The 57,030-nt window shown below is 31.7% G+C and overlaps 3 protein-coding genes across 3 annotated transcripts; all 3 read left to right on the top strand.

The window, feature by feature from the left end:
- The first annotated feature begins 5,240 nt into the window (after positions 1-5,240).
- On the top strand, positions 5,241-11,026 carry LOC139491402 (uncharacterized). The gene is made up of 4 exons (XM_071279075.1): positions 5,241-5,297; positions 7,712-8,221; positions 9,194-9,366; positions 10,523-11,026. Exons 2-4 carry the CDS (start codon positions 7,741-7,743, stop codon positions 10,526-10,528), a joined length of 660 nt encoding a protein of 219 aa, XP_071135176.1. The 5' UTR covers positions 5,241-5,297; positions 7,712-7,740; the 3' UTR covers positions 10,529-11,026.
- An 8,843-nt stretch (positions 11,027-19,869) lies between these two features.
- On the top strand, positions 19,870-32,145 carry LOC139491401 (baculoviral IAP repeat-containing protein 7-B-like). Its single transcript, XM_071279074.1, has 5 exons — positions 19,870-19,938; positions 24,319-24,922; positions 25,479-25,651; positions 28,635-28,653; positions 31,076-32,145. Exons 2-5 carry the CDS (start codon positions 24,397-24,399, stop codon positions 31,300-31,302), a joined length of 945 nt encoding a protein of 314 aa, XP_071135175.1. The 5' UTR covers positions 19,870-19,938; positions 24,319-24,396; the 3' UTR covers positions 31,303-32,145.
- A 4,026-nt stretch (positions 32,146-36,171) lies between these two features.
- LOC139492474 (tumor susceptibility gene 101 protein-like) lies at positions 36,172-48,854 on the top strand. The gene is made up of 6 exons (XM_071280654.1): positions 36,172-36,325; positions 36,664-36,748; positions 43,520-43,585; positions 45,861-46,024; positions 47,404-47,536; positions 48,213-48,854. The coding sequence occupies exons 1-6, from the start codon at positions 36,284-36,286 to the stop codon at positions 48,419-48,421; spliced, it is 699 nt and encodes a 232-aa protein (XP_071136755.1). The 5' UTR covers positions 36,172-36,283; the 3' UTR covers positions 48,422-48,854.
- The last annotated feature ends 8,176 nt before the right edge of the window (positions 48,855-57,030 follow it).

The raw sequence follows: 57,030 nt of genomic DNA, 5'->3' as shown, positions 1-57,030 counted from the left end.
GAACGAAATTTAAGTGTCTGGAGATCGCCAGAATGCAGGATTTTGCACTATTTATCAAAATTTTCTCGGGGGCCTTAAGCGGCCCCCGAACCCCTTGCCGAATAGCCGCCTCTGCGAGGCGGGATGCGTCGCTTCGCGACCCATCATAATTTTCTGCCGTACCAATATAAGTTAGGGTGCTACGCCTCTGTACTAGTACTAAAAAGTAGAATAACAAAAATACCGAACTGAAAGGAAAACTAAAAACGGTATGTACTTCTTCAAATTGTAGAAGTCAAAAGCTCTAACACATAAGACAAAAGGAAAACAAACTGTAAATTTCCTGACATGGTACAGACATTTCCTTGTGTAGAAACTCGGTTTTATAGTTTGATAAAGCTCTAAATTGTATGGTTTGACAGCCGCATATATTTCCATTATGTTGACAACTATCTGTGAGCAAAACAAACATACCTAATAGGTACAAATGTAAAAAAAAATTTAGGGGTACAGCAGTCATCATTGTGAAATTTAAACACTATTAAAACAAATAAATATTTCAACAAAGAAAAAGAAAATGGCTTTATATAGACATAGAACTTCATCGAAAATGAAAAATAACATTACAAAGAAATGACCATAGCACAACAACAAAATGGCAAGATGTATAAATACCAACTCATACTAAAACGATATTACCAAAAAGAACTAAATACTAGTAGTAAAGGTTGATAATTTACAAAGTTAAAAAAATTACGATGTGATATAATAATTGTACATTTTATTGAAGAAATTGTGAAGTATTTTGAAAACAATAATCAATGTTCAGACCTTCTATTAGCTATACTTATATTTACTTTAGTTTAAGCTTGTTGTATAATGAAAATACTATGGTGTTTACCTCTGTGAAATAGTCCTTTCTTTGGCTACCAAAACTACTTTCTTAGAACTTTTTGGTGTTAATGTATGCGATATGCCGTCAATTGTCCATAAGGTACGAACACATTTAGATAAGGATAAACAACAGACGCGCATTTAGTCTACAATGGAAGCATCAGTGATGCTCCAATAAGAAAACAAATAAGGTAAAAAAAAACATTGAAGAGTATCTTAGATAAAAAATTCAGAAGTTTTTTTTTCAAATACAGGTAAGGCAAAATATACCTTGGGTAGAAAATTCTAAATATTTCTAGAAATAAAAATATAAACATAAGATTTAACTGTTTTCGCTCTGAATAACGAATGTATATATTTAACTCATCATAGACACCCAGTTATTCTTTTTATGTATGACCATATCCATGTTTATGCACATGTCGAGGCAGACGTGCTTTCTACTAGGCGAGTGGTACTAAAGTGATTGAAAGCTTTCTTTCAGCGTTTGAGGCAGTCCCCTGTAAATAAAGTTTCTTTATTTCTGTGTTTAGACGTCGCAAAGGGGTTTTTGTAACAACCAACCATACTTGCAAAATGATTATACTCATACTGTTGTAAATATGTTTTGACAATGTCATCGACTCAGTGTTTTTAAATAAACTCATCTTAGATTCAAGGCTTAAAAATGTGTACTCAAGACGCAAGATTCGTCAAAAGATAAGTTAGTTTTTCTTCTTTAAGAAAAATACTATTTGAAGTTTTTGAATAAAAAATGTGCAGTTAAAATTTTCTAAAAATGGGTCGATGTAACTGCCGATTGAGATTTTCGCCCCGATGGTATCACCTGCCAAGTAGTCAGCATTTCTGGGTTGACACGAATTATCATGGATATGGTCATAATCATAATATAAATGCATAGTGTTTGATTCCAATAATCTTTATGTAGGCGCAGACATTATAAATCGACACGTACATACATATAATGTGTAGTATTTGTATTTTCTTTTAAAGACTACTTTTTTTTTATCGTTGTACAAATAAAATGAAAAATACATTTTTCAAATACTACTATTGTGAAATTTGTCAAGATGTATTGACACTGAACTTTTAATAGTAGTGTTTCGAGTCATGTTCAAACGGAAGTTTTTCGAATATTATCGTATATTTGATGGTATATTTGACAATTTCGAAAGTTTTCTTTCAGCGTTTGGGGCAGTCCCCTGTAAATAAAGTTTCTTTTTTTCTGTGTTTAGACGTCGCAAAGTGGTTTTTGTAACAACCAAATATACTTGCAAAATGATTATATTCATACTGTTGTTAATATGTTTTGGCAAGTCGGATTCAGATTGTTCCAGGGAAATTTATTTAATTTGCAAAAGTCTTAGAATGCAAATAATTTTGAATACTCAAACTCAGGGATCTGCAAACCTGTTGGCTCAAACTTTTCAAATAGAACAGCTACGTATTATCATAACTTATGCTTTATGACACATGACGCTAACGGGAGTTGTAAGTGTAAGTATGCTATATCGAAAACAATGAAACCAAGTGGATTATTACCAATGCTGCATTACATACTATTTGACTCAACAGACGAAACAAGGAGAGTATGTGTTTGAAAATCCTAGGTCGATACACAATTTTGATATATGACAAAAACATGATTAAATATTATTAACTGTAAAAGAATAATGGCAACAGTAGTAATACGGTGTTCAAAAGTCATAAATCGATTGAGTGAAAACGAATCCGAGTTACAAAACAAACCACGAGGGAATCACATCAATTATAAGAGGAAAACAAAGTTTCATTACGATAACCTTGTTGGATTGGTGTGACAGGTGATTAGACTTTTAAATGACCTTTCGTAAAATACAGTTTTTAAATAATAAATCCATCTCTCTTCTACAATTACAAGATTGGAATATGTTTAAACTGAACAATGTAGTTGTTTGTTTGATTTTAAACTGTATAAGCGATAGACATATGTATCAATTTACCAAAACCGTCATAAAAATAAAAATAAATCTTGGTTGTTAAGATTTTACTTCTCGCTTTGGGTTAAAGAAATTTCGAGTCCTGAATTAATACAATCAACACCTAACCATTTTCTCATATTCTTTTATGGACCGCGACAATATATAAGACAATTATCCCAGATTTGAGAATATTCTGACTTTTCCTAAAGGAGAGGCGACAGCCGTAACTGAAGAAACAATCAAAATCTTTTGTCGAAAATTAACTGACGAAGCCTTTGCAATGAAGAAGAGAAAAGGATCAAGACATACACCAGTATTAAAACACAACACAAGATTGATCAACATGAACCCCAACAACAACCAAGGGTGATCCCATGCGTCAATTTAAGATTTTTCAATTGCCATGTGAAAAAGTCAGTTTCGGATGTTTGCTGCAGCTTTCACTGCTAACTCAGCGATATTTTTTGTTATTGGCATGTATGGTTGAAGACGTTTATGCTGGTTTTTTCAACTTTACTTTAATTCGACGAGATTTATTTAACGGCAGTTTTAGGGTCAGGTTAATGAGGAGTCAAAACCGATCATGACGAAGATGTAGACAGCTTACTGTTACAGGTAACAAGACGACATTCGAAAAACTTCATTGTATTTGTACATCACCTCCAACAGGGGTCTTCGAAATCACTCCGTCACAAGTTCATGAGTACAAGCAAACCAAGAGTACACGTAAATATAGTGAATTAACCAATACGACTTTGAACTGCGTTGCATGCTTGCTGTACTTCATTCGTTGTGAAGTCATAGATAACCAGCTATCAAAGGAAAATCTAAAGGCAAGTGAAAACATATAGCATGGAGCTAATCTGGCACATTTGTTCAGCTGAAATGACTGAGAGACGAAATATATAAAATCATTACAACCATACAAAATTTATGATCCTTGTTGTTTTCTAGACTATTAACAGTAAGTTTAATCATAATTACTTTTCAAATTAATCTACACTAAATACGAACATGATTTCAGCTAAAATGATAAAAAACCTAAGAAAAACATGTTCGTATCTTTTGCAAAATTTTAAGCAAACACAAACAGCACATACACGACTATTTTGAGTTATAGAAAATTATCTTTATAATATATATATTTTATGAAATTGGGTTTTTCCCATTTGCTATTGTAGTAATTATTTATAGATGGAAACTAGTATAGCTAGTTCTGATACTGGTTTTGCAACAGTATGTACTTTTTATTAAGTTTGACGTTAGGTGCATAACGCCCGAGGAAAGTTTTGGCGGTTTCTACGGATGTTGTTTAGTGGTACTATATAACGTCTGGCATTTAAATGTATTAGTATCGAAGGCGGTCGCAGTTGCGTTCAATTGAAGTTGGTCTCATTGGTATATTTACAGTTGCTGCTTTTACAGGCGTTGGAGGTATTATCCGAGGAAGAAGAAACGATGCAAAAGAGGAACAATGTTATATGTCATGTATTTACTTGTTGTTGGAATCGAAGAAATCTGTACAATAAAGTAAAAATGAAACAGTGTATCACAAGAGAAAATAATATGTTACTGCGAGCAACTAATCCTATATCTGTGTTTGTCTTGTTTTCAACCTATTGAACCTATAAGATTACACACTTTGAACTCGGACGAGCAAGGCGACGGATAATTTCACATGAATGTATCTAGGTGACGAGTCTATAAAAGCTGTAAACTAGCTAGCCTTTAGTTAAGCTGCAATTCCTCTTTTTTTTAACAACAATCAATGAAATCACAAATAGTACATAAAAGAACCTTAAAATACAAGTTGGGTTGGAATATAAACATTCAGCACAAAGTTATATCAAGTTACATGTAATTAGATATGTTTAGAAACACTTCTGCACAGTAAAAGAATTTTAAAATGGTTCGATGTCTATCGTTTAGGCCCGATATGTTTCAAATTTAGGATAATGATAATAGTATATAGTTCTACAAACTCATACCCAATTGAAAGGGCTCAGAATTAAGTATGCCAGACGCGCGTTTCGTCTACATAGAGACATCATTGTAGCCCAACTGACACCAGTCGGAAGGCCAAATAATATTGCAAGTTGAAGTGAATGCATGATTGAAAACAAAAGCCCCCTCTCCAAAAATAGAGGAAATCATGACAATACTATTACGGATATATAAACCACTTCCGCGGTCAAAGAACTATTTGTGATCAAATCATGTGATTCATGAAATTGTATGGCATGCTTATATGAGTATACCTAAATCAATAATATTATGGCAGACATTCAGAAAGTGATATATTGTCAATAAAACTATCAGTATAGTATATAACACATTTGTGGTATTATGTCATATCATATCTATTTTGGGTAAAGGGGTTTTTTAAAATCTTTTTAACAATATCATTCGCCATTTTTTTGGGGAAATTGCCATTGTACAGTACTATTGTAATTACTGAAGCAGGTATGAAACAGTAAAATGTTAATAATCTGATAGTATAAACTGTAAAGACGTGGCAAATACACATATATATACGATATTGTATTGTTATTTTGTTAACATGTATAAATATAAAGTTTGAACCCAATTCATTCAAATGACCTTATGATAACATATTTAGGATATATGCTATCACAAATTTGATTATTTTTGAATTTATAAATTACTTCAAAAAGGGCGTATCGAATTTTGGTTTATGTTTTTACCGGAAATATAGATTGATCCCTCTAAAAAACTTATTTTACCAAAGTACCAATTTCACATAAAATTAGTTCAAAAATCCCCAGCTCTTAACTCACTTATATACACCCATAGATGGATATACATGGGCTAAGAGCTGGGGATTTTTTTAAATCAACCAACTACATGACAGCTAGAGAAAGGATTTCCCGTTTAACATTTTCTTTTAAAATTCCCATAAGATTACTTTTACGTTTTTTCTTAGGTAGTACAATCAAAACATAAAATAATGGTTGTTAATAGAGAATTCTAAATTACAGTAACACACACGTTTGGTCGTCTTCATCTTGTTATAAGATGTGTGTTTGTACATCACCATATTCTATTCTTTAAAGTTTTTCTCATCACTTTTCGTCCGTCGTCTGTCGTTAACTTTTACAAAAATTTCTTCTCTGAAACTACTATGCCAAATTTAAACAAACCTGGCCACAATCATCATTGGGGTATGTGGTTTTAAAAATGTGTCCGATAAACCGGGCTGCCAACCAAAATGGCCACAACGGCTAAAAATAGAACCTATTGGTAAAATGTAGATTTTGGCTTATATCTCTGAAACCAAAGCATTTATGGCAAATCTGACATTGGGTCAAATTGTTTTTCAGGTTTAAATCTATCTGCCCTGAAATCTGAAAACCAGTAGTTGGGTTTTGGCCCCTGAATGAGTATTTTTAAGGACATCTTGCAGTTTTTGGCTACCATCTTGAATATTATTATAGATATAGATAAACAGTAAACAGCAATAATGTTCAGCAATGTCAGAGCTACAAATAAGTTAAACATGACCAAAATGGTCTATTGACCTCTAAAGGAGTTATTGTCCTTTATAGACAATTTTTACCAAATTTTCATATATATTTTTGAAATCTTACAAAAATCTTCTCCTCTGAAAGTACTGACACAAATTATACAAAACTTGATCACAATCGTAATTAGAGTATCTAGTTTAAAAAAAACATGTCCTATGACCCCGCCTGCCAACCAAGATAGTCGACATGGCTAAACGTAGAACATAGGGGTAAAATAAAGTTTTGGGCTTATATCTCTGAAAGTAAAGCATTTAGAACATTTTTGACAGTATGTAAGAGTTTTCATTAGGTTAAGATCTATCTGTCCTGAAATTTTCAGATCAAACAGACAACCTGTTGTTCGGTTGCTGCCCCATAATTGGTAATTTTAAGAACATTTTGCAATTTTTTGTTATTATCTTGAATATCATTATAGATACAGATCAACTATGAACAACTCTAATGTTCAGCAGAGTAAAATCTACAAATAAGTCAACATGACCAAAATGATCAATTGACCCCATAAGGAGTTATTGTCCTTTAAAGTCAATTTTAAACAATTTTTCGTAAATGTTTGTAATCTTCTACAAAATTCCTTTCCTCTGTAAACAACTGAGACAATTTTAACAAAACTTGGTCACAATCGGTATAAGGGTATCTTGTTTAAAGAATGGTTTCGATTACTCTGCCTGCAAACCAACATGGCAGACTTTGCTAAAAACTAAACATAGGGGAGAAATGAAGTTTATGTCCTATATCTCTGAAACTAAAACAAAAGTATAACTTTTATTTCTTTTTTTCTTTTGTTAATTTTAATTTTTGTATTTAGCACTAAGTTTGTTTAATGAACAATTCACTGAACATAGTTTATTTCAACGTATAATAGTATTGTTAAAATCCTTACTTCGAATGTTCAAATCATTTGCGTCATTACTTTAGATATATCTATATGGAAAATATTTAGAAAAGTTTAACAAAAAAATCCACACTCGAATGTAAATTAAAAAATTGGAAGTCTGTAAACAATGTCAAAAGTCATATTTCTGAGTCGGTATATACATATTTAAGATAAGAGTCTTATTTGTCATGCATTTTATTAAAAGTATAATTATTGATCGTCAAAAATTGGGAAAATCTTCTAACAAAGTCTAAAAATGAAAATGAAAATGATCATTCTTCATGGTTTGCGTGCTCATTTATGAAGTGAAATACACCTTAGTACTTGGTGTCGTTGATATTTTATTGGCAGTTTGTCAAAATAGCAAGTTTCATTTTTTATGACATAAACATAAATTATATATATTGCATATAGTATCGGTTTAGTTGTTAAATTTGAAATACGTTTTAATGCAGGTAATAGAGAGAAACGTGCCTTATATAGAATGTTCTATGAAGAGTTAAAAGTTCTAAGGGAAAAGTATGAAGCTTTATCTTTAGGGTCTGGAGATAATAGTCAATTCAGCAACCCAAACATTGTTCCTGGATACCAACAACTTCAGCAGCAGCGATCAGAAATTTTGCCTAGTGGACAAAGCCAAACATTTACAGGTCAATTTTCAGACAACAGTGGTCAAAAAGAGTTGCTATGTAAATCCAATAACGAAAACAATAATTCAAACGAAGAAGAGGATTTATATGAAATTGCAAAAAGAGTTCACGAACAACAAAAAAGAAGATACCTATTTACGGATTTATCAGATTCAAATAACAACGAATGTATTGAAATAAAGCACAAAAAACAAAAACCTGCAAAATATCAAACTTACAGTAACGAAGAGGTAAGATGCAAATCTTATCAAGGATGGAAATCTGAGTGTTACCGGCCTACCATACATTTTGCAAAATCCGGGTTCTTTTACAGAGGTAAGATTATAACACTGTATTCAGATTCATTTTCTTGTCTAGAAAAAAGATAAAAGGTATTCTTTAATAATCGTAAGACCTAAGTATTGCTAGGTACTGGTCTTCTCTCCATTGCATATGTCTGAACCAATCAATCAGTTTGTGTAACTGATATGAAGTTTGGATATTTAGGTATGCCACGTGTCAGCTACTCATATTGTAGCGTAACATATACAGCAATGAATTTTGATAAATATTCTTTCCTTGACAACACAGATTTTTTTCTCTTAGCAATTGGAATTCTTTATGTCCAAATTACATAAGTGTAATAAAATATTCTGCAGGACCTAGCAAATGTTCAGCGACAATTACACCTACTATCTATGAACCCGGAAACCTTGTTGGCTCTGATAAATGTTTCATATAACCTCTTTCATTTTCAATATGTTTAAGAGCTATTAAGTTGCCATGACAACTCTGATACCTTTTTGAAAGCCAAGTTGACATCGAAATTCACTTCAAATAACGCAGCTTCATTCAAGCCATAAGAAATCGTTTAATGATAATTTTCATTTGAAAAAGTTGACTTTTGTCCATCAACAGAGTATACCAGTGTCACATTCAAATTCAGGATAATATTATGTCAATGTGATATGGATTTTGACTCTTATTTCGACAAATTACAAATTACATTATAGCTGATAAAGTAACATATATCAAGCAATGAAACTTATTGGAATTATTCTCCGAAACAGAAATCATTCTTTGTTGACTGTTTAAACACACCAAAGGAGAGCAGCAACCAATGGGACATTAAAAAACTTCAGGACAAGAAACACTAACAACAAAACGATAAATAGCAAAAAGACGAGCAAATAACTTGATTTTACAATTTTTAGAATGCCATGTTATAAAGAATGACAGTACTAAAGCAATAACTAGTTATGATATCCTCCGATATTGATTTACTTTCTGGTTTATTTCAATAATTAGGTTTTGGTGACATGGCAACTTGTTTTCAGTGCGGATTTGTTTACAAAAACTGGAGCAGTGATGCCGATCCCATAATTATCCACTCAACTCATCAATCAGACTGTGATTTCATATCAGACCTAAAAGAGAAAGGAATATTATCTTGCGAAGATATCATTACAAACACAGACACTGTAAGTGTATCTAATGGGAAAAGTTAAAACTTATTACAAGTGACTGATAGTATTTGGTAAATATAAATGTTCATGCATGTTTGTTTTGTTTTGTTCACACATCGTTATCAATACAATACAGTTTTATTCGACAGTCATTCAACCTAGAAATTTCGCTAGCTAAAAAAACAGGTTTAATTGACCATTTTCAACATTAGAAAATGCCGGGACTAAGTCAGGAATATGACAGATGTTATCCATTCGTTTCGATGTGTTTCAACTTTTGATTTTAACATTTGATTACTAGTAAGTACTTTGCGTTTTGAATTTTCCTCGGAGTTTGGTAATTTTGGTATTTTACTTTTTAATGGTGTCGAAATAATAAAGTGTGACTAATTCGTTTACGCACGATTTAGGAATTTTACCATTAACAGGTAAACACGCAGCTCGGGTATTTCTTCAAATACTGGTTAAACTAGTTTATGTCGGTTTCTATTATAATTTTGTGGCATACTTGTAAGCCCAGTTACGTTTGATAATCATTATGATTCTGGACCTGTTGTATCAAAACTTTAATTTACCACTGCTTTTAGTTTTTTTCCATAAAACACAATTTTGTTCGAATGATTTATGTTTTGTGTTGACAATTGATGAATGCAAATAATGTCTTGCCTTCGCACACATCAATATTGTTTTTAAGGATAAAATTAGATTTTTTTTTGAAATATGATGAAACTAAATCTGGCTTAATATTTTACAAAAAATAAGATGACATTAACGAGATTATCAACTTTAGATATTAATGTTTAGTTAAATTCGCTTAATTCGAGGTCAGAACAGACTTTAACGAGAATCACATTTAAAAGTCTAGTTTAAAAAGCTGCAATTAAAAATCAAGCGCGTTAACAAGGTTAACGACTATCTTCTCACGTCAATGTCAAATTCATTAAAATGACAGAACCGTAAACAATGTAATGTTTTACTATCAACTTTTTTTTTTTAATTTGAACTAATAAAATGCAAAGAACTTGTTCTAAAGCTTGCACAAAATGCACACAAAAAAACAATGTTGACTTACATACATTTTTACTCGAATATAATTAGGAGTGCCTGAATAACAATAATGTTCTTGACAACAAACAATGACTGTTCAGTCAAAATCTGATTTTTATTATAGGGATAGCAGCAGCCAAATTACACAATCGTTAATTCAAGACTGGATTAGACATTCTGCAAAGTGTCATACTTTTTGATAAAATTCACCACATTGGCTTACAGATGCATTCGTTTAGATACTGATGAAAAGAATAGACTCTATCTCATATCATAAGATTAAAAAAGCAAATATGTAACAACATCTTGCATTTTAATTTTACCAAAATGACGGGTTTGTTTTCACTTATTTCAATTTGACTTTTATCATTGTACGAATATAATGATGAATGTTGCAGATAGATTGTCATAACAAATGTTTTGACATGAGGAGCATAGAATATATTGATAGATGTTTAACAGAAAATGTATTGATTTTATCTTAATTTGTACTTCAACCCTGCTTCTTCATAAGTTTAATTACGGACGGAGTCCGATTTTAAGTATGCTATTACACAATGGAACATTCCGTATGAACACATGGTAATCATATGGACAACTTTATTTTCTAATAAAAGATGAACAGTTATTGTTCTTACTCCAAATCACAGCGTGTACGTAGACTAAGGACCACAAATCAAAATCCAGTGATTTATTTTTGTATCATGCTTTGCAAAACACATGTTAACAGTCGAATCAACGGTTGACAGGTATATTGTGTGTGTATCATTTTTGATAAACTGAAAAAATGTTTTGTTGTCACTCACTCTACAATCTTCAAAACAATAGCACTCTAAATAACGGTCCAATGTGGTGCTATGCATTGGATGATAATATTTATCTTTGCAATTGACAATCCCGATTTGATTGAAATCTCTATTACTAAAGCAAAAGGTTTTAAAATTGATCCATGTATTTTTTACAGTACAAATTTGAATTTAGGGAAATCCAGAATTCTCCTATTACAAATTCAAATTCAAATTTCTACTAAATTCATACTTAGAATAAACAGAATTTGATATTACCTTTAAACGATTCATTGCATTGATTTTTTATCACTTCAGATTTTCTTTATTTTAAAGTATGTTATAGTACGGTTGTATCTTAGTGTTTGAGTCTATTCGACGGACATCAATTTGTAAACTAATGCCATTTTTAATTTCAAATAAATAATGTAAGATTATTTAGTGAATATTTTAATATAAATTTTTGGTATCGAATTGATATCTCACTGCTAATAAATATGAGTTTTTTATTCAAAGGAAAAGCCTAAAAGTTTGTTTTAATTGCATTCATTTTTAGTTGAGACTATGTGGATTTGCAAATCAATAAAAATATCTTATATCAAATAGATTGATAGCCAGTTTATCAACTTTTTTGATTATTATAGGAGTTTTAAGACACACTATATTTTCTTCGAGCAGTACAGTTAAATTGATCCGTGTTTTACGATTTACCGGATTTGTAATAACATGCGCACCACGACGGGTGCCACGTGTGGAGCAGGATATGATTACCCTTCGTTTAGCTGTTGTACCCCTATTTGTGACATTTTTACTTATTGTGTCTGTTTGTTTTGTTCAAACTTCGTTGTCATTATAATGGAATTTGACACATGTGTTATAAAGGTGAGAGGTTTAGCTAGCTTTAAAACCAGGTTTAATTCACCATTTTCTATATAAGAAAATACCTGTACCAAATTAGGAATATGACAGTTGTTGTCCATTTCTTTGATGTGTTTTATCTTTTGATTTTGCTATTTGATTTCGTTTTGAGTTTTCCTCGTACATTGTCGTAGTTCAGTACTGTTGTGATTTAATTCTTTACAAAGATTTATTTTTATCAAGAAACAGTTATTCGGAGTCTCTAAAATTGCTTTTTTATTTTATTATATTAATTCATAAAACACTAATACCTGTGCTTTGGTGATTAAATTAGATCCTTTCAATTCAATGCTAATTTGTGTTCTGTATTATGATTTTATAGAAATTCATTGATCTATAATAACACGGTATGTGACTTCTGGAACTAATGACAGGGATCAAACATATATCAAAATGTTTCTGATTGTGCTTTGTTTTAAATCTGTTATATGTGATGCTTATTTATATTATCTGTCGCAAATTCAAGAAAAATTGCAATGAAATTTAAAGAAATTATATAAAAAAAAAAACCTTACATGATATATATAATATGATATGATTATAATATAAAATATAATGTAACCATTAAAAAATAATGAAAATAGAGACAAAATTTCAAAATAAAAATATGCATACAACGCATGTTTGTACAAGGTAATGTACTCTGCCCATTTCTGAAGGTACACAATATTAATATGATAAGTTAAGATCACCTGTCTTACCTCTATGTTCAATATGTTATTGGCACTATGGATAAAGCATCAACAAACGTTGTTGTTGTGTGCTACTTATATCACATACACTGCTTGATAAAAAAATAAGTATTTGAATTCACTTGAAAACTTGACATATACCCCCAATGACACTTAACAATGAGAAAATGCTGAATAATCATATGGCTGGTATATATTTCTTTTGGGATTTCAACCAATAGATGAATAAATGGATCTCTCGTCAATGTATCGGATACCCAAATTACTTAAGATTTATTAAAACAACGTTATATTGCTTGGTCAGCCAGGTGCTCCATCAAACCTTTTCCTTAATAATCAACATCAACAGTATCAATAATCAATGCCAGGCTTCAAATTTATCGTGGAACCTCATACTCTCAAAGTAAAAGTATCATGTCTCAAGGAGGGATACATTGTGCTATTGAAAAAAAATCCTCACTATGGTTTAAAAAAATACTCTCTATATTTAAATTAACTTATATTATCAAGTTTCTTCTTTTTTTTATTGACAATATATTTGTTGCGTTTTTTTAACAACCAATCGGCATCCCTACGGGAACTGTGCTTCTCTTCTTCTCGGTTTATTAATATATTCACACGAAACATACAGGAGCTTCTTTACAAAAATAAAAGAAGCTAGCAGTATCCTTTCACTTAACGTTTATATATATAGTTGATGTCATCTCACTAGATAATTCAAAGTTTGATGACCATGTTGAACGCAACTATCCCATCGAACTTGAAATAATGATACAAAACAATACAGTTAATTATATTCCTCATTACTTGACTAACATCAACAAGGGTCGATGTACAAGTTAACTTTAGGACAAAAGAGATGATTTCAGCTTTCAAAGTGTCATTTTAATTTCCATCTTTATGAAATAACATTACAGCAGCGCACTTATATTGGTTAAAATATTTCACAGTTGATACGACATTCCAGAGCTTGCATTTCCTATCAACATTTCCTTGATAGAGTGCTTACTAAAAAACTTTTAAACAAAGGTTTCCATGCGTTGAAGTTGAAATCATTCCTTTGAAGATAATTTAGAGTTGGTTGACCGTTATGCACTTTCTTTTGTAACATACTACGACGGATATTACCTCAAGAATTTCACTGATCACCAAGTTTGAATTAACATAACAATACGACAGTTCATCACAGATCATCCCTGGTCTTGGCAAGGTTTGTGTTGTTCAGTTTTTATTGTTCTGTGTATTGCTTTGTATACTGTTGTTTCAAGTGTTTTGTCATGATATTTTTATTTCGTATTAGACTTTGGTATTACCATTAACGGTACCAATTTTTCTGCACCAGATGCGCATTTTGACAATACATGTCTCTTCAGTGATGCTAGTGGCCAAAATATTTGAAATCCAAAGCTTATATAAAAGATAAAATGCTATAATCCAAAAGGTCCAAAAAGTATAGCCAAATTTTGATAACACAAAAAAAATCCGTATTTTCATGCCAGTACCGAAGTACTGGATACTGGGCTGGTGATACCCTCGGGGACTAACAGTCATCACTTTGCACCGGAAATGTTTCATAACCATAAATAATTGAACTTCATGATACGTTGATTTGATTTTTATGTCCAATCATTCTTGTATTTGTTCCTATGAATCAAAAATGATATAAGAATTGTGAACCAAACTTGTGGAAACTTTAGGTTACTTATATAAATGTACTTATATATAGTTGGTGTTTTTCTTAACACAAACACACACACAAAAGTAAACCTGATTTACAAATGCTGTTGTCGTGTTATATTTTACAAGACATCTTGAAATGGAGCAAACAAAAATTTGATTCAGTCCAGCGAATTGATTCTATAATTATAGATGATTCAACGATATGCTTCAAACTAACATAGCATGCACAATTCCGTCCACTTGGTTCGAAAAATTGTGTACAGTTTTGCACATTATTTGCCAATTTAATTATAGACCGATCAGATTAGTAATATCGCGAATAACCGATTCATACTGGCAACTAAAATGTTCAATTACATTAGTGTAATATTTTTTTATTGAATAAGAAAAAAATATACACACAAAAATAAATGTTGGATTCTCCAAGTTGTTATAAAAGTACACGAAAATCAGTTAGGCCCCCAAGCTGCCTTACATTAAACAACAATAATAGTACTCTCGTTTTACAAGTTTAGCGAACAAGAATGGCAACTATAAGTTGCTTCCCCAATATATACCATGACATTGCATGATAAAAATGAATTTATTAACTTTTGATAAATCTTAGTATTGAAAAAAATGGTGGATGTTGTTCTTACAGAAGAGGGGCGAAAGATATAAGAGGGACAGTCAAACTCATAGATCAGATGAAAAATACTTAGAACGAAGCAAACAGCTTTTACAAGACAGTTTAGATAGTATGACCGACCTTCGCAATGTATTTACTGGGGGAAAGTAGAATAACATGTTGGTAGATTTTGAAATCAAAATGGCATAGAACCACCCATACAATAGACATCAATAAATTAAGTAAAAAATTTGGTCACCTCAACTTCTGTTATTATGAAGAAATATCAATTCTAAGATGGAAGGTTGTTTATTCATCTCTTCATATTCTTGAATCACATCTGATCGAATGATAATATTCATTTTTTATAAAAATTCAATTAGAGCAAACATATCAATAGTATCACGCACTTTCAAGGTTTAAGAACTCTAAGTCTAAGTTGTGATGTTGAAATGCAAATTTCTGTCTTCTCGGTATGCCCTCTTTTTCAATAGTTCCAGTTGACTGTCTGTACTGAAAGAACTTATGTTTATTTTTTACCATTAAGAATGCGTAGAATATTTGATACTGGACGTATATATCGTAGGAAAAAGGGCAAGTTACTTCGAGAAATTTCTAAGTGAGATGAAATCTTTAACCATCTGATATTGGGATCGTCCGAGATAATGGTGAATTGATACTTTATTATAATGAACGTTACGAAACATTTTGCTCTCTTTTCCTTCTTCTACACGATTTTAAAAATCACAGTTACGTAACTTGTTTTGTCATTGCTTCTTACTTTTTGCTTTTGATTGGTGTCGTTTGTGTGTAGTGTTCTTAATTTTTGGAAATGTTATTCGCAAAGTTGGACTAGTGCCTTCTGTCCTTCAATTGTAAATTAACATTCTCATCTTGGAAAAAAATGCAAATCATTTCACATTTTTAACTAATTTATTTAAAAAAAAATGATCTCATTGCGTACGAGATCATATAATTTTTAAACTGGCATCGTGCCATTTTATATCATGTTTGTTACCTTTGGCAAATATAATATTAATACGTCAATGGTTAACCTATATTGTGTATTGGTTTGTTAACATGAGTATGAAATATTTATTGATCAGTAATTGTGCAAAATGGTGTCTTTTTAAATACCTAATTAAAAATCAAAAATCAACGACGAAGACGATAAGTTTCAAATTGCTCTTCACAATAACTTGAAACGACAAAACTTTCAATATAAATATAAAAGTATCATACATAAACATTAAAAATTAAACTAAAGAAGTATTCAACCATAGAAGAAAATTAAACTCCTTACCATTAATTTGAGTTGATAACAAAGTCTTAAAGTGTTGTCGATGAAGATACCATTAGGAAACAAAGAATATTAAATTAAAAAAAATATAAAAGGAACCGGAGTTGGTCCATAGAACTAGAGAATTTGATGAAAATATATAAATTGGATGCTTAACTGTATGACATCAAAATGAGATGATGTTTTATTGAATAATAAACGAAACTTAAAACTGTTATCAAACAGAAAATTCCAAAATTTATCAACCCTTTTTTTGAAAAATTACATTCATCAAATAAAGTTTAGAACGATTTCCCATATGAAAAAAAACGAGCAAATTTTGGAGCAATCTGATTACATTTATTATCAAAAGATGCTAAACAAGACATAACTAGTTTCAAAAAGTTCTTTTAAGTGTTCCATCAGTTCAAAGGATCAGGCCTCGTACAAGTGTGTTCATCTCGAGTGTTGGTGGTATTGGGTTAGATTTACCGGCCCATTCGAACCAACGACTTGAAAATTAGTATTTCTTGCATCTAGGTAATTTTTGAATGAAATCAAAATAATATTTTAATTGCAACAACACTTATTTAGTTCCCCCACTGATATTTTGAACGATTTGAAGAGTGAAAATGTCTATTAAGGGGGCTTGCGGGTATAAATCATTTTTTTAAATAAAGGATTTCGCTATTTTTTCTATAAATAAACTTTATTCTATATAAAATAAAATGAAAATATGGGGTCACCGTTCATTTAAGCTCACAATCTACCTTCAAAAGAAGGATGCATTTTTGTAAAGGTACGTTTTTTCTGTTAAACTATACTAGTCATCAAAAGAAACGATACACGACTTTTTTTCAATTTAAAGATGAAGTTTTTCGTTTATTGGACCAATATTGAAGGTAGAAGTATTTAATGGCCATTGAAATATAAATCCGTTTACAAAATTTGTTCTTTTGCTTTCATGACGTCATTTGGCTAAAAATAAAATTACAAAATTAAAGTTAAACGACTATTTTAAAAACAGAAGTTCCAACTTATGATGTCAACTTCTCATTTAAAGATAAAGACAATGTTTGCCATTCTTTTAAAAAAAATCGTACAGTTTCTTTATTTATTTGTAAAGCAAAGTTCGGCCCCACAACATGCACAATTAATCGTTAAAATAGCCGTGCAGACTAACAGAGCCGGCGTTTAATGTATATTTTGTATTATAAATACATATATGAAATACAAATACATTCCAAATGAGGTACACAGAAAGAATAAATGTCTGAAACAAGTTTACTCTTTAAACATGTTTAACCCCACCGCAATTTTGCGCCTGTCCCAAGTCAGGAGCCTCTGGCCTTTGTTAGTCTTGTATGATTTTTAATTTTAGTTTCTTGTGTATAATTCGGAGTTAAGTATGACGTCCATTATCACTGTACTAGTATACATATTTTTTAAGGGGCCAGCTGAAGGACGCCTACTGGTACGGGAGTTTCTCGCTACATTGAAGACCCATTGGTGGCCTTCGGCTGTTGTCTACTCTATGGTCAGGCTGTTGTCTCTTTGACACATTCCCCATTTCCTTTCTAAATTTTATCTGAATCGATAATAGCCCATATCTCTATCTATGTATGTATGTATAAATATCTGTCTTTAACGTAACCTCGCAGCCCAGGAAAAACCATCAAAACTTTACTAAAGAAAATTGATATGGAAACATGTGTTCGGAGCAAGTGCAAGGCACGCCTCCGGACATTGATGCCAAAATCCATCACAAGAAAAAAAACCAAAATAATATATTATATCATATTATGAAATATTGAAGTTTAGTGCTAAACGTCTGCGGCTCGAATGATTTTCAAACACAAGAAAATTAAAAACCCGCTTTCACTTCATTAACATGAGGATACTTATTGACACAATCCAAATGATTGATCCACGTAACAACGTGTACAACTTCACATAAAAAAAATGGCAAAAACAAACCGTTCATAAAAAACATTCCTTTTAGACAACATCTTCCCGTTATACTCCGAAACGCGGGAAAATACATTTATCAATTGATTTACCATTGACAGTATGTGTAAAGTGAAATTTAAATAAAAAACGTTAACAATCTTAAAACTAATCCGAAAGGTTCCAAATTTACAGTGTGTTGTTTTCATATCTAAAACATTGATTTGAGACGAAAACATTTTTTTTTCTTTTTTTGCATTTTTTGAGATTTCTTTTAACACTTTTTTTACCAAGATTAAAAAAAATAAATATTTCAACCCATGAGTTACAATATGAACAATACTTGATTAGCATATTGAATATTTTTAAACAAATTTGAAAATTAATTTTGTACTTAGAAAATTCTGTGTCGATTTTGAGTCCAACTTTCCGAAAAAAAGTATTTGCACCCTATGATCGTTTACCCGGAATTTAGTTACTTGCCTACATGTTTTGATTTTCATTATCATATGTGCATACATTGCAAATGAAAGCTTTTTAAAAAAGTGTATCTCATTTTGTTTTAGTTTAATACTTTTTGATAAATTTTATTCGTGTATTTTTTCTTTTGTTGATTAGTGTATATAAATAGGAGAAAAAGGTAATTACAGAAATCGATTAAAGTTTAGAATAGTTTTGTTCAAGTACAGCTTATTTGAAAAAAATAATAAAAAATGTAGGTCACCGATGAGTTAAAACAGATATTTCAATTTCTATGCTAAAAAATAGCATTTTTTTCACTAAAGGGAGATTTTTTCAATGATATTAACAGTTAAACAGTCATCTTGGGCCAAAATGAATTGATTTTTTGGTTGATTTTTGTACCATATCATAAAGTATCAACTAATAGTGTAAAAAATAAAATTTATAATGAAAAAAAATGTTTAAATTTTGCTGAATTTTTATACCCTCGAGCTTCCTTAAGGAACACAATTTGATTAAATAGCAGCTACATTATGTAGAATTAGTATCACCATGATCACACAACTTTAGTTGTCAGCAAAACATAGAATATACTGAACATAAGAAGAATTCAACCTGACTTCACATTATATCCAATGTTGATGCTACACAGTGTTGAGTTAACAATGGTTAATGTTGATATCTTATTCTACTTAAAATATGTTCTTATAGAATATTTAGGTTACGATGCATGTTTTTTGTTTTTGGTATTTGAAAATATTTGAATCAAATCCAGTCTAATTTATAAACAACAGACCTTTTCAATCATATATTCAATCACGTAATCAAACAAAATATATGTTGCACCAATATTATATATATATTAAAAAAGACTTTCCTGTGTTTCAAATATCTCTTGTAACATGTGTAATATAGCGAGATCCATATGTAATTTATAATCAATAGCACATATATCACTATCTATATCAAAATCATACATCACTACTTAAACAAAGTTTAAACACGGAATTTGTAATACCGGTAAATGAAAATTTACAGGTTACACATGACAACGATATGATTTAAATGAAAATTCCCATTGCTAAAAATAGATTTCTATATATGTAATCGAACTATGAAGATAACGCAGCCATTTTGGTTTAAGGAATAATTATTTATTTCAAATAACAAGTAAGTGAAGATAGTCGATATTGTTTTCATCCAGACCCTACTTGTAAGATCATACTTATTTCAGTGTCGGTAATTCAGTATCAAATATCCTTCGTAAACAGTCCTTCAACGTGACGTTATTGTCAGTAATGATGTGCGTATTAATAAATCCGCCTCATTAGATAAACTTCCTTGTAACATTCTTTAAAACAAATTTTCTTATAAAAATCAGGTATTTCTTTTAATCAAAGAGATAAATACTAAACATTTAAACGAATTTACACTAGTGTGCCAAAACCTATAAAATTAAGTATATTCTCAAATAATACTTACTAATTTAATGTGTCACTCAAATGTATGAAATAGAAAAAAATGTATCAAAAGGAAGAATCATTAAATTAAATCAAATGTTATAAAACATTAAAGTATTCCTTAGCCATAAATTATGCCTGTTGAAAGTAAAAGTTACCTTGGTAGCAGAAATTGTTGCAATATTATTTAAAAAAAAGTTTGACCTTTTCTCATTCTCATTGAGGGTTGTATACCTAAAAATAAACTACAGTTCAAGTTCAGTATTTGTATATACATTTTTTGCCGTGTTTGGAAATTTTAAAATTGTTCCAGCGTTCGCTTAAATTGTATAAATTTCAAGATTTTGATAGAGTCTTAATTTGAATTGACATGATTCATTTGCCATCGTGCTATTTCCGAGGAAGGATATCTGTTATCCGAAATATCTAACATATTGTTCGTTTTATTGTTTTTTTTGGTGATGTTGTACCCTTTTAGACTTGTTATATATTATATTTTGTAGTGTACTGAATCATAATTATATGATCCATCGCCCCATAAGATTTATGGTTGACTATTTATTCAGTCATTTAATATATATACATAATACATATATTTAAATAATATATCGCTTCTTACCTGTGATGTCATAGTATAACAGGGCTAAATACAAACTAAAATCGATTCGTAAAGTTGTATTTAGCTCAATTCATTGATTAAAAAAAAATCAAATCACTAAAATGACTTTACATTATGGCATATTGTAAGCATTATGACATGCACAATAAAGCTTTAACGATATACATGATGAGGACCAAACGATTATTAAAGTTCCTAAACAATAGGTTCAAAACATGAGAATTTATCAAGATTCATATTTTAACTTAAATTATATTTTTTAATTTTATTTCGTTTATTAAGGTTTTATCACTTCATATAACTCTTTATATTTGAACTACATTTTTTATTGAAAAGAAATCTGTCGCTATATTTTAAATTTTAGATTTTTTTCCCCCCTTCAATGCATCTTTTGGGATTTTATAACTGAGATGAATCTTTCTGAGATGAATTAAAAGTAAAACATTTGTTTCACCTATTTTCCTTTTCCTAAACGTACCTTTGACATCAAATTACCTTATAAAATCATAGTTTGTATATTTTATGTAGGAATAGAAGTATTTTTTTTTAATTTTGGACCAACAGGAGTCATCACTTTAGCGGGTTTTTTTTCTTTCTAAAAATACATTTGTAGCCATCCCCAAATTGTATCCAAAGATATGTGTTATTTACTGCTAGTGAATACACACAGAAAAAGGCAAATTTAAACAAAGAAAGTAACTTAGTTTATAACACTGTCAAGATGTCTATTTCTAACCAGAAACTTAGTTGATATTTGTTTTTGTGTATGGCTTTCAATTGACGTGTCTGTCCTGTCAAAAGGATCGATATTATGTCAATAAAAGTGGGGAGAAAGATACCACAGGGACATTAAAACTCATAGATCGAAAGGGAATGGATACCACAGGGACATTAATACTCATAGATCGAAAGGGAATGGAATTGTAGTTTCGACAAATGGAATCGGATATCTTTTTAAGTTTCAGAAGCATTTCAGTCAAAACTCCAGCTCCAGTAATGATGAATGTTTCTCTTTCTAGAAAACATTACAATCAAGGTATTTTTATACCCGCTGGAGGCTCGTATAATTCGAGAAGGAAAGATACTAATAATGGAGATAATAAGGTAGTCCTAAGAAGTCTTCAAACCCTATGTTAATATCTAGCAGTTTTGAAAGAAGGGCGAAATATCCTAAAAATGAAATAGACAAACAGACAAAATGATAGTACACAAGAAACAACATAGAAAACTACAGACTGAGCAACACGAACCCCACCAAAAACTGGGGGTGATCTCAGGTGATTCGGAAAGGTAAGCAGTTCCTGCTCCACATGTGGTACCCGTCGTGCTGCTCTTGTTATAACAAACCCGGTAAATAGTTTAATTTGGAGGTCAACAGGAGGCATCAAGAGGGACAATCCCTCTTTCAAGGAAGCTGTCCTCTAGTAGCTTCCTTGAAAGAGGGAGTGTCCCTCTTGATGCCTCTTGATGACCTCCCAATTAAACTATTTGTCCCTCTTGATGCCTCTTGATGACCTCCCAATTAAACTTTTTACCAGGTTTGTAATAACAAGAGCAGCACGACAGGTACCTTAGTGTCAGACTGCTTCTCTCTCTTGGTTTTCTCATTTCTTTGAATAAGTTAGACCTGATTCCGTTTCATAACTTTATTTTCCTATGCGAACATTTCATTTCTAATCAGGGCATATATAGTTCTACCTCCTTAGATTCAGAATCTGTTAAAAAATCACTTGTTTCTTTCTAAACAAAAAACAAATTCTGATTGCCCATTTATACAACTGCTAGGTCTGTTGAATTTTCTAGTGGACGTTGTTTCTCTTGGTCTCCTCCACATTCGACCTCTTCAATTTTATCTACATCAACTTTGGCTCCCAGCTACGCCGCAGAAATAGGAATTTCAAGTTCCAATCATTCGTTAAGAATTTGATCCTCGTCTTGTTTGGTGGACTTTTCGGGCAAACGTTTTGAGTGGCCAACTTCTGTCCTCTCCAGTTCCAAATCAGACTCTGTACACATGTGCCTCTAACATCAGTTGAGGAGATTGTCTGAATGGCTCTCAGTCTCGATAGTATGGACTCCAGGCCTTGAAGTCATAAAACTTTCGAATCAGTTTTTTTGTACTAATTCTCCAAAAACAACCAATCAAAATGCTGAATTTCATGTTTCGAGCATGATTTTTGAGCTCCGAGCACTGGTTTAAGTTTCGTGACTTCAACCCCAGATATTTTAAAGGGACATACTAGAAATAAAGGCAGTTCTTCGTGCACTGTCTCAATATCAATACTTACTGTACAACAAATATCTGTTAAAGCATAGATAACAAAAAAACCGGGTTTCCACATCTTCTTCTGTCTTGTGCTCATATACTAGTTCTACTAGTCCGACACAAACTTCTGTTGGAGTGCAAGGACATGATTCGTCATCCAAATCCAAAGAAGCTATGGCTTCTCTCAGGAAATAGAGTCTAGGAGGGAAGTTTTTCTGAATGCGCAGTTAGACATATTTCCCAAATACATGAAACAGTTAGAGATTCCATTAACATCGTCTATGATGTCAATGCACAATCTTTAAAAGTAGACATGAAAATTTCCCTATCAATCCAGAATGATAAATGATTTTTACTATTATAGTTATCTACCCTTTTAATGGCTATGTTGAAAAAAAATTCTAAACTCACAAAGATCTAATGTTTTTTTAATGCCCTCTGACTTGTACAATACATCACTTATTTCTATTATGATACGAGCGCTGCAAGGTACATGTCATCAATGTAAACATTGGTAAGATTAAAAAAAGACTGAGAAAAAAATGATTTCATAATTTTTTTGAATTTTTATAAATTTCCTGTTTAAAAAACTTTGAATTTTTCGAAAAACTAAGGATTTTCTTATCCCAGGCATAGATTACCTTAGCCGTATGTGGCACAACGTTTAAATATTTTGATATGAGCGTCACTGATGAGTCTTATGTAGACGAAACGCGCGTCTGGCGTACTAAATTATAATCCTGGTACCTTTGATAACTATTTACACCACTGGGTCGATGCCACTGCTGGTGGACGTTTCGTCCCCGAGGGTATCACCAGCCCAGTAGTCAACATTTCGGTGTTGACATGAATATCAATAATGTGGTCATTTTAATAAATTTCCTGTTTACAAAACTTTGAATTTTTCAATAAACTAAGGATTTTCTTATCCCAGGCATAGATTACCTTTAGCCGTATTTGGCACAACGTTTTGGAATTTTGGATCCTCAATGCTCTTCAACTTTGTAATTATTTGGCTTTATAAATATTTTGACATGAGCGTCACTGATGAGTCTTATGTAGACGAAACGCGCGTCTGGCGTACTAAATTATAATCCTGGTACCTTTGATAACTATTATTACCATGTTTATCATTTTGATAATTTTTTTTTTCAGATTGTTTAAATTTAGTCCTGGTATCTATGATGAGTTTTTATTTTTAATAGGAAACAGAAGACGTCAGATAATGGTTAACCTAAATCATCTCAAAATAAAAATAGAACTTCGTGAGAGTACCGGATAAAATGTATTGTACCGAGGATATTTCTGATATTGAGACCGATTGTGGAATAGATGATAATACACAAAATTTACATCATTTGAGTATTACAAACGGACATAGCGAAACGGAAAGTTGTTTTGTAGTTCCGAATGAATATTTAAACCAGATTGCAGATCAAAGTTCCCAGCTTCTGTTGTCTGGTCGTATTATAGGTTTCGCTGGTACTTCAACTGTTACCAGCGAACCGTCGGCGGTAAACGGTAGGCATAGCTTCGTTCATCTTAACGGACATAGCAAAGCACTTGAAGAGCAAGCAAGAAGAGAAGAAGCAAAACAAACATTTCTTAAACAAGCAGCAATACAGCAAGAGATAAAACGAAAATACTTATACACCAAGAAAACCGAGACTGAATCAACTCAACGAGTTAGACCAGCAAAATTTAGAGCGTACGACAAATTAGAAATCAGAATAAAATCATTTGTTGGGTTTAAATCAGCATCTAAATGGACGGAATCATTCTTTGCAAATAGTGGATTTTTCTATAAAGGTAATTAATTAATTGTATGTATGTTTTTACTGTGAGCTACAAATAATAGCTCAGTTTTATAGAACTCCTTAATTCATTACACTTCTTATCGTGAAAGACATTTTGATCTAATCATAACCTTTTAGCAAGAAACTACATTGCTTTAAAAAAAATATTGTTATAAATTTGAATTTCAACGATAATTCTACTAGTTCATTCTAAATATGTGTCGTTATATCTTTGCAAGGAAACATATTTCACCAAAACGCTATATGCATACTGTTGTGAACGTGAGAGCAAGCATACCCTCCGAATTTGTATTTTTGTATGGCGAAACAGTAATATTGCAAAAGGTTATCTACACCAATTTAAAAAAAAAAGCTGTATCACAATTTAAATCTATTCAATCAATATCAATCTCAGACCAATGTTTACACTTTTTTCCTTGTCGACCCATTTTTCTGAACCTATCCATGTTTCTGAAGTGTTTTATAAGTATTTCCTGTCCGTTCATACCACATCTACTTTTATATGCAGTTTATTAACAGTTAAACCAAAAACTAGTGTTTATTTGCAGGCTTTTCAGACATCGTTGCATGTTTCTTTTGTGGACTAGTACATAAAAACTGGAAGAAAGACGACGACCCAATTATAATTCACTTCCAACTACAACCAGACTGTCATTTTATAATTGAGCTCAGAAATAAAGGAATAATATCATGTAAAAATCTTGTTGATGAGCCAGAAGATGTAAGTATATAGAAGCATTAATCAGAATAACCATTGTTATACATGTTATATTTACTAAAACAATAATTTTTCTGAGTAGATCTTTTTTTATTGCATTCAATTGATTTTCTTACGTCTATAGCTTTCGATAATTATTCTTTATCATTCATATCAATACAAGGACGAAAAAGACAGAAAAATTGAATCACTTTCACTAAAAGACAAGTTAAAGTAATACCGATGATAACTGTCTAAAATACCACAAATCCTGGCCTAATCCACCTGATGTAAACGAACTGTTTTCAAATAAAACAGACATTACTGATCAGCAGCCATCAACAACAGATTATGTTCTGACACAGAATTTGACACCCATGAAAATTACACAGCTAAGTAGTTATTCTGTGTCAAGGATAAACCAAATATGCTCAGTAGTCAATCCTGTTTTGTTTTTTGGTTAATATTGCACAAATGTAAATAAAACTGTGTTTGCCTCTGATTGATGGCTAGAAACGTATATTGCCGTCACCAAAACACACAACTGATGTCTTTCAAATGTTTTTGTTGAGGTACGATCAGGAACAAGTACAGTATAGGACGTAAAAAAGTTTTTTTAGCATCAATAAAATGTTTTCTTTAACAGAACTGATAATTACGACATATAACATTTTCTGATTTATCTGCTACCTGAATAATGAATTTTGATGTTACAAAACATAAATATTTTATCAAAGAAATGTGTTCCTTATAAGAAAAATCATTCAAATATACGGTTGCAGGTTCCAACAATGTCGTATTTTTATGGAGATATCATGCATGTGTATCGTGTTCTACTTTAAAAATTATCACATTAATCAAGATGCATATAGATCACAATTACTTATTCGTATTCAGCCTGTTTGAATATGTGTTAAATTTAATGACTTTTCTTTATGCCCGCGTCACACTGTCCCGATTTTTACGCCGATGGCAACACGATAATGGAAATTTTCAAAATCGGGACTGATCGTATCCAGATCGGGCTATTCGTAGTGCAATCTTTAACCATCTTTAACCATCGGCCACTTTTTCTAGCCTTCGGGGACAACTTCGGGAAGGGTTCTAAATTTTTTAACATGTTTAAAAATCCCCGAAGGTGCGTCCGATGTTGAGGGTTCGTATTGAGTTCGGTTCACCATCCTCACCATCGTAATGTCACCGGGAATGCATCTTTGCACATCGTATTGCATTCGTGTTTCCATCGTTTCCATCAGGCAGTTTTGACATTACGATGTCTACACGAATGAATCACGAAGATACCCGAAGGTCTTACGATTGCAACACGACTTCGTGAAGACCTCGTAATCCAGTCGTGTTGCCATCGAATAAAAGTACGAAGGCGACAAGATGGAACTACGACGGCAATAAATCCAGCTAAATGTAAGTTAATTTTCGCGCTAAAATACATTTAAAGTGCCATGCGCGATATGCACTGGTCAGTCTAATACGACAATTAAGAAAGACGTTCACAAAACATGGAGCTCATATCATATGATTCTATGAGAACAAGAAAGGCGACAGCGTTGTTTCTATTAATTCAAATGGAACAAGAAGAGCAGCTATTACAGGCTCAGGATTTACTTTTACAAGAAAAATATTATTTTTTGTCAATTTTTCATATCAAGTAACATAATGAAAATCATAAACGCGCCTCGTACACCAACACTGCAGGTACACGTATATAGGGAAACCAACTTTTTCTTCATTATTCTAATTTTTTAGGTATCGTCTGAGTTGTTGTCACACAAATGTTTACTCCATAACTATTTTGTTTTCTATATGTCATATTTTGCCGCATTTGTTGCTTTCCCCACATCCTTACTTTTGTCTATATTATTATGATATTCTCCTGGAAAGAGCTCTTTTTGAATAAAAGGGATCAACGAACCCATTACCTTACCTTTAAGATAGATCAGTAAACATGGGCATAATTATAGGTGATTATTCAGACTAGTACACACATTTTACAGTTCAAACAAGGCAATGCCGAGCGTGGCATCCCCTCGTATGTAACATATTGGGGACAAATATGGACACTATATTTGTATATGACACATGCAGAAAATGGTAAATTGAATATGCATATATACATAAACTATTTTTTTTAGAAATCAACCAAAACATTCAGTAACTGGAAATACCTTTAATGTGTCTTTAGAACCAGCAGGTAAAAAAATGAGCAACCAATTTCCTGTGTATTATGCTATTTCAAGGAGAAAAAACAAGTCCATCTGCATGACCTTGATCTTTGGCCTTGAACGTAAAAAATGTCAGATCATTACAAGGAGGAGCAGTATACCAAATGTGGTTAAAATCTTTTGAAGCATATTGGTTTTAGAGTGTCCACAAGGGTGATATTGCCTTGTATTAAAACTGCCACTGTGAACTTTAAAGTCAATAGCGCTTAAGATATTCTTAACGAGTAACACCATACAAAGTTTTGATCATTTTGGTTCTAAAGTGTCCATAACAATTTCATCTACACGCAACTTACACGTAGAAGCCGAGGGGATAATAAACTAAGTTTTATAAGAATTAGACAAAAAGATCGATTTCCCGCCATGCATGGCAGACTTGTACAGAAACGATATGTTGTCGAAATTCTGTTCGTATCTTTTAGACATCGTATGGCCATCGCACCATCATCGTAATCCATCGTTTAGCCTTTGTAATCCATCGTTTAGCCTTCGTGATCTATCGTGTAGGCTTCGGCTGAGATATGAAGCTTAAATACCCGTCTTCGGTTAACCTTCGTATGTCCATCTTTTGCTATCGTATATAATTTCGGCACCATCGTATAAACTTCGTTATTCATCGTACTTGCTTCGGTCACTTTTTGGTATTTTAACGAGATCGGGACCAACTTCGTACGAACTTACAATTTTCGCATTCGGGTGTCCATCGTATATGAAAATCGGGACAGTGTGACGCGGGCATATATGAATTTATTTTTTTTTCACTTCAGGATGATGTTGAAATGAGAGGTAATGTACAAAATGTATTAATATACAGTAACAGTAATGTTTATAAACTGATAAAAAAAAATAACAACATCAGAAACACATTTTTTGTCACCATTCGGTTCATTGAGATTCGGGTCCTTTGATATTATTTTTAAATGTCTAAATGGGCAAAATATGCAACAAGTTAAGCAGGATCTGCTGTCCATTCCGAGCACCTGATATAAGCCCCAGTTTTTGTTGGTATTCGTGTCGTACTTTTCTATGTTGTGTTTACTGTTCTGTTGTATGTCTTGTTTCCCCTTTTATAACCATGACGTTATTATTTACTGAGAAAACGTATTTCAGAGATACCAAAACAATTTCCCAGTTGGTCTTTCGGTTATTTTTGATGATGGGTTGATATCTCAATGATCAATATCTCCTTTATTCCTAACATCAATTAATGAAAAATTAAGAACGAACGAAAAACAAACGACAACCACTGAAATACAGGCCTATGTTAACAAACATATAAATTTTAGGGGCCATAAAGTCCAGAGGGACATAAAATAGCAAAATTCATCCCATGAGAACTCTGCCTGAAGGGGTAGGAACATTTAGTTTCTAAAAATAATAATATTATTTTTTCAGTGCCGAATTTAAGAAAATATATAAAACATGCCAGTACCAAAACACTGATTACAGCAGACAAAAGAGCTTGTGATAATATCGAGAACTAGCAATATACCATCGTAGATATTAACCCATTGCTAAGAAAAATATAACACTTATGTAGAATAAATAAATTTCGCGCGTCCGAACATATTGATGAAGAAGAAGATGTGTTATGACTGCCAATAAAACAGCTCTCAATCCAAATCACAATGTATAACACGTCTTAACAAAAGACGAGAGACGAGAAACACATTTGAACTACTACAACAAACGACAACAACTGAACCCCAGACCCCTCGCCAAGGACAGGCGCAGGCAAATATGTTAATCATTATCAAGGCATATAAGGCTCTTTCATCAATTTCATGTTCAGATGGGTTTTTTTTATTTTTTAAAATGGAACAAACATGAGGCGGTTTGAATACCTTCTTAAATTTAATGTTTGCCTTTTTACGTTTTAAATCCTTGAAGGAGACATATTTACAACCGACTCTTTTTTATTGTATAAGTATTATTCTTTCTGTTTATTGTCGGAATGCAAGATCAACACGTTTCTTAAAAAAGTGATATGTGTCGTCAAAATGAGTCTGAATAGACAGGTTACATTATACCTTTAACTATATTGAGATCTGTATATACACAAAATGTCATTACAAAAAGCTAAATAAGATTGATTATGAATAGTGATGGTTATAATTTCGATCAGGTTATCAACTGTTACACTATCAAACCTTCAAACTGTATTCTTATTTGTAAATATTTATACAATTTTATCATTGATAACTCAGATTTATTGATTGTTTTATATCTACGTGTCATTTCCTTAATACTATTCTTGATGGTTGTGGTATATAAACTTCGGCGACGCACGCAATTTGCAGTAAAATGTCGATGAAAAATGTCAACGTTGTAAGTAGGCCATATCAGTTTTGGATATTAAAAAGTTTCCATTAAAACAAATCCCTGAGTACTCTTTTACAAATACGAATATGAATAAATTTTATCAATATACCATATATTTACAGTAAAATCAACGTGTTCTTATCATTCTGAGACCGTGATTTTGAATTTAGGTTAATGATTTAATCATGAAAAACATATTTCGAAGATTTCAAGTAGGTCCAACTTCTTTGAATGTATATTTCCCAGTAGGGCCGTTTAAAAAAGGGTATTTTTTATATCAAATTACCAAATGTAATATATTCCAATTTGTACTCTAAGGTGGAATAATATAATGGTATATTTCAAAACACGTGATCAATTTATAAATGCTTCGAAAAAGCAATTTTGACCGATGTTGATTTTTTATGAAAATGGTATCTTTAGCAAAAAACTAAAATGGTGTGAAGAAGAGATATGTTTTTATTTTCGAATATAAATTAAGTCATGAAGGTTGAAATTGCAATATTGTCTTTATTAGCAATATTACTTCTGAAAATAAATAAAACATTTAAACTAGTTGATATATGACAAAGGGTGATAATTTGTGTAAAAATATAAAAAAATAAGTCTTTAATATTTGAACTGATGGATTATTAGTAGCTTTGAACACTTTTCAGATTTTTACCACATGATTGAGAAATAAAATCAAGTGGATTCAAGAACCGATTCTAATATGTTATTATTACTTATTTTTGTTTCTATTCATAAATTTATTCATATCCCCATTATGTTTTGAATTGAATTGAACTGATTTGATATTTTATAAGTTTGCGATTTTTGAATCCATATTTAATCTTGCAATAAAAACTAACTAATACTCAACCAAAAATGATTTTATACTTTACAGAAGTGACTGCAGAAACAAACAATCTATCAATAACACCCCAAGTATCAGCAAATTCTCGACTAGCGTGCAAAGTTTGTTTGACGTATACCTTGGAATTTACAATACAGCCATGCAACCATTTCGCTGTGTGTGGATCATGCTGCAGGAAGCTTATGAGTGACAATAAACAGTGTCCTATCTGTAGAGGGCCGATAGAAAAGGCTCTCAGGACCCTTATTCCAGAATAACTGTTCGACACATGTTCAATTTTTAATGAAAGAAGCACCTATCTTATTTTTTTTAACTTTTATAAATATTTTGTCGATAAGTTTTAAATTTATGTGAACGGCAGCTTTGTAATCCGTTGAAGTAAAAGTTACGTACCAAGCAGTCGTAGTAACTATTTTAAAATTGCTTGTTTAATTAAAGTAGAGACTTCACTACGAAAAATTTGAAATCAGTTTGAACACATGTGATTATATTTCACCAATAACCAATTTAATAACAAGGCTTTGAATAATAGTTATTTTTGTTGTCCATTTCAAATTAACTGTTCCTCTGGTTTTAAAACATTTTATTTATGTACATATTTACATATTAGTATACACTGTATTATATAGTTGTAAAAGACACAACAGATGTGGTTTTGTTGGATAATCAAATAATATAGCTTTTCGATTTTCGATTGTTTAGTTTTGCAGTAAAAGCATTTCTAGAGCTCCGTGAGAGCCGTATGATATAAACATATTAATTGATTGTTGGTGATTATTGCCACGTTAAGTCCATTCGGCTATATCATGGCGGCAAAAGGAAACTGAGTCAAACAGGTATCTTTAAAATATTTGGCAATGTGCATATTTAAAGGTAATACTTTTTCAAAGTTTACTTGTGAAATATGAGACTCAAGAGGTAAAAAACACATATAATTAAAAAAACTAACAGGCAAAACAATGATCTATAGAAAAAAATGAAAGACAGTCAATATGCAACAAAACAGACAGATAACTAAAGATGCTGTATATAATTTTTAATCAACGGATCACTGTATCATTTATGTTGTAAATGTAGTATATTCTGTGTACATTTTTTTTTTATAAAAATATTTAAAAAAAAAACAATTATTCTAAAACCTAAATTCTTCATAATATCTTATTAACTGCTCGTTTCATAGTTGGAAATTGTCAGCGCAATCTCATCTGAATTTTTTGTTCTGCATATTTCATTGATCAAACTACTGTTGTTTTAGATGATTTGTAAAATTAAAAAAAAGAATGAAACTGTAAGGCGTATCGTCAAGATGTTGGATTTGTTTTAAAATCACAATCCATAAAACGATTTTGTAGACAATGCATATTGTGTTGGGTCATATAATTTTTTTAACTTTCTGCGATATTTGTAAATTAAGAACAATGTGATTGATGACAATTACTGTTTCTACACGAATAAATAAAGATGTCATTAGGACGAAATATTTACCCAATATATAGAAAGACGCAAATCAATGCAATACTTTATATGATATTTCTACAATAAGATTTTTTAGGTGAAAAATAAAATCCCTTCATAATTAAATAGTGCTCCGAATATGTATGAATTTGGCCAACTCCATATGTCTTATACAATTTAATGTGTGTTGTCTATACCAACCCTCCTGTTATTGTTATCAAATATCAATGTGATCTGTATTTAAAAGCATATAATTTCTTTTTGTACTTTTACAAGGATTTTCGTAAGACCTCCGCTACTGATACTATTAAGATAAAGCTTCAATGGACAATCGTTTATTTTTGGAGAATCCATAAACAGTCCTTATTTCATGTATAAACGGTAATTTTTCAATAAATTTTCCAGAATATTTTATTGGTTTTTCATTTTCAATGTAAGAAGTAATATGCTATGAGGCAAACACGTTTCTGACTCAGTTCTAAGTGTGCTCTGCTAATTTCATCCTACGAACATTATTTACTCTTTGTTTAAACACTATCTCGAAGCCTAATTAATGACAAAATCGTGTTTTTGTTGAATAATTTGAATTGAATCGATTTTCATAATAAGGTATAAAATTTCCGAATCTTTTCGGTTATTTTAATCTTTGGTTGGGTTATAACTTTTACATCTGTGAGAAAAAACAATTTATGCAAATGTTTATACCTATTGAATAATTATTCAAATCATTCTTAAGTTTTGTGGATGACCATTATTCAATATCAGGTGTCACAGATATCAAGTATCTGTTTTGATTGTCGCATCACCGAATACGACTGATCACCGAATTTGTACCTGCATTAGCAAAATAACGGGGTCATATATGGAGTGGGAACTTGTCACCTTTCCTACGCACCTGAGTTAAATCTGGGTTATAGTAGGGTTCACATTGTACAATTCGCAGTTTTCTACGTAACGTCTTCTTTTTTTGCCGTGACGTTGTCAGTTTTTTTTCCAAATTATGAATGGTCGATGTCCCCTAAGGTATCGTCTTTCTTTTGTGTACGTTCATATTAAATTTTGCCGCTTCTTAAAGCGAATGCACATCTTTGTGAAGAAAATGGGAATTTATTCAGTATATCTGGTACACAAATATATCTAATAGTTGGACTATAAGAAAAGAAAACAATTATAAATCATAAACGAGTTTACAGATAAATTTAATTTCTTGGTATTGAGTAGTCTTTGAATATCAATACGATGCAGAAGAAAGTAAGGATTTTTTGTATGTATACAGCATACTTTTATTTTATGTTGTATTCCTTATTTGTTTCCTTATGTTGACTATGAAGTTATCCTCTGAAAATAGAGTTTATTTGATTAATTTTATAGTTTCAGAATGACATATGATTGTACTACAATGAATCATAATTCGAAAATATATAACAACTTTTCCAATACTAGTACCTCTGTTTTTAACGACTTATACAATTCAAATGTAATTGTGTTTTTCTCACCCACAATCGTCTTCAACAGATTCCATGCGTTCCATATTTTCCATTTTGTCAGAGCTCTTTTACTACATTTAGGTAAACTGTAGTCATAGCTAACGCTGTATCGTAATTTTTGTTCTAAATTACTTTATTCTTAGGCATGGACTAAACATTAAATATATAGGAAGACACATTTTTTTTTAAATTCATATGTATGTAATTTATGTCTGTCGATTTTATTTATATTTTGTAATATACATGAAATAAAGATTTTGTAAAGAATATTTGCCTCCATATTAACCCATTAAGCCAAACGTCAAAAGTCAAATCACAATAATACAGAACTTCCAGGAAAATTCAAAAAGGAAAGTCCCTTATAAAATGGCAAAATCAAAAGATCAAACACATCAAACACATCAAACGAATGGATAAAAACTGTCATATTCCTGACTTGGAACAATCACATAATGTACATTTAGTCAAATACATCCTCAACGTCACCGTTCACATCATTGTGTTAATTTATTCCTTTTAGTGGCTCAGATAAATGGTTGCCATGGAAAACAATAAACTTGTAGACGTTGGTTAACTTGTAGGGATGATCAAATCTTTTAGATAAAAGATTTTTTAAATGTGTTTAGAAATAATAGTATTGATAGTATATGATTATTAAAATTATCTGCCCAACAGTGTTTTTTCAAATATGCAGATGTCCTTACAAATATAGAAATTTGCAAATAAACAAGAAGTTACTTTTCAAACACTCCTTTCTTTACTTTTAACGATTTAAATTTAGTTCTGACCATGTTAAAAAACGACAAAAACTACATTTCTAATAGTAATAATAATTGTGAATTTCTGATTTAGGTAGTATAGATAAGGACACCAATAGTATACCGCTGTTTAAAAGTTATAAATCGATTGATAGATAACAAATCCGGGTTACAAACTAAAACCGTGGGAAAAACATCAACTATAGGAGGAAAGCAACAGAACAACAGAAACACTGAAAAACAAACGCCAATGCAACATACATATAAACGATTTATTTGATAACAACGGCCTTATTATAGACCATTAGCATTTCAGATGTATGCATGATATGACATTTTCGCATAGGAAATTATTTCTAAAATTAATAGGCGTGTTTTGTGTATAATATTCAATTCCATGGTAAGGGACTTCTTCAAATAAGCACAATTATCCCTACTTCTCACTGTGAAAAATCATTAAAGATATCAGTTTCTTTTAATTTGGTGATCATGTAACAAACACGCGTTTCGTCTACACAAGATTCATCGGTTTTGATCCAATTGGAACAGTTTGAAAGTCATACATTACCGAAATTATGAAAATAATTGCTAAATACGCTTCGACAATCTATAACTTGGATTAAAAGTATTTGCCAAAAATACTCTATCCGACTAGACGCTTGTAATTTCACAATCATCAATGCGTTTTGCACGTTAACATTTGGTGTAATTAAACAGATATAGCATGTTCTTGAGGGGTATTTGCGAAAAATACCAGTCTTGAGAATGAATTTCCTTCGCCTTACGGCTCGCGAAATTTGACATTTTCTCCTATTATTCTATCAAACGGGTTTTCACAAATATAAAGATTGAGTTTTAACAGATATTTTCTAAAAGAGGGACGAGAGATACCAGAGGGACATATAGATCTAAAATAACTGATAACGTCATGGCGAAAATAAAAAAAACAAATAGACAAATAATAGTACAGAAGACACAACATAGATAACTAAAGACCCCAAATTGATTCCAATTTTTTTGGAAATTCGGTCTGTTAATCCTTTATTTCCCAAAAGATTCAGTTTTCCCTAGGTTAGCTTACTTGCAAAGATTGCTCGATACAATTTCTTCTAATTTACATTCAAATAGATGTTCCCATAAGCATTTCAAATGCAATTTTATCGATTACACATGTATATGACATTTCATTTTTCAAACCATAAGTATTGTTATCTTCGTTATAGATTACTAGTAAATAGACAACAAAATAAAAAAAGGATGAAAAATTACCCCTCAAAGAGACATTACAATCTATTTATAATAATGAATACTGTAACGATTTCATATGTATACGAATCCACAAAAAAGTTATATTTTTTTTAAATCTTTTTTTTCCTCATCGATAAATTTAAAACCAAGTCACCAGGAAGTCCCACTTTAAAATAGATTTGATCTTTTCCTTCTTTCTTTTTCTTTCCCAGAAATATTAATAGACTTTAAACATTTTTAGTTTAGTTTGCGGTGTTATAAAGTTAAGTTATAACTACAAAGTATTAAATATGGGAAGTAATGCACAGATACTGAAATTGTATCTCTCCAAGGTTAGTATATTTCTATATTCAAGTTTAGTCGATTAATCTCGGCCAACATATTATTTCCTTCATCTTTTTCGAATAATGTTTCCTGTACTTTTTTTTAACTTATAACAGTACCAATTTGGGGCCTCCTTGTCCGCTGTTCGACAATTAGTATGATCTCTCTAGTAATAACCAAGGCCTGATTATTTAAAATCAAATTGAGATAGATTTTTTTTACATACGCAATATATGGCACATGTCAGAACAATATTATTTCCAATTTTGTTCCATGCAAATTCATCGTTAAAACTTCATTTCCCAGTATATGCTTACTTAAATGAAATACTTCATTGCAATTTCAGTACAGAGATGCAGATTTAGCAAAACAGGACATTTTGGCAGTGTTCTCTCAATATAAAGACTTGAGACCAAGCCATGGGCCATTCAGTAAGTAACATGTAAGAGCAAGTTAAGAGAGTTTCTTTTATCCACTGCTGGTGGACGTTTCGTCCCCAAGGGTATCACCAGCCCAGTAGTCAACACTTCGGTGTTGACATATATATCAATAATGTGGTCATTTTTATAAATTTCCTGTTTACAAAACTTTTGAATTTTTCGAAAAACTAAGGATTTTCTTATCCCAGGCATAGATTACCTGAGCCATATTTGGCACAACTTTTTGGAATTTTGAATCCTCAATGCTCTTCAACTTTGTACTTGTTTGGCTTTATAAATATTTTGACATGAGCGTCACTGATGAGTCTTATTTGTAGACGAAACGCGCGTCTTGCGACCTAATTATAATCCAGGTACTTGTGATAACTATTTACACTACTGGTTCGATGCAACTGCTGGGGGACGTTTCGTCCCCGAGGGTATCACCAGCCCAGTAGTCAACACCTCGGTGTTGACATGAATATCAATAATGTGGTCATTTTTATAAATTTCCTGTTTACAAAACTTTTGAATTTTTCGAAAAACTAAGGATTTTCTTATTCCAGGCATAGATTACCTTAGCCATATTTGGCACAACTTTTTGGAATTTTGGATCCTCAATGCTCTTCAACTTTGTATTTGTTTGGCTTTATAAATATTTTGACATGAGCGTCACTGATGAGTCTTATGTAGACGAAATGCGCGTCTGGCGTATTATCCAAACATAAATTAAGTAAATAATCACTATTTCGTTTTAGAAACCTTTTGTATTTCTTTCTATGTTTTGTTTTCCTAAGCGGTATCAAATATAACACCTAATCAAGGTTGGTGGTTTGTCCACAGGATTGTGCATGCGTCTAGTGTTGTAAGAACCATAGGTTCTCTATCACCGCTGGCTAGCATGCTTTTGCAGGTGAAGAGAAAGCAGAGTGCATAAATCTTTTTGCCAGTACATAGCCTCTGCATTGCCTCCTCGCGACAACACACGGTAACTAGGGTCTAGCATCCTAGGCAAAATTGTTAGAACTATGAACGAAACAAGCAGAACTGCTCAAACATTGGGTGTTAGTAAATGCAGATGGACTGATTCAGGAAAATGTAAACACAATTCAGGTACAGACATTTATTGTTCAGGAAGTACAGATGGTAGACACCAGGAAGAAGTAGCTATTCTATTGAGTAAGAGAGCAAGCAAGTCGGTTTTAGAATGGATAGCAATAAATGAAAGAATAATGAAAATTCGAATGAAGACCAGTTATGGGCACATGACCGTTATCCAATGCTATGCCCCAACAAATGATTATACAGATAATGAGAAAGAGAATTTTTATGATAAATTAAATCAGATCATAATGAACACACCAAAGCATGATGTACTTACCATCATTGGAGATGTTAATGCAAAAGTAGGTTCAACTAGCATAGGTTCAGCAGAAGTGATGGGAAAACATGGGCTTGGAGAAATTAACAACAATGGTGAAAGATTAGTAGAGATGTGTACTATGAACAATCTGATAATTGGGGGAACAATCTTTGAACATAAAAACATACACAAAGCCACATGGGTGTCTCCAAATGGGAAAGTGAAAAACCAGACTGATCACATACTGATTAACAAGAAATGGAGGTCATCATTATCAGAGGTAAAAATATAAAGAGGTGCAGATGTATACAGCGATCATCACCTAGTCATTGAAAAGATCAGACTAAAATTAAGGGGAAAAAAACCACCAAACAAGATCATAGACTTTGGAAATCTTAAACAACCTGAAATACAACAAAACAGATTTGAGGTCTTACAACTTGAAGAAAATGTGATTGACATAAACTCTAAATGTCAACATATGAGTGAATTTTTTTATAAACAAGTGAAGACATCTTAGGTTACAAAAATAAATAAAGAAAGGAATGGATATTTAAAAAACCTGGGCTCTAATTATGGAAAGGAAAGCATTAAAATCAAAAACCAACCAAGCAACAGGAGAACAACAAGAGGGAATGAAAGATCTATATAACAGTAAGGAAAAGGAAGTGAAAAAGAATGCAAAGGCAGACAAAAAGGCATACATAGATAAGATTGCAGAAGAGGCTGAAAATGCATGTAAAGTTGGAGATATGAGAAAGCTATATAACATTACAAAATAACTTTGTGACAGGGTAAATACCAACAGTACTAACATCAAAGATAAAGATGGTCAGACAATATGAAAATTTGAGAAACAACTGGAAAGATGGAAAGTGCATTTTGAAGAGGTGTTGAATAGGCCTGAACCAGTAATCTTAGTTGACAGGACAGAGGAAGGTCCACTACCAATAGAAATAGAAATGGGACCCATAACAGATGATGAGATCAAAGCAGCCATTAAAAAACTTAAAAACAACAAAGCTCCTGGGGTAGATGGCATACCAGCAGAAGTACTAAAATCAGACATAAATCTCAACTTGAACATCCTACGTGATTTGCTGAATGAAATATGGGAAAAAGAAATACTACCTACCCAGTGGAAAGATGGTATCACAATTAAACTACCAAATAAAGGTAACCTTACAGATTGTAACAACTAGCGTGGAATTACTTTACTATCAGTGCCTGGTAAGATTCTTTTTAGAATAATTCTAGAAGGAATCAAAGACAAAATCGATTCTATTCTACGGGAAGAACAAAGTGGATTTAGAACAAACCGTGCACGTATAGATAACATCCTCATACTGAGAACTATTATAGATAAGGCACGAGAATGGAGATCACCCATATATATAAATTATGTGGATTTCGAAAAAGCCTTCGATACCGTCCATAGAGAGTCACTTTGGTACATCATGACTATGTATGGAATTCCACAGAAAATAATTAACATCATTATGGAAATGTGTGATGGTTTTAGATGTGCAGTCAGACATGATGGAAAACTATCAGATTGGTTTTTAAAGGGATAATTCGCGATTTTTCACTTTTCATCTTATTATGTTCATAATACCATAAAAAACATATTCACCAAGTTTTATTTTGAAATGAAATCTAATAAAGAAGAAAATTGGAAATGACTAATTTTATTTTTTGAAACTTCCTGACTTATGTGACGTAGTTTAAGTCTTTGATGCATGCCGGGAGTGAAAATATCTCATTTAAGTCTTGTTCGTTAACCATCTAATAACGCGATTTAAAGCGCATCGACGACTTTTGGTGTAGCTATTAACCAACGAAAAATAAGTGATAGCCATGCAACTTTTAAAATTAGATCGTGTGGATTTTTTAAAACGAATTTTAATAATAAAAGTAAATCATACAATAGAACATTTTTATGATTTTTTTTTCTAAAAATACTTTAAACAAACATATGAAACTGACGTGATCGATAGTGTATTAAAAATACATGTTTGTATTCTGCCCTTTTTGCTTCATTCCAGCAATCATTTTCACTTGCTTGTACGGTGGAAACAATAAAATGTGTATTGTTTTGTGACACCTAAAGAATGTGGAATGCGTAGTATAACTCAAGGTAATTAAAAGATTAGCATTATGTAATTCTAATCTTTTGATCCTCATTCAGTGAAATCTAGGCGTCACGGTTCACTGGCATTTCAGGTGTGAAGAACATTTCGTATCAATTGTAAACGGGAGTCAGACAAAGTTTCAGACACATGAATGTAAAAAAAATAATTAATTAATTAACGGGAATAATAAGATCGCACAATAACTGGATAGCTGTTGTATATTTTTATATTTTGCATAAGATCACTTTTAATGAATTATGACTTTTGAATACTTTAGTAACGATCAAATACTGAATTATTTTAATTGAAGTATTTATAAATAAAAATAGCCTTCTAAACACGAGTTTATGAACTAAAAATTGTACTATTTCAAATTAGGATCGGCAGCCTTAAATATTTCAAACAGATCATTAACAATTGCAATTATATATTTTAGTCAATCCAAAGTGATCTTTAATTACCTTATTAGGAATTAATGTGCTCATCAAAATATTTTAAATCTCACAACACATGAATACTTCAGATATTTGAAAAAAGATGTTTTAAAAAATTGACAGGAAATTAAAGGACCTAATTGGAATGGAATCAACAAATTACGAACAGATATGCTTTTCAAGTGTGAAAAACATCAACAAAATTTATACATAATCGGGAATTTCCTTCTTAAAATACTCTTCGTCTCACACCGTAACTATATATAATACTTTAGCTATTTGACCAACGATGTATAAAAAAAAATGAACGAATTAAATGTCATCTTTCCCTATTTTTTAATGTAATTATAAGTCTGTTTCAACTGGCAAGAATACCAGTAAAGCGGACAAGCAGTTTATTCTGCAAATTGCTGTCATTGAATATCAAGAGAGAAAATAAATCCCGAAATTGATTTGAAACTTTGATACTCTATAGTTTTACTGGAAAATATTCACATCCCTCGGTATTAGTGTACTTCCAGTTGCGTATATATATAACATGCATGTCGGAACAATTGTGATGATGGCGAATTTCTTCCTTTTTTCGAGAACAATCTAATTGATATATAAATGTCCATAACTTCGATGAGCCAAATAAAGTTATATATCGACCAGTATTTAAATCTCTTCTTCTTCTTTTGGTATACAATAGTCTATCGACATTTGATGATTACATACTGTTGGCATACGTGAACTTGTCATTTTACAAAACTTTTACCCCAATTTACGCAAAATGTATGTTTCTTTCTTATGTTCTATGTATACATGTATATATTTTAATTTGCGCTATAGTTCCGTAACTTATAATCCAGGCGTATGTACGAATGGTCGACAAGTCCGTACATTTTTTTAAATCAATATTTCTGGCCTTCACCATTGACAACGAGTATATATTACATTTTACCAAATTTACACTTGGAAAAAATACGTATATAGATTTTTATTTCATCAAATCTGTTTGTTTTTTTTTTTGGTATTATTTATATTTTATAAATAAATTTCTTTTCACCAGAAATGTTATTCATAAACAAGCGTATGAGTTTAGTAATATCACTTTCGGACACGCAAGATAGAGATGTATATTATACACCTAATAGTTCAAAATGGAAAGTTATAAGTTATCGGCCGTGTACACTTATCAATACACTAAGAAGTGAAACGATGCATGAATTTGCAAACTCGACAGGAAATCGCTTGAATACCTGGACGTGTCACCTCACACCCCCTCCAATACCTTTGGGAGTAATACCTTTAGCCATGCGGGTGATCAGTGGAGCGAAGATCCTTATTTATTTGAATAAAGTTTATTACATAAAAGAATTATGAACTAATTAGATTTCCGAAAACAATTCAAGTTTCACGGAAGACTTATTTATGATTTGAAATTTTGACTTTTTCACTAATTCCTATATTATCACTCTAAAAATAACAGATTCTGGTTATTTAAAAAAAAAGAATAAAATTTTCCGTATCAAGTTAGTTAACAAGTCGGATAAAACAACCGTACGATTGACGAGATATCGACACGCAATTACGACTACATCGGGTTACTGTAGTGTTGGTCCTTAGACATATCTTGACTGCAAATCGGAGAAGGTGACAAAATGGCCGACCGCAGAGAATTGATAATCTAAATTTAAAATCGATGGTGATCTCTTATCTAGCAGAATAAAACTTTTATATCTATGAATATGAGCATTTTTATACAGAATAAACATAATATCAATTTTTGATTTTTTTGCCAAGTTTCCCTTTAATAAAATCTGGAGTAAGACTGGAATACTTTACATCTCCTTTTCTCTTTATATTGGTGGTTGACTGGGTAATGAAGAAGACAACAACTGAAAATCATGGTATAGAGTGGGGACTAACAACATTTTTAGAGGACATGGACTTTACTGATGATATCAGCCTCTTTTCTCATACACATGAACACATTCAGAAAAAGACAGATAAAGTTACATCAGAAGCAGCGAAAGTAGGACTAAAGATTAATGCAAAGAAAACTAAGGCGATGAAGATAGGTACAAAGAACAATAAGGCAATAACAGTGAACGGAAGAGAACTAGAACAAGTAAACTCATTCAATTATCTTGGTAGTAGAGTTAATGCAGAAGGAAATATTGAAATAGAAGTTAACATCCGTATTGGCAAAGCAGTTTCTGCATTCAAAAACCTGAATACATATGGAAAAACAAAAAATATCCAGAAAGACAAAGATCAGATTGTATGTGAGCAATGTTAGATCAGTTCTGTTGTACGGTTCAGAAACATGGAGAACAAACAAAAAAGTAGAAAGTCGAATCAGAGAATCTTAAATTGTATTTGGTGATCTTGTTTGTAACAGCTATGTGGAGGTCTTCGTATTTGTTTTACTTTACGACATATGGTTTAGATAGATGAGTGACAGTTTGCGCACACATGTAATATATTAATCTCGTACTATAATGTCTGTTCCAACCCTCTACATCTGGAAATAACATTTCTTTATTGATGTTTTCTTTATATCTTGTAGAGTCTGATGTTGATGTAGTTCATTCTACTTTCGAATATACTTCTTGACTTGTTTGATCTTTTGAGGAACTTTACTGTCGAAAGAATGATACTTCATTTTTGGATATGTATAAGTATATTTAAAACACAGGTAATGAAAACTTTCCTAAAAAAATGAAATTGCAATGCAACCTGCCAGTCAATTATACTATAATTTGAATACAACTACATATTGTGTACATACAAACAATAGGACATTCATTGGTAACACATTTCCATGATTAACTTCTATTTAGATTTAATAGTTTAATCTGTATTTCAGTATTTAATGATGGTTCACGAAAAGATCTGGTTAACTTGGATGGGACGATACCAATAAATTATAGAGGTATTTGTTTTTATTTTGCTACATGATCTAATGCAAACTCGTTCATTTGAATTTTCACAGTTTAATTATTTAATAATAGTAATAGTGATTTCCCTACTTAGTTAACCCCTCAGGTAACACCAGTAGAAATTTAAAAAAAAAGTCATGAGCTAACTACTCGGGTATTTATTCTTTTGAGTTGTTTTGCTTTTTATGACTGTTGACATCCTGTTTGCAACTAAAATATTGAAGAATTTGTACATCCTTGTCATTAATGTATTTGTGTTTAAGATTTCCTAATGAAGTTGAATACGCTTTGCATTTTTATTGTATTACCTTCGCACCAAAACAGATATACACCAACGAATACAAAAGCGTAGTTACCTGTATTTTTAGCAGATATATGGGTCATTTAACAGACTTTGCTGTATCAATTCTTCAGTATCAGGTTTTATACAATGGAACACATAAACAAGATTTGTTTATCATGGAATAAAAAAAAAGAAAAAAAAAGAGGAAAGGAAAATCACAAAAACAATGAAGTCCCTAATCAAATGGAAAAGATTAAAAGCTCAAACACATCAAACAAATGTATAACAACTGTCACATTCCTGACTTAGTACAGTATTTTCTTATGTATACCTTTTTATCATGGAAGAAAAAACTTAATATGTGAGATAAAAGCAGGATACATTTGTTAAAAAGTGTGCAATTGTCCTAATACGGGAATTTATCGAGTCAATCACATTCATATCGTGTGTGGCATATTTATACTAATTTTGTTATCACTTATTTAGATTTTTTCTTCCATGATAACAAGTGGGTTTTTTTAATAAGTCAATTGTATACGGAGGATAATTCGAATTTTCACTATAAGACTGCATACGAAGGAAGACATGCATCAAGTATTTCAAGATATTTAAGAAAAATACATTAGTACAAAATTTCTATTAACATTTAAATGGTGTTGGGGCGGTGGTGTAACTACCAAACATTCGAACATACACAAAATCGACAGAAAGAGCTAAACTTATTAGATCAGTACTACGCACCAAAATGAATAATACAAAGATCATAGAAATAAAGTGAACATTTAAAAGAAAATCGGATATTGTCCTAATAAATTGCAGTGCGATTATTTATTAACTTAATCCGAATTATATCCCTTATACAATTAACTCTATAAAAAATGTATCATAGAAGAAAACAAAATTATTATGAAAAAGCAACAAATAGGTGGTGTGATAACAAAATCATGATAAATTCGTTACACAGTGTTCAATTGTCCTAATACGAACTTTATCGGGTCACCGAATATGAATTTTAGTGACCCGATAAATTACCGTATACGTACAATAACTAATACTATAGATTTCACATAATGTGTCTTTCATATTGTCTTTTGAACAGTTTATTTTGTTCAATGTAACAGTTTCATTAAAAACAAAAAGTATTATTTGAATTTTCCTCGGAGTTCAGTATTTTTGAAATTTTACGTTTTTCTATGTTTACTCTGATAATTTTTTTCCAAAATAATAAACTTGAGTTTTGAAAAATACATATAGATGATAAAAAAGCTATATAAGTCGTGTATGCCATCCGAAAGCCGGAAATCGCAGTCATGAGAATTTAAAATTGATGACTTAAGTTGTTGTACCATCAGACCAATGACTGATTAATGATGCAGAATTTCATACAATTAGACTTAAAACAGACGAAATGATATATGTAATAAGCGTTCAAGGACGACCAATGCAATAAAAATACATACAAAGCAAAACAACAAATTATAAAACTCACAGAAGGGGTAATGTTTGACTGGAAATAATACTTAATACATCGTATGAGTCCGAGGCTATGAATCAATCAAATCAAGGTCATCACTCATGAAATTTTACGGTCGCCACCATGAGCTGATTGGCCGTTATGACAAAAGTGTGTCAGAAATCATATCTGATATTCTTCCTCAGTCATAATAACCTTCCATCATTACCGAACTAACCAAAGAAATAACACGATGGGTGCCGTATACGATGCAGGAAATTCTTACCCTTCCGGAGCACCTGATTTCACTCCCGGTTTTAAGTGTAGTTCGTGTTGTTTCTTATTTATTATTTATAACTGTTGATGTTAATGTCTTTTGGTTTTATGAGTCTCTGTTTACTCCTTAGTTTTGATTGTTATTGTCTGAATAAAGGTCCACACAATCTTGATCAAATCATTTGAAACGGTTTTGATGAAAATCAACAAAATAATTCCTACGTGATGTTCCTTATAATTACGTTTCTTAATGCAGGTAATATTTTCAACATACCAATAGGAATATTTGTACTTGACACACATCCATACAAGCCGCCTATAGTTTATGTGAAACCTACGAATACAATGGTGATAAAACAAGGACCAAATGTAGATGCCGACGGTAAAGTTGATCTGCCATATTTCCACGACTGGAAATATGTAAGTAAATAATAAAATGAGCTAAAAGTGTTTTCGCGGTAAACGGAATGACACTAAAAACAAAAGATAAACTAATGTCAATCAATTAGAGTCCTGAAAGACTCAAAAGTAATAGAGATGCTTTGTTAAGGGTCGGCAATATTAAACTTCCTAGAAAAACCCTGTATAATGTTCGGAGAGCTTGTTTCCGTGCAACAGGTATATAAGATTGTTGGGATTTTATAATACGTGTACTAGTATTTGAAAATTAAAACAAAATGTGATATTTTTAGCACTCAAAATTCCCCTTCCTAAACAAGACTAGTCTATGCATCTGTGTGAAACTATACCATGTATACCAAGTGCTGACTTTATGTATTCTTTCATGCCTAACCATATCAATCGCACCAACATGATAAAAAATATAGTCCGTGTCTTATTTTTTTTTATATAAAAGGTCAACAAACTTTCAAACAACCCGAAACTAAATGTTTTATTTAATATTTGGAAGCACATTTTTTTCCTTCTTTGTTAAATTATTGTTGCTGAGGTTCAGTTGTTTTCCTCCTAAAGTTTGTGTATTTCCCTCGGTTTTAGTTCGTAGTTAAAGTTTTCTCTAAATCGGTTGATGACTTTTGAACAGCGGTATACCTACTGGTGCCATTCTTTAGATTCATTAACATTAGTATCGTTTATAATTTTCTTTGAAGGGAGGTTTCATGCATAAAAAAATCCGTTTTGTAATTCTTGATAACCGTATAGTATTAATAGTTCTTTATGATATTTGTTTTATAATTTATAGACAATCACATCATATATTCCTTCATTCTCATATTTTTGTGCTCACCTTTTCCATGGCATGCTATTTAACATGTACCAAACGACCATTGTTTGACATAACATTTATGATTGGTCGACCGAGTGGTACATACAAAACAGATATGTAATTGAGTTAAATATTTCGACGAAGAATTCTATAGTACATAACTCAAACATTTCAAATACTTGTTTTTCCGAAAAATTTTATATATATAGATTTTATTATTCACTTTTTTAATTGATCGTAAATTGATGGTAAGTTATAAGAATTGACTGTGTTTTGTTACGAACTAAGACGAATTCGAATCGTTTTGAAGATTAGACAACGTTCGAGTGCTCAAATCATACAGTACAAAATAGTTTCTTTTCTAACAGTCTTCTTATGCATTGTTATCATGGTTATTGGGTGGAATAAACCAAGTGAATTTTCAAAAGTAAAATCTGCTTCAACAACTTGGTACAATGTGGTTTCTGAAATTGTAAAACACATTTAGTACGATTATCGTATGCGTACAGATACGTAAGATTAAGCTAATCTTGTTCGAAAACTATTAATTAAACCTTGACTAATTATATTTCAGCCAGATTCTGATTTATTAGGTTTAATTCAACTATTGTCGATAGTGTTTGAAGAGGAACCCCCAGTTTTTGCAAGGTCGGCCAGTAGGCCACAACTTGATCAGGTCGCAAAACCACAGTACCCTTATCAAGAAGGTGCGTGTAAGATATGTAAATAAGTTTATTTGACTTTTTTGAATTAATATACTTTCAATTTTTGGAACAGGTTATAGAAATGGTCGGCTTTTATTTCTCTTCAAATTTGTATTTGATTTTACCGTTCGGTTGTTAAAATTTAACCGCAACAAATGAGTCTTATGAAGACAGAACGCGCATCCTACGTAAAAAATATTAGCCTTATATAAATTTTATATATTGGAAGCATACACACATCTTAATGGCTGCGGAAAAAACAGCTCTTTAAATATTGCACAGTCACTCCGAGTTTACATACTATATTACATTACACTTCAGAAAAAAAGTGTGAATACCTAGTCCTTGTTTAATTTCCTAAAATACAGGAGACATATATATATGCACCTTATCATAAACGATGAGGCTATTTTCTATTGAACAACATATATACTTTTATCAGTTTACTTCGATTATGTCAAGTATGCCTGGAAAGGTATGTGATGTGTATATTACATAGATAGATGAAGACATTTGAATCAAATTTCGTCTTCAACTGCAGTATTGTTGAAGTATTCTGATATATCTTGCCCGTTAGTGACAAAATCTAAATATGCTAAAGAGACTAAAGATATCGGAGGATCTCCATCTGATGTATCCATATAATTATAATAACTTCATGTAATATTTATTTTTACAGACGCTGGACATCGTTCATGTACTTCTGCCACCGACCGAAGACTGCTTTGTACTGAGTGTAGTTTAAATCCGCTAGAAGTAACAATCCAGCCATGTGGACATTTGGCTACTTGCGAATCTTGTTGCCGACGTCTTAAGAAGCAGCACAACCAATGTCCAATTTGCAATGGCCCAATAGACAATGTCGTCCGATCTTTTGTACCAGAGTGACTCGATAAATTTTGCGACTATGTTTAACACTTCTTACAATATGCAATATTGGGGAGAAATTAATGAACATTTGTTTTGTAATATAAATAGATTGAACGATTTTTGTTTCGCAAAATCTTATATCTCATTTTAAGTGTAAAACAGTATAGCAAAACATTACTATTCATTATCATTAGTATGCTATGAGCAGGGTAGTACTGATATGTCAATGATTCTGTAACTTTGTAGACATAAACATATAGAAATTGAAATAACGCTTTCTTTGGAAATTTGAAATGGCTTTAGAGAAAAAAATACATTTTACACGCATCAACATCTTTGCAGAAGACAATTTAAAGCAACATATTTTTCGGTGTTCATTGGGTATCAACAATGAAATACATATTTCCGAAATCCACATCTGGTTCAGAAAAAATGTACTGTTAATGTCATTTCGAAAACATCAAAACCACTACTCTCATAGAATTGTATCCTTAACCTAAGATTTATTATGTGACACGTTTTCTTTTGATCATTTTTACCTTATCGTATATTCAGATGACATATATTCATTCAAAATTCTGACCTGCAAATAACACATAAATCCCTGATTGTCCCAGGGTGTGAAAGTCAGTAGTTATTATTTTTCCACACAGAGAGTTACTTATACTTGGTAATTAAACAAATTATAGAGATGTTTGTTTACAAATAAAAAAAACAGTATAAAATAATGCATACATACAAATTTATCAAAGATCCGACGCTTTCAACGTTATCATCAGAGGCACAATTTATTCACGTCAGACCCATCAGCGGCGCTCGAGTAATCAGTGGTGGAATTCCAAATAAGAGATAAACAAAATCATTAATACATGGAAAAGAAAAAAAATAACATGATTTTGATAACGCAAAGTCAAATCACGAGATGAGGTCAATTACTTAAAAATTACAAACGAACTAATGTGATTGTTTTGTGCGTTCACTACTACCAACAGATGACACATACTAACGAGCTATGGGCGCAGATTGGGATCATAAGCAGAGTAAAGGGTGGGGGAATATTTTTTCTCACATTCCAACTAAGTGACTTTGCCCAACCATTTGTAAACTATTGCCTCCTGTACATGCACTTACCGGATGACACACAGCTTCGTCTCTGTTTTGAGTAGGTAAACAAACTGTCTACAAGACGTTGAAGAACACGCACGACTATTTCAGAGGTTTTCAGAGCTTCGTTAATATTGACAGAGATGAAGCCTTTGTTTGGGCTTGAAAGTTAATTTCAAAGCTTTATTATAAGAAAAATCTATTTCAATCATTCCATCATGATATTTATACAATGCGCATCAAACTTGCCACCAGTGAAGATGGAAGTTAAGTCAGGTTACCTCCCTGTGAAGTGGAACTGAAACAGCGTGTTTTACGTGGTTCGTTTCAAACTAATATTTGGACCGCATTACACATTGCTGAGCCCCCTATTCCGTCACGCTTAGAATATATACAATCGGCGCGAGTTATATGCTTCATTACACCCCGTGTATTTTAAAGGGCAGGTGTAGGCAGAATTCTTGTAGAATCTTGTGTTTTCATGTGAGGGGAAATCTTTATGTAAAAGTCATTAGTTGGTTCACAACAAAACCTTATATGTTCAGAGCTTCGCTCCTGTAAAGGATTAGAATAATGTAGAAATTATTTCCAATCACGTTACTTGATAGACGAATCAGAGCATACTACGGCTAAATGTTATTGTGTGGATCTCTTTGATTGGATTTTTTAATTGTAACTTTTTTCGATGTATTGTGTGGTTTTTAGTTTGAATGAACTACATTAATGAGCTTTTGCAAATTACACCTTCATGATAGTAGGCTTCAGGTAAAAATAATATTTATTATCTATTGCTGATGTTGAATATCAGCCAGCATGGTATTAACAATGTTATTTCACCTGATCGGGCGGAGTTTACGTTTTAATTTGCATAGGGACAGTCTATTTGAAGATGTGTGTGATAAGGATGATTGCCGTTATAATTATTCATGATTTCTAATCACCTATCAGTGTCATCAAAGAAATTTACAAAACAATGACTGGACACTTCATTTGATGAGTTTTTAAAACACCTATCTATAGATGGACTGGTTTATTGTGAGCGAACCGGTTAAACTCCGCCCAGTCAAGTGAAATAAATCGAGAAAAAACATTTTCTGAGTATAATGCAGAACATTTGTGTATTATTACAGACTATGTTGATAGTACCTCAGTTGTCAATACTGTTATGTCTAAAATGTTCAGTAAATATGTCGAACAGTGGCAAAGCAAATTACAATCAGAGAAAGCTTTATGTGGTAAAGGTGGTAACAAACTTCGTACACATAATCTATTTAAGAAAATTTTGAAACGGAAACCTATTGTAAAATTCCAATGCCATTTTCGCAAGGCCAAATTTCGATGTGGTGTAGCACCACAGTGACTAAGAATAGAAACGGGGATTTGAAAAATTAATTTTAAAAGATCGAGTCTGTGATAATTGTATGAATATTTTAGAAGATGAAGCCCATGTTATTTTATCGTGTCCTTTATATGACGATTTTAGAAAAAAATTATTTGATGAAGCAACACATTTTAATAGTGATTTTATGTCTTTTGATGATAAACAGAAATTAGTGTTTTTATTTACAGATAATAGTAGTGTGCCAAAGCCTGTAATCTAATTTTAAATAGACGTAGAAATGTTTTATACTGTAAATAATGTTAATGTCAATATGTGTTATAATAGATGCATTCTTTGTATTATTTTTAATGATATAGTCTCTTGTAATTCTGTACAGAATGGCTCTCTTTTTATATTTATATATTTTTACATTTAATGTAATGTTGTATGATATATTATTGAGAGATGAGACTTAAATAAAATATTGAATTGAAATAGTAATAACAACTTCAACTTTAATAGAATATGTGTTTATTTTTTATAATAAAACAAGTGTTTGAAAAACACCAATTTTCAGTTTTATCAACGTCCTTATTTCTTTATTTTTACATTTTCGAGATACTTCATTGCTAATTGTCTGTATCTGAAATTTAACCTGAATTGTTGTAGAAATCTTCAAATTTTGAAAATATGGAGAAAAAAATTAATAACAGAATTTGATCTTTTTGGCCTTATTTTATGCAAACCTGTTACCACATTTCCTTTCGACGACATCGATATTTCAAAAGTATTCATTTTTCCGAATCCAACGATATATAATATAGCCATATAGTATGTTTGACGATAAAATCTAAAAAATATTTTGTCTGGTCACCGTACTATATATACTATTTTTGAATTAACTAACCAACAAATTAAATATTGGTCAACACGAACCTTATCAAATTAATGTCCTAGCTATATGTAGATGCAGGAAATTGTGGATTATAGAAAGAGAAATCCGTTTGCGCCAAAAATGCGTCCTTTGACACCCTATCTTTTGTTCTCCTATTCTACGTTTGAATCGCCTGTTTTAAAATTACATAGTATCGTTTGCGCCAAAAATATAAAGTATAAGATTGGGCCAATCAAAAGAAAAATGGCTTTCCTCCTCTTTTATCCGGACGTGTGACAGGCTGTTTTAATACACTGGCGGAGATTAAGTCATTTTAAGTCATTTAATAGAATACTTTTAAACATAAAACTATGTTTAGTCGGCCATCATATATATGATATTACAGACTTGAATTTGGCGGAATTGATACATTTGAAAAAATATTTGGCGCAAATGACACCACTGAAACACAGTAATTGGCGAAAAAGAACTCCTTCCATTTATATAGAAGACGCACATTTGATAAGGGAAACATGAAGTCGGTAATTTACCTATAAATTATAAGTCTGGTATTATTGGCGAGTTACATGAAATATCATTGATCCTGCCATTTTTGTAGATTTCTATTTTTAAATCGTACAAAACACGCTTCGTTGAATGTTCTAATCCAGGTGTGTGCACAATTGTTTGGAACTCTTGCTCTTATGCTTCGTTAGTGCTTTTTTCATTCAAATGTTTCGATTCGAACTAATGAGTCACATGTAAACGAAACGTGCATTTAGCGCACTAAACATTAACTCGGACATGATTGATTAGTTTTTATTACCATCACCAGGACCAAATTCCACTGCTGGGTTGTCCTCACGGGTATCATCAGATCAATCCCAAAACCTTTCTGAACAGCGCATATGAAACACAAGACTAGATTTTACCACAACGTGTTGGAAGTTTTAGTTTTCAATGCAATTCAACTTTGTAATTGATTTTATCTTTCAACTGATTCGAGTGCCGCTGATTGGTCTTACGTCAGAACACGTGGTTTTAGGCTTATTGGACTATAAGTCCGATATTGTTGATTTTTTACTATACTATATATAAAAATATTAATTTTCGCGAACCATTTAGGTCACGGAAATTCCAAAATATGGCATCAGTAAGGAGAGTTGTGCAAATAATGTGAATACACAGAACCCCCATCCAAATTATCTCTAGCTAAAAGTATTCATCTTTTTCTATTTTATATGTACTAACAATATTCAATTTTTCTATAATTTCGATTAAAATATTCCAAAATCTGAGTAAAAATAGATCGAATGCCCCAAATAAACATTGTCTGATTGGTTGAAGTACTGTGGCGTCGATGCTTAGCATAATAAGCCTCGATGTAAAGCACACGCTTCACATGAATAAGGAGAGTTTTACAAATAATGTGAATACACAGATCCTCCATCCTATTTATATTTTGCTGGAAATGTTGCAGTGTTCATCATTTCTGTTTTGATTCTGCTCACAACATTCCATTTTTTCTATAATTCCGATTTAAATATGTGGAACCCGCAATAAAAATAGATGGCCTTAATCACGTAGCCTCAATGATTTAATAGCAACGCAAAAAATTCCATTAATCATGTTGTACTTTGTTACCAGTCGGAACTTCTCGGCCTTTCTGGTTGCACGAAGTGAATAGCCGAGTAGTTCCGATTGACGATGTTACATAAGCCGAATCACACATACAGATCTTTGCGCTCAAATGTAATTCTTGGTGAAGTATACAGGTGACTTCGTTTACGAAAATTTATACACACTTTTTCATTAACATATTACCAGACTTTTGCATATTCACGTTTTTTTATGCTGAACTGTAGTCGAATTCAATTCTATACATTTTTTTTTACTTGAAGCAATAGGAATAAGAATATTTTTTCGCGCCAATTTAAGCAGCTTCATCACCATCAACAAAATTATTTATTGTTATTTTCGTGAAATTTTAGTCATATAGTTTATCAATTAGAGAATTTTTGGTAAGTATTACTTATTAATGTTAAGGTTCTACTGATGTGCTTCTCTAGACCTTTTTGACGGTTCGTTTTATCCCATTTATCTCAATACTATCTCCGATGACAGAAATGTCAACCCGACCTATTCGTGTCGAAAGTGAAAATCACATCTTTTTGATGAAATAATTTCTTCTTCAGCGGTTCATGCATTATTTCTGTATTGTTTGATAACCAATCACATTCACGTTACATGTTTGCATGAAAATGGTTATGTATTAGGCAGCAACCATTTGATTTTCTGGGGGGGGCTATGGTTTTTTTTGGAAAAAAAAGTTTGTTTCCAGGTTTTGGTGAAAAAAATAATTTGTTTTGGACCCTGAGTAAAAAAAATTGTTTGTTTCACCCTCAGCTGCCACTATATGTAATGCTAAAATTGAAAGAAAAAAATTGTCTCCGGTTTGTCGCTAAAAAAATAGATTGTTCTTCGCCGAAGGCGAAAAAAAAAGTTTGCACAGAAAAAAAACCCATAGCCCCCCCCCAGAAAATCAAATGGTTGCTGCCTTAGTGAATTGTAAGGGCGATGCAACATGGGAGGTCAGTGCGCGATCACGTGACATTATCATTTGTAAACATACATGCTCCCCGTGTAACACGTGTCTGAATTATCCTTTCAAAGTGTTATGAATCTTTCAATCACTATTTTATGATATATTTCTTTTTGTTTTTAGGTCTGCATATCAGTATAGTCCAAGTGAATTAGTAATAGTTCTGAGTTGTGTGTGTGTTTTTTTTTTTTTTTTTTATAGAATTAGAAGGTAACTATAAGTCTACATCTATAATACTAAAATTACGAGGTCCAATTTATCAGCCGGCATCACGTTAAAACGATGAATCAAAGATTTCAACTTTATTTATAACTAATAAAGTACAATGGTGTAGATTAAAAATTACACCACTCCAGACCCTTTTGTTTTCCAGATAATTAATATTGCCAATATTTAACAAGTTCGGGGTCGAATCCGATACCGATACCAATTTAATATTTTCACCTGTTACTTTTACCTTATATGTACATTCCGCATCTGACAGGCGCACCACCAAATGGTGTATTTGATTTTGCTTTAAACACGGGTCATAATCACAGGGTCGACACAACTAAATTCAATCATTGTCAAATTGTTCCCTATTGTAGTTTTTTAATTAGTAAGACTTTCTAAGATAACAATACGAATACTAAAAATTTAGTCTTGAAATAACTTAACTTGAAATAAGGCGTATAGGTACAGTTTTCAATTTGTTAGCGGGCATGACGTAAAACAGCGAATCAAAGAATTGAACTTTATTGGACAATGCTGTTGATTAAAAATACTCAAATCAAGGACCTGAATATTACCAATAATTGAAGAGTTCTAGGTCGACGGGTTCAAACAGAAAGATTTGAAAGCAGAGAAACTGTATCTTATAATCGGCACGACTTTTATCAGATGATAATACCAATACTAAAATAAGGCTCACGCATAGTTATATACTTTAATTCAGTCACAGACCCGCTATATCACGGGTGTGTTCTAGTAAGTTATATTTAACTAATGTCTTAAAAGATAACTCCTCTTTCCCTCTATATTTAAAACTGCATACTAATTTAAACAGCATTTGCTCCCCTTGAACACTAATTTGCCCCTTCCCCGTCATTTCCCTTTAAATTTGCGCAAAAGTCATATTTTTAGTCCATTTACATTAATGACCAATTTGTGATTTTACCATCTTAACTGCAATTTTCATATTGAACACATTTCACCATTCAGTTTCCCACATCTTTTGTCTTATATGAAGGAGGTTAACTTTTTAGGTCATGTTTTCCTAAACACCTTATTGCTATTTGGTTAGAGAACACAATTAATTTGTAGTGCATTTCTTTTAGAACATATATGAAAATTAAAAAAATCCCACCCGCGCTTTCTCAATGAAACTTTTACAGTGTGTTGTACTACTTTTGGGACAAATTATATCAAAATTAAAGAAAACTTCATCGTCTCTAACCCAAAATATGGACAATTTTGTCTTTAGGGCGTCTTGAAATCTTTTGACAGCTTCCGAAGTCCTATATTTCAACCTTTTTCACCTGGACCAAATCACTACTTTCCTTTAAAATTCGGGACCCAAATTTTTTTACAGTGTAATTTCACCCCCCTACTTACAATTTGAGGCATTAAACATGGAGAAATTAATATGGAAGGGGTATTAAAATTAATGGCAAGTAACCCACTATTAGCACTAGGGACTGTATTCATGAACAATGAAAATCAAGGGACGACAATTGTGGTCTCGGACCTAATAGGATAGAAAGAGTTGACAAATCTTAAAAAAAACTTAGTATGACCAAAGCTTAATAAATTATAACACTGCTTGCAAAGTTTCACAACAATAGGATATACATTATAGACAATATGTTAAATTCTATACTCATCTTTGCGTGTTAAATTTTGACGTGAAAATTGGAAAATTTCAACTATCAACATGTTTGGCTTTAAAAATTAAAATATTGCAAAAAACTTCCATTGAAATGTCTTAATATATCATTTATTATGTTCATAGAGCAATAGAGTACTCATTTGAATTATCAGACTTAGCATAATTATTCAAAAGTCAAATTTATATCAGCCTGGGCCTGAAAATTGATGTTTTTCAATGAAAGGGGGCCTTTCATGAAGATGTAATATTTTCCAGCAATTTTAAATTTGTGAAGCTTTTGGTTATAAATAATCCTTACATATCTATGTATTGCATGTACTTGAAATGGAAAGAAAAGTTACAAATATCATATCATATTAGTTTAAAAGGGTCTTAAGCCAAGTAAGACTCGAAAAAATAAGGGTCAATTTAGGCTGTGCCACATATTTCCATTAAAAAACGCATATTGAGGCTATAAGAAATAAAAAATTGTGTCTTTTTTTTCATTTCTATACTCATGTGACATGATACAACAAATCTGAGCACAAAAAGGCTCTTGCAATTAACTTTTCTTGCAGAGAGAATGGTCTGATACAAAGATTTTTGGCTTTTTAGTGAAAAACTTGAATGCAATTTTAGTGTCAACAGGCTTATATTTAAACCACTTGCTATCCTACAGAAGAAAAGAAAGTTATGTGAAATGGAACAGTTACAATAGACATTGTAAAGTGCTTTTGGTTCAAATTTAGTGAGGTCTTTATTGTGGACTTCAAATTTTATGTACCAAGAACCCCACTTTTGACTTCATCCAAACAAGGGCGTTAGACAAGGGTCATTTATACAACACATTTTGCACATATTGTCTGAGATAATCTTCTTT

The sequence above is a fragment of the Mytilus edulis genome, chromosome 10, assembly GCF_963676685.1.
Source record: "Mytilus edulis chromosome 10, xbMytEdul2.2, whole genome shotgun sequence".
Taxonomy (NCBI): domain Eukaryota; kingdom Metazoa; phylum Mollusca; class Bivalvia; order Mytilida; family Mytilidae; genus Mytilus; species Mytilus edulis.
This window is presented reverse-complemented; position numbering and strand designations above follow the sequence as displayed.

Excerpts from the sequence above, each read along its gene's own strand:
- LOC139492474 (XM_071280654.1), top strand. The coding sequence starts at position 36,284 with ATGGGAAGTAATGCACAGATACTGAAATTGTATCTCTCCAAG. Across the intron at positions 43,586-45,860 it reads GATACCAATAAATTATAGAG|GTAATATTTTCAACATACCA; the intron begins GTATTTGTTTTT and ends TTCTTAATGCAG. Across the intron at positions 46,025-47,403 it reads ATTTCCACGACTGGAAATAT|CCAGATTCTGATTTATTAGG; the intron begins GTAAGTAAATAA and ends ATTATATTTCAG.
- LOC139491402 (XM_071279075.1), top strand. The coding sequence starts at position 7,741 with ATGTTCTATGAAGAGTTAAAAGTTCTAAGGGAAAAGTATGAAGCTTTA. Across the intron at positions 8,222-9,193 it reads ATCCGGGTTCTTTTACAGAG|GTTTTGGTGACATGGCAACT; the intron begins GTAAGATTATAA and ends TTCAATAATTAG.
- LOC139491401 (XM_071279074.1), top strand. The coding sequence starts at position 24,397 with ATGTATTGTACCGAGGATATTTCTGATATTGAGACCGATTGTGGAATA. Across the intron at positions 24,923-25,478 it reads TAGTGGATTTTTCTATAAAG|GCTTTTCAGACATCGTTGCA; the intron begins GTAATTAATTAA and ends GTTTATTTGCAG.